Source organism: Lampetra planeri, chromosome 29 (assembly GCF_965212315.1).
Source record: "Lampetra planeri chromosome 29, kcLamPlan1.2.h2, whole genome shotgun sequence".
In the NCBI taxonomy this organism is placed as follows: domain Eukaryota; kingdom Metazoa; phylum Chordata; class Hyperoartia; order Petromyzontiformes; family Petromyzontidae; genus Lampetra; species Lampetra planeri.
Genome location: NC_136135.1, coordinates 12436826 through 12502499, shown reverse-complemented (window position 1 = coordinate 12502499; position 65674 = coordinate 12436826). Strand labels below are relative to the sequence as shown.

Below are 65674 nucleotides of genomic sequence, written 5' to 3'. Positions count from 1 at the left end.
CGGCGGAGACAAAGACACACAGATAGAGATACACAGAGCGATATTCACACAGAGAAACAGCCAGAGCCACGAACAGAATTCATCTCAGTCGCAACTCGGGAAGACCACGAGACGCGACCACACGAAAAGAGATTCGGAATCCCGCGTGTCGGGTTGAAAAGGCGACTCGAGAAAAGGGGCTGGAAAATGACTCCCGAGGAGGGGAGAGGATCAAACTGGGGAGAGAAGGGACGGAAAGGGAACACGGGGAAGCGACGGAGAGAAGAGACGCGACTTTGCGGAGAGATGAGAGAATGTAGGGGCTGAACGAGGTGTGAGGGCAAGACAAGAAGAGACATTTGGATTCCTCTTCTACAACATTGATTTCTCTTCTGGGTAGAAAGACGAACATAGTGGAGGTAAAGACCGAGAAGAGATAAGAGACGGAAGAGGAGAGAGATCGCGAGAGAGAGATGGGGATGGCGGTACCTGGCCTCATGCTGCAGCAGTGTGGGAGCGCGCGAGCCACGTGTGCGTCTCCTCGCTCAAGGCGCATGCGCTGTGACCTCGGAAGTCTCGCGGGCAGGAAGCGCTTCCGGGGTCACGTGACGTCGTTCCTCGTCGCGCGTGACCTCCTGACCAGGGCGATTCCGAGTCTCAGATTTGTCGCAAGGCGATTCAAGAAAGGCTACGATTCGCTATTCACGTCGTTTGCGTACCGATCAATAATTTTTCAACTGTGACTAGTCCGTCATATTTCGGCTAACGGAGTGAACAAAGCCATAGAAAGCTGATGAAGTATAAAACTGCGGAAAAGTAAGACGTGAAAAGTATCGATTCCTAATTGCGAAGTTGAATCGGCGGGAGGCGATTTGTTACCATGAGCTCAAGCCGCCATCTTGCTCGGGTCACCCGTGTTGAGGCCCAGGCTCCAAACAAATAAAGTTTTAAAATAGTGATTTACAAACAATTCCGGAACAAAACGCTAAACATTCGGTCACCTCGTTACAGCCCTGAGCCATTCCGCTGCTGGACGAGGGCCTCACGGACGTCGTTTGAGACCATGCTTCACGCTGGTCATCGTGGTGCCACGGTGGCTATGAGATGTTAACTCTCTCGCCTGGTGTGCAGGAGGTCGTGGGTTCGATCCCGACCCTGACGATGTCTGCCATGTATTTGGAGTTTGCGTGTTTCTTCCCGTGGTCGCGTGAATTTTTCTCCGGGTCCTCTGATTTCCCCCTCCACATTTAGAATCAACATCACGCGTTTAGAGTAGGTGGCTGCTATGCATTTCCACACGATACGCCGCTTCGTTGAACTTATTTGTGGCCAGGTCGCTTCTGAGCTAAATAGCTCAGCGGGCCATACCTGGTAAAATAAAAATATAGTTTAGTTTGAGCGCTGGTTGATGATGAAGGGGGGAGGCCAGGAAACGGTTCGGACATCTCTTTTAGCCACTGATGTTGGCCGTGAACGGGAACCGAACTCGGGACCACAGCGCGAGCGCGTGGCGTTGCCTGCGTTTGAACGGGAGCCGCCCTGGGAGCACAGTGCACAGAGCAGTGCAGTCATCATCAGCCGCGGACAATCCACTGCCGGATGAAGGCCTCGCCAAAGATGTTGCCATCAGTTACGATGGAGGGATTACATCGTAACCTCTTGCTACTTCACGCGTGTTGGATCTGATCGCAATATTTATTGTTATTTCGCTTATTTACTAAGAAAAGCTTCGCGAAGTCTCATCACCCGGGAGAGTTCCATACATTTTCGCGATAGAGGGCGATGTTGCTGCTGTGTGTGATCACATTGGAGTAATTTTCTGGTATTTTTTCAGCGTCACACTTAATATTGACGGAAAAAATGTCTACATCTGATTGGGAACATGTCGATAACATGACAGCCTCTTCAGCCGCCTCAATGTCAGCTAAATGCAAAGATAACTTGATTTCCAAGTTCAACCTCCTTGCCAAGAAGAAGCCAGATCCACACATCAAAAAGTTGAATATTGAAAAGATTGCTATTAATCGGAGCAACATTCCAATTTCCGACAGCCTAAAATCTGCTCTAACCAAAGGGTTGTTTTTCGCAGTCACCCCTAAACATATCCCAGTTGATTATATCATTGCCCAGGTCGACGTAGCCCTTAAGGGTTTGGGACACATTACTGCAGACATGGCAATATCTGAAATCGCTGCAATCCTCAAAAACTCTAAGACACCTATTAGCAACAGTAAGGATGAGCGCTTTGAGCTTTCTCAATTAAAAAAGAGAGATGACATCGCCATCCTCTCAGCCAACAAGGGCAATGCTACAGTCATGGACAAAACCACATACAATAACAAAATTCAAGACCTACTTAATGATAGCTATACCAACATTAAAAGAGATCCAACCAACCGCCTCCTTACGAAAACCAACAATATCACTGATTCGACATCTTTAATCGAACCAACCAAGCGGTTTTCCTTAAACCCTCTGTTTCTCGACCACCCAGATTGTATGGCTTACCAAAAATTCATAAAGAAGGTACACCCCTTCTTTATGGATTTGACTCACCCACCTAAAAACTAGCCCAATTTCTGTTTGAGACCTTACAACCATTCACTGGTAAGACCACCTCAGCTGTACTTAACTCAGCTCACTTGGTATCGTTAATTAAGGGCATCTCACTATCTCCAGGTGATTTACTCGTTACTTTCGATGTGGTCTCTTTGTTTACCAAAGTTCATGTGCCTGACACCATTGCAATCATTGAAGATTTGGTCTAACAAGGACTGAATGCTGATGTACCGGCCCTGGTGAGACACTGCCTCACCAACAACTTTCGATGTGGTCTCTTTGTTTACCAAAGTTCATGTGCCTGACACCATTGCAATCATTGAAGATTTAGTCTAACAAGGACTGAATGCTGATGTACCGGCCCTGGTGAGACACTGCCTCACCAAAAACACTTCACCTGGAATGGAACATTCTACAAACAAGTTGAATGTACCCCAATGAGTTCACCCATATCTCCAGTTGTAGCCAATGTTTTCATGGAAAAATTTGAGACTGATGCCATCCAGGCATCCACTCTACGTCCATCCTTGTGGAAGAGGTACATAGATGACACGTCCGTCATCTGGCCACATGGCCGACAAGCTCTGAACGAATTATTCAACCACATAAATTTCATGCACCCAACCATCAAATTCACCATGTAGGTGGAAAAGGATGACAAGTTACCATTCTTGGATGTTTTAATCGAAAAGAGACCAGATGGCTCAATGGGACACTGTACAGGAAAGCCACCCATACAGATGCCTCCCTAAAACCTGACTCCCACCACCATCCATCCGAGAAGAATTCCATCACCAAAACTCTACACCATAGAGCTTAATGTATTTCTGACCACCTAGCCAGTGAACTGGAACACGTACATAAAGCTCTCAAGATGAATAGATATTCAGACGACGCAATTCGTAAAGCTATCACCGCAACCGTTGGGAAGGAACGATCTGAGGACCCAATCAAAACCATCACTTTGCCATACATAGCAGGGGCCACCAAAAAGATTTCCTAAATCATGAGCAAACAAGATCCAGGTTCGATTTAACACAGTACGTAAAATTCGTGATCTGATCCCATCTGTGAAGGATGTGATCCCTGACATGCAATACCCCGGCATCTACAAACTAATCTGTGTCTGCGACAGTAGTTACATTGGGGAAACTAAGCGACATGTCTCGGACCGTGTTCGTGAACATAAAGCAGATCTGAAACACGGTAGGACCAATACCTCGGCTGTGGCTGATTGTTGTTTTAATGCGGTGGGCTCACGAAATTGATTTCTAAAAGACGAAGGTACTTTGCAAACCCACTGGCTATCAACAAAGATTTGTTCATGAAGCCATCCATGTATATGTAGTAAGTATTCAGGAGGCTTGACGACGGGATCGGAGGCACACTTATTTATTAACACCAACTTGTGTACAGTAGCGGGTACACACAGTACCTAAGGGGTTAACGTCCCCTTTACTCAACTAACAGGGAGACACAACATCTAACCCCGCTAACCTAAGCCCAAGTCCTCCACTACGGAGCTAAGGGAGGCTACCTATCCCAGCCCTGGTCAAGCTGGGATCCCGGCACCCTGAGTCTGGGCTCTCGGGGCCACGCCACCGGCTTGCCCTGGTCGGCCCTGACAAGGACAGCGAGCCAGGGGAGCTCCGGGGCCTATGCTAGCTGGTCTTCGGTCTTCGCTGGTTAAAGCTGATACTCCGACCTCGAGCACTCCGGCTCACCACCTTTTATAGTACTCGGCCCCCGGGAGGGGCCCGTGGGGGATGCAGGTGCGGACGTCGGTGTGAGCACCTCCTCTGTGTACGGCCCTAACCACGCCCCTTGTGTTTGTTAGCCATCCGCGCCCATACACAATTACACCTCTACATCACCCCCCCCTGTACAGCTCGCAGCCGTCCCCGGCTGCAACAAAATCAGAATAAAGGTGCATCCCTCTCCAAAACCGTGTGTGCCTCGCGTAATTTTAACAAGAACAATGACAACCATAACAACAACAACAGGAAACAGGTAGAAGAAGAAAGAGAAAGAAAAAAAATAATCCGGCGCACCCCCCCGAATAAATACCCCATTCCGCAAAACCAACATATATACACGCTCTCCGGACGCCTCCCCCCCTCGTCCACAAAGGCCCCCCAACGGCCGACCTCACAATAGTCTGCGCGTTTTGGCGCGCGTTCTCGCGGCGGGCCCATCACAAGGGCCCGTCCTGGCATGCTCAGTGGCGGTTGTTGACGGTCCGGGTTCAAGAGAGTCTGGTTTCGCTGCCGAGTGACCCCCGACCCCCCCGGGGGGGGGTTGGTGGTCGTGGACCCGTTACTCCAGTTGCACCTGGAGATGGAACAGTTGATGTCAGGTTAGGCGAGAGCAGCGACGTCGGGGAGTTGGCGGACCCCTCACACGTTTGGCCATGCGTGTGTGTGTGCGAACCACGGGGCGGCGCAATGAACGGTTTCAACCTTGAGGGGTACACGTACCACCGACGCCTCCCCCATTTGACGCGTACACATTGCGGCCGCAAGACCTGTACGACCTCCACGGGCCCCCGCCACGGCCGTACCAACTTTGACGAGGTCGCCAGCGGCACCTGGGGACAGTGCAACCATGCCCTGTCCCCTGGTTTCCATTTGAACACATGTACCCGCCCCAGCCGAAGCCTCTCGTTCGCCTTCTGGCGGAATTCAGAATTATGCACGGCCGCTTCCCGCGCCTCAGATAATTTGCCGATGTTAAATTTAACGTGTTCGGACAATGTAGACTTCGCCTGAGGCGCCGAGAGCTTCAGCTGGGTCATCACAGGGGGGTTAGCCTCGCGGCCATACATTAAAAAGAAAGGGGAAAATCCGGTGGCCGCATGGGGAGCCATCCTGTAGGCTTGCAACACACCGGCAATGCGAAGGTCCCAATCTGTCTGGGATTCCGATACCTGCTGGGACAGCATGGACGTGATGGTCCGATGCAGCCGTTCCACCATCCCGTCAGTTTGTGGGTGATACGGGGAGATCCGAATTTTCTCCGTACCCAAGAGGGCGCACACCTCGCGGAGGAGTTTCCCCGAAAAATTCTTACCCTGGTCAGTCAGCAGCCGTTCCGAAGCACCTTTGTCGAGGACATAGCCCTGGACAAAGGCCTCCGCGATGGCTGCTGCCGACTGGTTGGCCAGGGGCCAGGCCATAGGCCATGTCGTGAAGTATTCGACCCCTGTCAACAAATACCTATTTTCCCTGGGTGTAGCGGGAAATGGCCCGAGAATATCTAGAGCAACGAGCTCGTTAACCCGGGAAACCTTTATGGACTGCAGCGGAGGGTTGGACCCCCTTGCTGGTGGCTTCCGCTGCGCGCATTGCGTGCACGACCCCAGGAGATCCCCCACGGCCTTTGCCATGCCCGGCCAGAAGAAATCGAGCTGGAGCGTGGCAAAGGTCTTGTGAACCCCCAGGTGCAGGAGCCGCTCATGAGCAGCCCATACTACCTTACCCCTTAATGCTGCAGGCACCACGAGCCGTTGGCGGCGGGATTTTCCGTCCCAGTGCATTAAAAGACCCTGGAACAACCCCCACAAGTCAATGTTCGCCACCCCCTGACCAACCCCCCCGGTGCGACGGCGCAGAGCGAGGAGGTAGGTGTCCTCCATTTGGAGGCGTCCCCACTCCGCGACCGACAACCCCAGCAACGAATCCCTCCCTTCTTGCTCGATAGGACCCGAAGCCGAAGGCGCATCGGCGGCGGCCACGAGGACCGAATCGGTGGTGACGTTCGGGGGCCTACAACGCCCCGAACCCAAGAGGCAAGCGCACTCCGAAGTGGGTGGCAACCGCGACAGGGCGTCAGCGTTCGTGTGGCGGACGCCCTTACGATATGTGGTGACAAAGTCGTAGTCCTGGAGAATCTCCAACCATCGAGACAACTGGCCCGATGGTTGTTGAACCCGCAGGGCGTACTGTAGAGCCGCATGGTCTGTACGGACGGTGAAACGCCGACCGTACAGATACGGGCGGTACTGCTGAATGAAATAAACAATTGCCAATAATTCCCAACGGGTAACGCAGTACCGTTGTTCCGCTGGAGACAGTACCCGACCACCGTAAGCCATCACATGCTCTACGCCCCCAATGAGCTGGGACAGCACGCCCCCAATGCCCGTGTTACTTGCGTCTGTATCGAGCAAGAAGGGTTGTGAGAAATCGGGGTAATTCAACGGCGGAGCCCCCACCAGGGCATTTCGGAGGGCGCGAAAAGCAGCCTCCTCCTCCGGCCCCCAATGAAACCTGACTCCCTTGGACGTCAAGGCATGCAATGGTTTCGCGATCGTAGCGAAGTCAGCCACAAACCGTCGGTAGTACGACGCGAACCCAATGAAACTCCTGACCTCTCCCACCGAGGTGGGAGTCGGCCAGGAGCTGACGCATTCCGTTTTGTCAGGATCAGTGGATATCCCCGAGCGCCCAACAATGTGACCCAAATACCGCACCGATTCGCGGAGCAAATGGCACTTCTGCGGTTTAAATTTCAAATTGGCAGCCCGCATTTTGAGAAAAACAGCATGCAACCGCTGGAGGTGTTCCTCGAAGGATTTGCTAAAGACGATGACATCGTCCAAGTAAATTAAACACGAATCCCATTGCAAGCCTGCCAAGACCAGTTCCATTAACCGCTGAAAAGTTGCCGGCGCAGAATGTAAGCCCATCGGCAAGCGGTTAAATTGGAAGAGGCCTTGCGGTGTACGAAAAGCAGTCTTAGGTTTTGATTCGTCATCCAGAGGAAGCTGCCAGAATCCAGAAAGTAAATCGAGGGTGGAAAAGAATCGCGCCCCCGCCAAGGCATCGAGCGACTCATCCATTCGAGGAAGCGGGTACGCATCTGCCACAGAAATTTTGTTCAATCGCCGAAAGTCGACACAAAACCGCAGTGAGCCGTCGTGTTTTTTCACCAAAACGATCGGCGCGCCCCACGGGCTGTTGGAAGGGGAAATGATATCGGCGGCTAGCATGTCATCAACGGCCGATTTGACATGATCCTTTTCGGCGGGACTCAGCCGAAAGGGATTTTGGCGGATTGGCGCGCTGTCACCCGTGTCAATATGGTGTCGCAGCAATTTAGTACAACCAATATCAAATTTGTGTTGACTAAAAACGTCGGCAAATTCTTTCAGGAGAACTCGCAGCTGCGCACGCTGCGAGTCGGACAGGTCCACTGATCCCGCGCAAAGTGCATCCAGCCATCCGTCATCACAGTCCGAATGCGGTCGCGACGGAGGATCGGTGGTTACCTGACCCACGAGTGGTTCCTCATAGGGTGCCGGCGTTGCGTGTGCAAGCACGGTCCCTTGAGGAACCACGGCCGTTCGCGATCCTACATTAAGGACTGCAATGAAGGGGTCCCCATCCCCTTTCACCATGGTCTGAGCCGCTAGCAAATCGGGGCCATTGACCCCGGCCCGAGATGGTCCCAACAAGACCCCCCGATCCGCAACCCCCTCAGCAAACGGCCGACGCAACCTAAGAGGGACGAGCATCTGAGCCCCCGGGGGTACGTGCACAGTTTTTGCCACGAGCGCCTGCACGGTTGCAAACGCCCGACGCCCCGTGGCGGGGGAAGACAAAAACGTTACGCGCTGACCCGACGGGAGCTCGATGCACCCCTGGTCAATCATGATACGAATGGGCATTTTGGCCAAGAAATCCGTCCCCAACAGGCACGGAACCGCCAGTGAGGAGGAAACCAAAACAGGGCCGGATAATTTAATGTCTCCAATGCAAATTTTGGCACGGATTTGGCCAATGATGCCTAGCGAGCCCCCGTTAGCAGCATAGCATGGCACGTCAACGGGGAGCAAGGGGCGACTTTGAACGGGAAGAATGTTATAGATCAAATCAGATATAATGGTCGCCGACGCTCCTGTGTCAATTAAAATCCGCACCTCTACCCCATCAATATGACCGACCACAACCGACGATCCTGCCGACGCTGCAACGACACGATGGGCGAGCTCTGACCACTGACCCTGTTGGAGTGCTCGCCGCATTTCAGAACAATCGGGCGCAACGGCCGTCGATTTGCGAGCCCCGTTGGGTTGAGCGCGTGAGTGTGTGTCGGATGTGTGCATGGGCCAAACGTGTGAGGTGCCACGACTCGCCGTATTTCTCTGCTGGAGCTTGGGTGGAGACGGCGCGGCGTCCTGACGAGGTGTCGCCCCGCGCTGACGGGGAGCCCGGCACCCTGAAGCAACGTGGCCTTGAAGGCCACAGTTGTAGCAGCGTGTGAGTTTCCCAGATGGCCTGGGCTGCTCCTGGCGGCTCGGTCCATTCCGAGCCTGTGGTGCCGCCGATCTCCATTCCCCCCGCCGCTCCACCCCGCAGACCTCCTCCGATGGGAGGGTGGTGGCCGCCATGGCATGGCCGGCCACCCCCTTGGCGGCCTTGCGACGCAGGGACCGCAAGCCCCTGTGGATGTGGCGCGCGACCAGCAAGGACGACATCTCTGCGTCGTCTTGAGCCAAGACGGCGACGTCCAGCTCATCCGCGAGAAGCAGCAGCTTTTCAGCCACCATAGCGTCCACTCCCTCCTCGTCCATCCGCGGGAAAGCTGCCTTCGCCAGGGCCAGGAGAGCCATCCGGAAGGCCAGGGGCGATTCGTTGGCGCCCCGATGACGATCGTGGAATAGCTGCCTGCAGTCCGAAGGCGGCCCATAGACAGCTGACAGCAGCTGCAGCGCCAAGTGCAGCGTGGCGCGCTTTTCCTTAGGTGCCGAGGTGAGAGTAGCCAGGGCGTCGTTGTCCAGCATCGCCGGCAGCACGCGTAGTGCTTCGGCGTCCGTCCAGTTCGCCATCTCTTGATGAGCGATGAACCGCCTTTTGAAGCCGCCCCAGTCTCCGTCCGCGCCCACGAATTCTTTGAGAGGCGGCAGTCGCTGCTGTAACGCGACGTCCGTGGCTGCGGATCGCGCTCCGTCGTTCCCAGCAGACGTTACAGTGTGGGCGGGCTGCGAGCATGGCATCGCCGGTCCCTCTGTTGTTGACGCGCTGGCCGGTGTTGATGATGTCACGGCTTGTGCTTGGCCCTCAGCAGTCACCTGACGCGGCCCGGCCCCGCCCTCTGCTCGCACTGTAGTGATGGCGGGAAATTTAACCGCGAGCCGCGTCGGGGTGGCGGGAAATGTCGCCGCGCGTCGGCTGCTGTCGTCGTCCCGCGCAGCCCCTCCAGCCCCCAGCCGCGTGATCTCTTCCAACGCGGCGGCCGCAGCGTAGAGCAGCTCCGCAAGGCAGGAGTGAGCCAGCCGAAGTCCCTCGTCCGACGCATCCCCCCCTTCCTGTCGTAGCAGCGCGGGTGTACTCGGCCCCGGCTGCTCCAATCCGACCTCGGCCATCTCTGGTGGCGATTCGGCCGCGGTGTCCTCCATCTCCGACTCCCTGGTACGTGTCGTCCCTCGTGTGTCCATCGTTGAACGTTTTACTTCTGACACCAGATGTAGTAAGTATTCAGGAGGCTTGACGACGGGATCGGAGGCACACTTATTTATTAACACCAACTTGTGTACAGTAGCGGGTACACACAGTACCTAAGGGGTTAACGTCCCCTTTACTCAACTAACAGGGAGACACAACATCTAACCCCGCTAACCTAAGCCCAAGTCCTCCACTACGGAGCTAAGGGAGGCTACCTATCCCAGCCCTGGTCAAGCTGGGATCCTGGCACCCTGAGTCTGGGCTCTCGGGGCCACGCCACCGGCTTGCCCTGGTCGGCCCTGACAAGGACAGCGAGCCAGGGGAGCTCCGGGGCCTATGCTAGCTGGTCTTCGGTCTTCGCTGGTTAAAGCTGATACTCCGACCTCGAGCACTCCGGCTCACCACCTTTTATAGTACTCGGCCCCCGGGAGGGGCCCGTGGGGGATGCAGGTGCGGACGTCGGTGTGAGCACCTCCTCTGTGTACGGCCCTAACCACGCCCCTTGTGTTTGTTAGCCATCCGCGCCCATACACAATTACACCTCTTCATATATATAAACACAGAAACAATTTCAACCGAGAAGATGGGTATAAACTGTGCAATCATTGGAAGGAAGTTAATATCCAGTTTAAGTCATAACTGGCTGTCATTTTCCCATCCTACCACCTTCCGATGTTAGTTATTTTCGGCTCTGATTTTTTACATTTCCAGATTAAATTTCTCACACTAACACAGCTACCTCACACGCCATCCTCGAGGTTGCTGCTCGGCGATCTACCATTAACATGTTAATCTCTTACATTAACATAGCCACCTTGGCACGCTTGCCGTGGAGGATGCTCGGCGATCTTACATTAACATGCAAATTTCTACCTGGCAGCCCTTTTATTGGTGGAAAAGCCACCACCACCGCAGTCGCTGCCCACCACTTTAACATTGGCTGCTGACATTTGGGCTACGCCCATTTAAAACCTTTGTAAACAATCTTGATTTGAAGCTTTTGTGACTGCAGGAATCCATACTCTTTGGTTCTTTCGGTAAAGTGACGTAGGTATTAATAAAATAAAATAAATCAGGACGTTTCGAACGCAACACAAGTGCCCGTCTTCAGGTGAAAATCGCGACAGCTGCGATGTCTGCTGCGAGCAGCACGATGTATGCTCCCTTTATAAACAGTTGTCTTTAGAAGCTAACCCCCATTTCCTGATGACGGCCGCTTGTGTTGCGATCGAAACGTCGTAGTTATTTTATTTTCTTTGAACCTATCTACATGACTTTACCGAAAGACCCAAAGAATATTTTTCAGCATTAGGGTGTTTGGCCAATATCGGTTCCATGGTGTGTTTGTGTTTTTAGCTATGGGAGGAAACCGGAGAATCCAGAGGAAACCAACGCAGAACAGGGGGGAGAACATACTCCAAAGGCGCTCGAGTTAGGACTCAAACCCAGGCACCTTTTTGCTCTGAGGCGACGAGTGTCACCACTGCGGCAACACCCTGCCAACATACCGCCGCTCCTTTTGGCTGCCGCTTCGCGATCTTCAACAATCTCTGCAAGTGACGAACGTGTCCCACCAAAGCCAAATCACTTTCCATGCCCGTTTGTGTTGTATTCTAGGGAGCGAGTGTTCTTGAATCTTCGTGTCCGCTGCCTCCCAGGGATCCCAAGCTGGCACCTCGCCCTGCTTCTGCACACACTTTTCCGTTTTTGATTGTCTCTTGTTCACGTCCATGTTTTTCCACGTGTAACGCGATAAACGGGGTACTTACCTGCACTAGCAGACATCCACCAGTAAGGTGTGATGTGTGCCCCACCAAGGTTCCCCAGACCCCAAGAGGGGGGCTGGGGGAAGATTCCAGGTCCCTCTGGAACTCTCTGGAAGGGAGGCGTGGCCAGGAGCGTGGGGTTCCTGGCAGGTGTATAACCGGGTTCGGCAGTGTTCCCCAAGCCGAAGACTGCAGACCGGGCTTAGAGTAGGACCATGAGACCCCCAGACCTGCTGTCCTAAGGGCCGGGACTGAGGTGGGACAGTGGTCGGACCCTGGGTACCCCCAGACTTGATGTCCTTGTAAGGGCCGGGACTGAGTGGGCCAATGGCTGGGACTCGAAGATCTTGGCTGGGTCAGGTCAGGATAGCCTCCCCTAGGGCCCCTAGCCGGAGGGCTGAGTGCAGAGTGGTCCCCAGTGTGAGGAGGCATGATAGCCCGGAGGCCATACCTCCCCAGGTAACGGGTGTAAGGGGCTTTTACCCCTTTGTGTTAGGGGCCCTGTACATTAGTGTTTGTTAAATAAAAGTGTCGCCTCAACTACCGGCTCCCTCTCGTCCTTGGGCTCACTACACACGCGTAGAGACGTAAATAGCGTCTCTATGGCGTATAATCCGACTACACCCACAACTGGTGAATGAGTATGCACGTACCTCTCACTCGTGCCGGCGGAGATGTGGCGGGGAAGCAGGCTCTAGAGAGCAGGGTCCTGTCACAGAGAGAGAGGGGACGTGCCGACCCGGAGTAGTGAAGGGGCCCCAGAAAAGGGGGCCCAAAGGACACGTGACGCTGGCCCCGGTTTCGTCGAGGGAGACCGAAGAGGGGACGTGGCCGTAGGCGGAGCGAGGCCATGCTCAAGAGGATAAGAGGGATGGGGGCGGAGCGATTGTGGTTATCGGGGACGGGGAACTCACGTGGCGACGTGGCTTCGGGGGTTTGGGGAGCGTCAGTCGTCGGGGAGTTAAGTTAGAGACCCATTGGGGTCCAGAATAACCCCCAGTGTTGTTAACCTGTAACCCTGTTTAGTTGTTAATAAATCGCGGTGCCTCCAGACCTGTGTGTGTGCCTCGTGAGTCACACACTACACACGTGTAGTGACTAATCGGAGACGCTAAGAGTTGGAGGCACCCTCGGCACAATACACACCCTATGCTGATACACACTCTTCTGTCGCTCGCTTATACACAACTCTGTGGGTTGCTAGCCTATACACAACACTAGCCGTCAAACACTGATGGCGCTGAACCGAGGCAGCCAACTACCGTCTAGCAGCGCAATATCAAGTGAAGACGATGGCGACAAGATGACAGCGATGATGGTGACGATCTTCAACAGCACGACGGGGATCCCACTCCATATGACAGCCCCGAGCTCTCGCTCGGGGCCCCCTTTTATGCTCCCAGCGTGGCCTCGCTCCACCCCGGCCACACCCCCTGTCTCGAACCTACCAGCGGGTTCCCGGGTTTCCCCCACGTGCCCCTTCTGTAACCTTTCCCCCAGATATCCCCTCTGGTGTATCACCTGGCCTGCTGACGTCAGGGCTGCTGTAAGCCGCAGATCCCCTTCCCCGCCAGCAGCCAGCGCTATGCCGCTACATTAATTAACATTAATTATTCTATGCCACTACACACGTAGTAGACTTGCACGACCAATATTCATAATAAAGGGTTTTTTTGTGTGGATAGATCACGTAAATAAAAGTGACATGTGGGTTTACTCTCCAACATGCCGGTGTGCTGAAGTCACTAATTGGCACGTTTTGTTTACGTGACAAACCTTACTAATTGGCTGCGGTGGTGGGTTAGCGACACATTCATATTTATGTAGTACCGTCGAATGCAGATCGACACCCGGGGTTGAGGCACACTAACGTTTATTACAATAAGCACAGGGGATACTTAATACTGGAGGGGGTAACGGCCCCCTCACCCGGATAGCTGGGAACACACGGCTATCTACCCTGACCTACCTCTTAATCCTCCAATCTCTGGGCTAGGGGAGGCTGTCTGGCCCGACACTGGTGAGTCGGGCTACGGCACCCGGAGTCCCAGAGTCCTAGCTCTGATTCACGGGCCCCGCCACTGGCTCGGTCCTGCGCGGCCCTTACAAGGGCGGCGTCTCAGGGGAGACCAGGGCTCTCACTAGGCAGTCTTCAATCTTCAAGAGTTACCAACACATTCTGCCTCGAGCCCTCCGGCTCATCCCCTTATATCTTGAACCCCTCCCCGCTGGGGTGGGCCCTGTGCGGACGTCGTTGCGAGCACCCTCCCGTGTGCTCACGAAGCCCCGCCCACTGTGCTAGTTTCCCATACGATCCCATACATCTCACCTCTACACATATCTCCTCCGTAAGACCCCTACATCACCCCCCCCTGTACAGCTCGCAGCCGTCCCGGCTGCAACATTGACAATAAAAGTTTAAACCATCTCCATCCGCCCCAGCGTGTGCCTCATTATTATTTTTTTTTTCTTTAACAATAACGCAACGAGACGAACAACAGGAAGGAAAAGTAACCCGACGAACCCCCCCGAATAAATACGAAATCCCTAGGACGAGCGTATATACACGTGCTTCTCTTCCTGGAACCCCCCCCAGCACCCACAGAACACACCGAACACACAGAACACACACAACACACACACACAGCACGCCCAACAAACGTACAACGCAACGTGGCCCGTGCCGGGAACACAGCACGGACGCCCCACACCGTGAGCACAACATGCGAATGTACACCGGAAAGAGAACCCACAAAAGATGCAAAAAAAATAAAAAACATTTTTCTTCTTCTTTTTTTTTCTTCACAAGAGTTTGCGCATTTTTGCGCGCGTCCTCGCCGCAGGCCCGTCACACGGGACAGGCCCGGCCGGCAGGTCGTCGGCCGGCAGGTCGTCGGCCGGCAGGTGTTCATCACCGAGCGAGTCTGTTGCCGACGTCGCAAGACCCTCAGCATCACCTGCGGGGGTCGTCGGGCGTGAGCCCGTCACTCCCGGTGCACCTGGGGGTGGGACAGCCGGCAGCACGTTAGGCGGGAGCAACGGAGAAGACCCCTCTGAGTCGGACGCCCCCCCACATGTTTGGCCACGCGCGTGTGTAGTGGGATCTCGCACCGCAACGAAGGGTTTTAGCCTGGAGGGGTGTACAAACCACCGGCGCCTCCCCCATTGAATGCGCACGCACTGGGGTCTCAGGACCTCAACCACCTCGACGGGACCCCGCCACGGTCGCAGCAGTTTAGAGGAGGACGCGAGCGGTACCTGGGGACAGTGCAACCATGCCCTGTCCCCCGGCTTCCACTGTATCACATGCGCGCGACCCATTCTGAGGCGCTCATTAGCCCTCTGCCGCCTGGCAGAATTCTGCATGGCAGCATCCCGTGCCTCCGTTAATTTTTCCAGGTTGAATTTAACATGTTCGGCCAATTGAGTTTTTCCATGCGGCGCCGGGATCTGCAGTTGGGCCTGAACAGGTGGCTCCGGTTCGCGGCCATACATAAGGAAAAAGGGGGAAAATCCCGTCGCAGCATGGGGGGCCAACCGGTATGCTGACAGGACCCCCTGAATTTTCAAATCCCAATCTGTCTGTGAGTCAGAAACGTGCTGCGACAACATCGACGTGATGGTACGATGCAACCGCTCGACCATCCCGTCGGTTTGTGGGTGATATGGAGAGGTGCGAATCTTTTAGTGCCAAGGATCTCACAGACCTGTTTGAGCAATTTGCCTGAAAAATTTCTACCCTGGTCGGTCAGCAGCCGCTCGGGAGCACCTTTGTCAAGGACATATCCCTGGACAAAGGCCTCCACGATGGCTGCTGCCGACTGGTTGGCCAGGGGCCAGGCCATAGGCCAGCGCGTGAAATATTCAACCCCGGTTAGCAAGTACCTATTTCCCCTGGGGGTGGCGGGGAACGGTCCTAGAATGTCCAGCGCGACGAGTTCGTTCACCCGGGAAACCCTGATAGATTGCAGGGGCGGGTTCGACTCCTTCGCTGGTGGTTTGCGCTGCGCACACCTAGGGCACGATCCTAATAGATCCCCAACATCCCTTGTCATGCCCGGCCAAAAGAAATCAAGTTGGAGCAAGGCCAGGGTCTTTTGGGTGCCCAGGTGGAGGAGGCGCTCGTGAGCGGCCCACACCACCCTACCCCGTAACCCCGAAGGGACCACCAGCCGGTGTCGACGGGATTTGCCGTCCCAATGCATCAACAAGCCACCGAGCATTTCCCATGCGTCGGCATCACCCCTCCCCCGCCCCCGGTCCCTGACACGGCGGCGCAATGCAAGGAGGGAAGTATCTTCCATTTGCAACCGACCCCATTCCGTAGCAGGCAACCCCAACAGGGAATCAGAACCCTGGTGTGCGATGGAATTTGTCACTGGTGCTGCATCGTCAGCAGTCGCCAAGACCGGAACAGGCAATTCAGCAGGATGCCTGCACCGACCAGACCCCAGGAGGCATGCGCATTCGGGGGTGGTCGGCAAAGGTGACAGGGCGTCCGCGTTGGTGTGGCGAACGCCCTTACGGTACGTGGTCTCAAAATCAAAATCCTGGAGACCCTCCAGCCATCGAGACAATTGTCCCGATGGTTGTTGGACTCGCAGGGCGTACTGTAGCGCCGCATGGTCTGTACGGACGGTGAAACACTGTCCGTACAGATATGGCCGGTACTGCTGGATGAAGTGGACAATTGCCAGCAGTTCCCAACGCGTGACACAATATCGTTGCTCCGCTGGAGACAACACTCGGCTACCGTACGCGACCACCCGTTCCACGCCCTCGACCACCTGGGACAGCACGCCCCCAATACCTGTGTTGCTCGCGTCGGTATCGAGCACAAAGGGTTTCGAAAAATCGGGATAAACCAGGGGAGGGGCATTAACCAGAGCGTCCCGAAGTGAGCGGAACGCAGCCTCCTCCTCCTGTCCCCAATGGAAGCGGACCCCCTTTGACGTCAAAGCGTGCAAGGGCTTAGCAATGGTGGCAAAGTCCGCGACAAAGCGTCGGTAGTATGACGCGAAACCAACAAAGCTCCTGACCTCTCCCACCGAGGTGGGAGTCGGCCAGGAGCTGACGCACTGCGTTTTGGCGGGATCGGTAGCAATACCCGAGCGTCCTACGATGTGCCCCAAATAACGTACCGATTCGCGCAACAAATGACACTTTTGAGGTTTAAATTTCAAATTAGCAGCCCGCATTTTGAGGAAAACGGCCCGCAACCTCTGGAGATGCTCGTCAAATGTTCTGCTAAAGACGATAACGTCGTCCAAATAGATTAAACACGAATCCCACTGCAATCCAGCCAAAACCAATTCCATCAATCGCTGGAAAGTCGCCGGCGCCGAGTGTAATCCCATCGGCAACCGGTTAAATTGGAAGAGACCATGTGGTGTACGGAATGCAGTTTTTGGCTTAGATTCATTGTCCAGAGGAAGCTGCCAGAATCCCGAAAGCAAATCCAATGTGGAGAAGAATCGCGCCCCCGCCAAGGCGTCGAGCGATTCATCAATACGGGGAAGCGGGTATGCGTCAGCAACGGAAATTTTGTTGAGGCGGCGAAAATCGACGCAAAACCGCAACGATCCATCCTGTTTCTTTACCAGAACGATCGGTGCTCCCCACGGGCTGGTAGAGGGGGAAATGATATCGGCGGCTAACATGTCATCAACAGCCGATTTGACATGATCCTTCTCGGCGGGACTCAGCCGGAAGGGATTTTGGCGTATGGGCGCGCTGTCACCAGTGTCAATATGGTGACGCAGCAAATGGGTGCAGCCCAGATCGAATTTGTTTTGACTAAACACATCGGCAAATTCGCGCAATAGTGTCCGAAGTTTTTGACGCTCTGCATCCGACAGGTCCGTCGAACCCGCACAAAGCGCCTCAAGCCAGCCTTCATCGGTGTCCGAATGTGGAGTCGGCAGAGTGGCAGCGCGCACGTGATTTGCGACAGACTCCTCACAGGGCACCGGCGTTGCGTGAGCAAGCACGGTCCCTTGGGGAATTACCACGGCCTGCGACCCCACATTGAGGACCGCGATGAAGGGGTCCCCGTCCCCCCTTACGATGGTCTGAGCGGGAATCAAATGCGGCCCGCTAACCCCAGCCCTAGACGGCCCCAGCAGGATACCCTGGTCCCCAACACCCTTAGGGAATGGTCTACGAAGCTTTAGGGGCACCAACATTTGTGCCCCCGACGGCACGCGAACCGTTTGAACTACAAACGCGGGTACCGTCGCGAACGCCGACCGATCCGTAGTAGGGGAGGGCAAAAACGCCATCCGTCGTCCCGACGGGAGCTCAATGCAACCCTGATCAATCATAATCCGAATCGGCATTTTGCCCAAGAAATCCGTCCCCAGCAGGCACGGAACCGCCAGCGAGGAGGAAACGAAAATAGGGCCGGACAATTTAATATCACCGATGGAAATTTGCGCGCGAATCTGACCCATGATACCCAATGAGCCCCCGTTAGCAGCGTAGAATGGGACATGAACCGGTAGCAAGGGACGACTTTGGACAGGGAGAATGTTGTATATTAGTTCCGAAATGATGGTCGCCGATGCTCCTGTATCGACAAGGATACGCACCTCGACCCCGTCAATATACCCTACTACGGCCGACGACCCCGACGGCGCAGCCAGAACGCGATGGGCCAACACGGACCACTGGGCGGGTTCGATTTGGGTCCCCATAGTGGTTCGTGTTGGCCCCACGGTGTGCAATGTTGGCCCCCCGTTCGTTGCGGTGTGTACATGTGTAACGGGTGTGTGCTTCGGCCAAACATGTGGGGTGCCGCGACTCGCCGGGTCATGTCGGTGGAGCTTGGGAGGAGGAGGAGGAGGGCCGGCGTCCCGGCGAGGCGTCGTCCCACGCTGTCGAGGGGAGCGGCACCCCGAGGCGACGTGGCCCCGGATGCCGCAGTTATAGCAGCGCGGGAGCGCAGGTGGTGAAGACGTGCGGTCGGAGCGGGCCGACCCATCCCGGTCCGCCCGTATTCCCATCCGCTGCTGCTGTCGGAAGTCAGCGGCGTAGACCTCCTCCGTCGGTGGGGTGATGGCAGCCACCGTACGCCCGGCCGCTGCCCTGCTGGCCTTCCTTCGCTGCGACAGGAGGTTGGCGTGGAGGAGCCGTGCCGCTTGGAGGGAACCCATCTCTGCATCCTCTTGCGCGACGATAGCGACGTCCAGGTCGTCCGCCAGCAGAAGGATCTTCTCGGTGACCATGGCGTCGACGCCTTGGTCATCCATACGAGGGAAGGCCGTCTTTGCGAGCGCCAGAAGGCTCGTACGGTAGGCGAGGGGCGACTCCTTCGCACCCCGCTGGCGATCGTAGAATCGCTGCCTACACTCCGCCGAAGGTCCGTAGACCCCAGCCAGCAATTGCAGCGCCATCTGAAGAGTAGAGCGCTTGTCCCTCGGTGCGGACGTAAGAGCGGCGAGGGCATCGCCGTCAAGGAGCGCCGGTAGCGCGCAGAGGGCTTCGGCGTCTGACCACCCCGCCATCTCTTGATGCGCGAGGAAGCGCCGCTGGAATCCCCCCCAGTCGCCGTCTTCAGCCACAAACTCCTTCAGCGGGGGCAGCCTTTGGTGTAGCGCAGCGACCGCCGTGGAGGCCCGCACTTTGCTGTCGCCGCAACTCGGCTGAGCGTCAGCCCGAACGACAGATGTGATCGCCTGTCGCGCAGGTAGTGACGCTCCGTCCGAAGTTGATGACGCGGCAGCCCCAGCGGAGCCGATGTCGGACCCCAGGCTGAGGTTGGCCACGCCCTCGGCAGCTGCAGCGGCGATGGCGGGACTTTCAAAAGTGCCGTCGGTAGAAATGGCGGGAAGGTGCAACGGCCGTCGGCCGTCCTCGCCCCGCGGTGGTCCAGCAGCCCCCAGCCGAGTGATGGTCTCGAGTGTGGCGGCAGCAGCGTACAGCAGCTCCGCCAATCTCGCGTGCGCCAGCCGAAGTCCGTCGGACAGCGACTCCCCTTCCTCCCGATGCCCCGGTAATGGTGCATTCGGTCCCGGCTGCTCGTTGCCCCCATCAGCCGTCTCTGGTACCGCATTTCCCGCGGAGTCCTCCGCCTCCTGCACCCCGGCCCGAGCTGTTCGGCGCGTGTCCATGTTCGTTGTTGTTTTTACTTCTGACGCCAGATGTAGTACCGTCGAATGCAGATCGACACCCGGGGTTGAGGCACACTAACGTTTATTACAATAAGCACAGGGGATACTTAATACTGGAGGGGGTAACGGCCCCCTCACCCGGATAGCTGGGAACACACGGCTATCTACCCTGACCTGCCTCTTAATCCTCCAATCTCTGGGCTAGGGGAGGCTGTCTGGCCCGACACTGGTGAGTCGGGCTACGGCACCCGGAGTCCCAGAGTCCTAGCTCTGATTCACGGGGCCCCGCCACTGGCTCGGTCCTGCGCGGCCCTTACAAGGGCGGCGTCTCAGGGGAGACCAGGGCTCTCACTAGGCAGTCTTCAATCTTCAAGAGTTACCAACACATTCTGCCTCGAGCCCTCCGGCTCATCCCCTTATATCTTGAACCCCTCCCCGCTGGGGTGGGCCCTGTGCGGACGTCGTTGCGAGCACCCTCCCGTGTGCTCACGAAGCCCCGCCCACTGTGCTAGTTTCCCATACGATCCCATACATCTCACCTCTACACATATCTCCTCCGTAAGACCCCTACATGATCTCCCAAAAAACCCTTTATTATACGAGTCCATGTTTATAATGAAAAACATTACAGAATACATGCAGATGCGTGTTTTTTCTTGTTTGATTCAAACAAGATGAGACCTTGGCCATGTGTAAAGTCATGCCCCACACACAGGTGAAGGTCAGGGGCGTGACGGTACTTGTTGACAGGGTCATTAAACCTGGCAGATCAGCTGTCTTGGCAGAGTGCATGAGGCACGCCAGCATTGCATGGCCCTTCACCCTTGCATGAATCACACTCAGATCCTTGAAAGATTTTTTTTTTATTTGCTCAACCATGTGTAATGAACAATAACGTATATAAGCAGACCTGCATCTCACAGGTAATAACATATACTGCTCAACCGCAATGCACAATGAGTTAATCAATGAATAACCAGTTTAATTTGCAGTTGGGTTCCGCTGGGCTGTTTCCTCAAGTGAGTGGAGCCCCTCGTGCACAGCGAGGAGAACAGAGGCTGTGGGAATCAGAATCTGTATTCAGACTGAATTCGATGAGCTATGAAACTCTTTTTCACAGATGTCCAATAATGGCGATTTTAGTGGTGGGTTTAAGTCCACGATGCCCGGACCAGCCTCCCGTGCCCCCCTCTTGCCTCTTGTCGGACCGCCAGTTGATCTCCGCTCAGTGGGAGGTCGCTCGTTCTTGATGCCTCTACAATGCCGAACTCCCTCCCGTCTAACCATCCGTACCACAACATGGAAACGGGTTTGTTTAAATGGAAAAAATGAAATATTAGTTTTTATTATGTGTTACTTATTTTCCAAATTATACTGATGAGACGAATACATTTCTATTCTAAACACTGCCGCTAGCAGTGCATTGCCCTGTGTCATCGAACGGGCATGGAAGATGACAAAACAGAACTACTTATGAACTCGCTGCAATAGGCCTCTATCCTCAAGAGTCTGATGGCAATCAAACCCACATCGTTCAGTACCAAAGTTAAACAAATCAAATTCAGAATCAAAAAGTGTGATTTTTGTAGTTATTGGTAACCAAGTCGAGACCATTCACACACTTCACTTGATAACCCAGATGAATCACAGGCAGCTGAAACCCGGATTTGAACCTATCACTCGCTGGTGATGGCTGGGTGTTGTAATGTCTGAGCCACTCAGCCACCTCGAAACCAACTGTAGTTCATCACAGACTTGGGTAAGCCAGAAAGGGTTTCAGACATAAATACACAATGGACACAACTGTTGCATGTGCAGGCTGCGCATGGTAGGATGAGTGGTAAATCTCTGCGATAATCATGTGGAGGAAATTATATATTTGCTTGTTAACACTCGGAAGAGTAAAACACTATCCCCTACCAATAATACTAAAGACGTGCGTTTTTGCACCAGCAATTATGAAGCAAATATGCTGATCTGTTGTGGTTTGGTGAACCAGTGCCCGTGGATGCCCCAGTCGTCCACGTGCGCTGCTAGGGCTCTCAACATCTTTATACTGTAGGAATCCAATGAGATATGAAGCTCTTTTTCACAGATTCCCAGTTGGGGCGGGTCAGAAACAATAAAAACACGATTTGAGTGCAAAGTATAGGAAAGGTAATCAAATCACAAACTAAAATAAAACAACTATTTTACCAGGTAAAGCCTACTGAGCTATTAGCTTCTTTTTCAGATGTGACTTGGCCACAAACGATAACGAAGTGACTTACGTAGAAATGTATAGCAGCCAAATAATATAAATAACCAACACTAATTCCCCATCCATGCATTTAAACAAATTAAAAGAGTGCAAGAGATACCAATGGATTCTACATTTCATGGGGGTACATTTGGCCGAAAATGACAAAAAAGGACTTGACAGTGATTCATTGGAGCTTGCACTGCGCGATATCGTCATCACTTGCAGAATCATCACCTGGAGCATCATTACCTGGAGCATCATCGTCATCACCTGGAACGCAGCATCGATTCTATGTGGAGCCCTTGGCCCCCCATGTCACAGTCCACACTCCAAGCACGTCCCACGGACACCTCCGGCGGGGGGACACGCGCTCGGCCAACAACCCCCGAGGGACGCGCTATAAAGCAGCTGTATGCAGCAGGGTTGGCCCAGGTCTATTTTTTTTCACGACCGCATAAAAAATACAATCGGTAAAACCATCCACGTCAAAGGGCACGGCTTTCAGCCCGGGACCTGATATTTGCTTGTGCTGAACGGTACACGCGGATACACGTGTCTCTGTACCACAGTCGGTGAGTGCGGGCAGAACGGTGACGAGACCGCGAGGTGCCCAATATTTGGGGAAAACCTCGCGGCGACATCGTCCCCTTACTGCCAGATGAATGGCCATTGCATGCCAGTGCTACGCACACCTTATTCAACAGCGAGAGGTGCCACTGCGGGTCAGCTTGGTTAGACCTCCATCAGGGTATTGGAACGGTTGAAATAATATGTGATGCAAGGCGCTTGAGTTATCGACACATTTCAGCAAGCGCCACAATTCACGCACATACTTATACTTTGTAGGGGATAGAATAGTACGTGGATTACACGTGATTGAAGTGTGTGACTGAACGGCATTGGACGCACTCAGACGTGAATTCTGAAAGTTGCGGTGTCAGGATCAGATTCTGACAAGGCTTCTTCAACACACAGAGATACAAATGACAAATAAACTCCGTATAACCTTAGCAGACTTTGGGCAAGTGTTGTTAGCGAGCACGGTACACGAGGAGGTGGGTGGCCAAGACCACGCCCAACCACCTTTGTCTCCCCAGTGGCGATATTTTAACACACCTCACCAGGTACTCATTTGAAGCTGAATCGATCTAGGGGAGGCCCAGGACCGTTTCAGATAATCGTCACTGGTGTTAGCCGTGAGCGGGAACAGGGTTCGTGTTGCAACGTGCTAACCTCTACACTACAGCGGAGAGACGGACACACACACACACTCATGTCGAGCAACCCACACACTCTCTCTGTGTACCTACACGCGAGTTATTGCTAGTCTATGCCCATAAACTGTAGACAATATTCTTAAAGTAGCTCACGAATGTGAAAACAGAGGTCAGCTTAGGATTTGTTAAAAATACACGAACTAGGGATGGGAATGTCATAAACGTCAACCGACGTAATAATGTCTCCATTGGTGTCTTCACGGGAACAGACTCCAGCGAGTGGACCTGGTTGGTGGCAACGTTGGCCTAAATGTGGGTGACTGGTTATTGCCGATCAAGGGGAGTTTAACCTTTGGCGGCGCCCCGCCGGTCAGTGCCCTCTGTGGGGAAGGAAGGAGCGTGGTCCACCATCGCTGATGGTAAATTGTCAGCGTCTTGCTTGTGTAACGCAGGGAGTGCAAATGACGCGCTTGAGAGGATGATCGACGGGTGCGGTTTCGAGCAATCTCAACTTTATATGGACTCAAAGTTGAACGCATTTAGCACCTTTGTATTTTATTGCAATGCGGCAGGATGAGCTATTTATTTTTTTATCATTCGCGTGTTTGTGAACTCAGTTTCTCAGTTAATTAAACATTAAGGGAACGATCTTGATTTGAAGTTTTTGTGACTGCAAGAATCCATACTCTTTGGTTCTTTCGGTAAAGTCACGTAGGTAGAAAAAATAATAAATCACAACGTTTAGATCGCAACAACAAGCGACGGTCGCTTGTTGTTGCGAGTAATGGAACGCTGCTATATACGATACATTCAATGGTGCCGTTTGGTTGTGGGTGTTTGCGTCGCAACCGTGGTAACAAAAAACAATTATTCCATGCGCTGAACTTGGCCGTACCACCGTCCCCAGGAGACATCACAGCGTTGATGCCACACCACTCTGCTACTCCTGACGCGGTGATCTGCGGGCTTGACCACTTGGATGTGAGATCGTAGTCGTGGCTCTGCATCGACACCAGCAGCCTCGCGACGGGAAGAAGGCTTAGAACACTTGGCACGCGAAATGTACTGCTGAAACACTTTTGTTTATGAGAAGCAATAATTTGTTTTTGTTTTAATGGCCCCCAGTGCTCGTCTTTATTCTTTTTTTACCTTTCACAAAAATGTGGTCGTTAAAGTTTTAAAACTTTGGAGCAGAGGATTATAAAACGCGGATGACGAGAAGAGCGAGCAGTGAGGGGGGGGGGCTGGTGGCGCGAGGCCGTCACGTGACGACCCTTTACGACAAGTCGCGATCATTTGCCTTTTATGAAACAGCCCCGGGTACAACGCCTTCGTAAAGTTGTATTTAATACTTAAACAAAAAAACACTTCGTCTTTTCTAATGTAGTCGCGAAAAGTAGCCGCCGTCTTCACGATCAGAGACATTTGAATATTCAATTAATTCCATACCTTGATACAGTTTTTTTTGGGGGGTTGGATCGCTTAAATATATAAATGTGTCCTTAAACCCGCCACCACCCGACACAGCCAACTAGTAAGGATTGTCACATAAATAGAAGGTGCCAATTCTTTACTAGTACAGCACACCGGTGTGTTGGAGAGCCAAGCCACAACATTGACAATCTGCAGCCAAATTCCATACCGTATCATACCTGTCAATCCCTTATCAGTGCCCCTACCTTATTGCACTGTAATTCAGACCTCATTGGTCACCTCGTGCCCTTATAAATCTCAACATTCATCCAACAAAGTCCCATCACAAGGGACACAAACAAATAGACTCAACGTGTTTTTTGCCCGTATTGAAACGTCTGTACGCCGTATGGACCCGAGACCTCTATTTACCGGTACAAGGATACGGGGAACCCGTCTGGGTTGACAGGTCTGTAATTCACATTGTCTTCGGTTTGCTGGAGTCGAAGAGCATCAACATCACCTCATTAGTGGCGTTGCCTTCTCAAGAATGTCGGCTCACGCGACCTGCCCTGCTCCCCGTAAAGTTCGCCACTTAATGTTCGCGTTAAACATTTGCGCACGGGAGGGGGGAGGAGGAGGACCGGGGGGGGGGCATTTACAGCTCCGAGCCCCGACTATAAGGGGCCACGGCTTCTTAGGCAGCGGCGAGCGCGGCCTCCCGTGAGCGGTGAGCAGCAGCCAAGATGCCGTACGAAGACTTCGAGCCCGCGTCCTACTCCACCGTCATGCTCCGCTACTCCGCGACGTGGAACGTGTTGGCGTGCGACTCCAACGCGACGCTGTGCGAGGGCACGTCATGCCTGGAGCCCGTGGAAAGCAACAACAAAGTGCTCAACTTCACACTGAGCATCGTGCTCACGCTCATGCTGGCGCTGGTGATGTTCGCCATGGGCTGCACGGTGCAGATTCACAAGGTGATTGTTCACCTTCGCAATCCGTGGGGGATCATCATCGGGTTCGTGTGCCAGTTCGGCTTCATGCCCCTCACGGCCTTCGCGCTCGCCATAGCCTTCAAGATCGAGCCCATTCAGGCCATCGCCGTGCTCATCATGGGCTGCTGCCCCGGCGGAACGACCTCCAACATCATCACCTACTGGCTGGACGGGGACATGGACCTCAGGTGCGTGTGTCCGCGATGATGCGCACTCCCGAGTGTCCGTGAGGCTGCGCAGCTCCCCGTTGAGTGGGGGAATTCGAGCACATCACACATTTATGTCTTTCCCTGCTTTGGCTTCCAGTAAACTAGAGGATCGAATTTAAAGTTCTTGTCTTGGCCTTCAAGGCCCTGAAAAGGGATCGTAGCTCCATTACATCTGGGTGAACTGCTGAAGCCGTATGCTGCCCCTGTCCGGCAAATTCGATCCACCAAGTCCGGGTACCCTGAGTGGTACCAAGGACAAATCTGTGTTCAATGGGTGGCAAAGCTTTCAGTAGTCGTTATGGACTCATCGTCAGTCGAGAGTTTTAGAGATCGAGTGAAAACCACATTTAATTTTTTTCGCGTATCCCACACCTGGCAACCCCTTATCAGTGCCTACCTCCTTACAGACCTATTCAGACCCTATTGGCCACCCCGTGCGCTCATAAATCCCAACGTTCATCCTACAAAGTCCCATAAGGGAGAGACACAAACAGACAAAAACACATTTTGCCCGTATTGAAACGGATGTACGCCGTATGGACCTGAAAACTCAATTTCCCTGTACAAGAATACAGGGTAAACCATATGGGGTGACACGGTATTGGTATCCGTCTCTATAAGCGGTTGTTTTCTTTTAAAGCTTTCGTGACTGCAGGGATTCGTCTTCTTGGTTCTTTCGGTAAAGTCACGTAGAAGGGAAATAATAAAATAATGAAAATAAAACAAAATAAAATACAATTCTCACGACGTTTCGGCCACAACGCAAGCAGCCGTCCTCAGATGAAGAACAGGTCTGTCGGAAAGACAGCGTCTGAATGAACACCACCAAGCTTGGCAGCGTATATTTAAGCTGGGTTAGAGGAGGAGGGCGCCTTGACAAATTAATTTGCATATCAACAGATGAATTTAGCATATTTATGGAAAATGCAGATATGGGATTAGTCACTACTAGTGGGGATCTCAAAGTCATATTATGCTCGTGTATTATGTAGGATTAGCAGTAATAAAGGGAAGAAGTAGGATTAGCAGTAATAAAGGGAAGGGATTTTAATAGTAAGGAGCTGCAGCAGCCAAACCACCACGTAAAAAGACTAAAATATAAACTACATCAATATCATCAATATATTCAATATACTCTCCAATAAGCTGAGCTACTAACAGTAAGTTATACATTACAATTCTATGTCACAAAAAATATAATATGCCACCAGGTAAACTTTTTTCTTACATCACACGGATCTACCCCGTACTAAATACTGCCATAGACAACCCCAACATTAAATTATACACTGCATTACTATACACCACCCTATACCTTAGACTATACATTGTAATATTACACTATTTATTATTCTACCCACTCTACTGTATACCACACTGCTGTATATTCATTATACAATTACGATACTATATATTACCTTATACATTATATTAAACATTACACTTTTAAACTATTTATTATTATACAATCTGCTATACACTATACCATTGACCGTCGCGTGAAAGGTACTAAGAGGAAGCAATGACATATGTCAATGGGAGAGTGATGGAAGGAGACTTGCAGCGGAGCAAAGACTCCATTCCCTGCGGATTATACAAAAGATATATAGTCAATGCCAGTGAGTGGACTGCGGTCTGAAAGTCACCGTAAACGTGAACACAATCAGTTAAGACCCGAAATGGTTGATTACGTCCTTCCAATGATTGCTGAGCCAGAATCCATCTTCTCAGTCAATCCACTGCTGCAGGAAGGCCCTCTGCTAGCGGCCTAAGCTTGCTTTAAAAATAATAATTTATATTCACCACACACAATACACCATACCTGTCAATCCATACGGTTTACCCGTATTCTTGTGCAGGGAAATTTAGTTTTCAGGTCCATACGGCCGATTCAATACGAGCAGCACTATTTTTGTCTATTTGTTTGTGTTTCTCCCTTGTGATATGACTTTGTAGGATTAACATTGAGATTTACAAGGGCACGGGGTTATCAATAAAGTCTGAATTGGTATAATAAGGTAGGCACTGATAAGGGGTTAACAAGTATGCAATATACTGCACGCATTGTTATTATTATGAACGTAGATCCCTATTTATAGTCTGGAAAGATCCCAGATCCGCCTCTGATTTCATTGCGCTGATTTAGATGGAGCATTACAGACGATAAACAAGCTCACGGTACGTGGAGTGAAACATCGGACACCACGCCGAACACCAAGCGGTTGAACCCGCAAACATGCGGCGCTATAGCACACACGGATCCACGTCACCTGCGGGTTCTCTGCAGCGCGCGTATTCAGAACAAGAGACCCTGTGGACTGGTTTCCACCATGTGTGTCTCATCAGCAGTGTGCGGCTTGGGAAACAAATACTGTGCTACTTGGTTATCAGCATGTTGTGGGCATCTGGAGTATGTTCATGAAGCATTGGGAGTTCACCAGAGTTTTATCGGTCTTGCGGAGGGATTCTCAACGCCTCGTACCTCGCCCGTCAATCCCACTGATGTCCTCCCCCCCCCCCCCAATGTGTACAGATACTACTGACTCTATTGTATGTAGGGTGTGTAGGCAAATATGCCTACAAAATAAATACAAAATGGGGGGGTCGACAATTGTTGTAAACCTGGTGGATCAACTTTTTACCCCCACATCTGGGGGGGGGGGTCCCATTTTCTATAACTTTTAGATTCAGACCTTCTGAAAGGCTCTTATAATTTAGTTAATGGAGAAATGTCGGGCTTGTATAATAATATATTGCCCAGACATTATTTTGCTGCTATAAATGTCCACACGATAAGCCACTTTGTTGAGCTATCATTTGTGGCCAGGTCGATTCTGGAAAAACAAGTGTCATAGCTCTGCTGGCTTCAGCTCAGTGGGAACAGCGCCCCGTGCAAGTCTCAAGCCAGGCCGCTGTCAGCCCCCGCCAGTCACGACACCATAGCAGATGCGGATACCTGTGCGTGTGTAGAACTTCTTTCGCACCGTACGTAGCCAACCGTGCTAATCGGAGGTTTGGGGGAAGGACAACAAACTAAACACAACAAAAAATATGTTTGAAATACATTTTAGTTTTCAATCTAGATTATTTAAAAGTGCATAGCTCCAGACTGCCGCAGAAACGCATTTGAAAGCGCGCGATGTGGTGACCGTCTTAATTCAATGGCGAGCCAAAAGCAGCTGCGAGGATGACCGGAGTTCGCGTGATGGTTCATGTTCCTTGACGAGATCAGCACGGTTGATTTGTGGAAGGCACTTTGTGTGTAATGAGTGCGATCTGATAATGCACAAATTGAAAATGTAAAACTATCCAGCAGTGTGCTCCTGTGGTCTACCAGGACAGACCATACAACATGTAACGACGCAATACCCGATCCACAAATATGCAAGAGACATCACAGCGAAACACTCTGCTGCTCCTGACGCGGTTGTATGGCTTCACGACCTGAAAGTGAGATTCTCGTTGTTGCTCTAAATCGACATCAGGAGCCGTATAAAATGAAAAGAAGACGCGCGTCTCATTGGCCTTGGGCTCCTCCAACACGGAGCACACCGTAGCACCGTGGAAAGACGTTCCAGTGCAGGGCCTAGCTGAGCGCGGGCCCACACGGGCGTCGTCATACCTACATTACCGTGTACGATTATGTAAATGAGTATAACAATACTGTAGTTATTTCCTTCTGCTCAAATGGTCATTGAGCAGTTTATGCTCATCTCCCGTTTACATTCATATGGCGGGGCGAGTTTATCTAAAAGACGACCACCATTAACCTTCCCACAAAGCAGAGGTGTGGACTCGAGTCATGTGACTTGGACTCGAGTCAGACTCGAGTCATGAATTTGATGACTTGCGACTCGACTTGGACTTGCATAACAATGACTTTGTCCCACCTATGATATGTGGACTCGAGTCATGTGACTTGGACTCGAGTCAGACTCGAGTCATGAATTTGATGACTTGCGACTCGACTTGGACTTGCATAACAATGACTTTGTCCCACCTCTGCCACAAAGTGGCACTTCACTTTATCGACTCCAGGAGGAGCGATGGGATGAGTGAAGTCCCAGCCCGGATTTACAATCGCGCCCTTCGAATTCGCAGCAGGGCCGCTTCCTGCGCCGCTTGCAGTCACGCGGCGGAGATTCTCGTTCACATCGCGAGCGATCGGTGTCATCCCCTCGCCCCTGCTGGCTTCAGTGATGTGTGCGTGTTGAACTTCTCTCGCACCGTACGGAGCAAACCATGCTAATCGGAGGTGGAGAGGAAGGGTCACAACCTATATGGGTCTCTGCGTGAGTCTATGGGTCTCTATGTAAGTCTATGGGTCTCTGCGTGAGTCTATGGGTCTCTGCGTGAGTCTATGGGCCTCTATGTAAGTCTATGGGTCTCTGAGTGAGTCTATGGGTCTCTGCGTGAGTCTATGGGTCTCTATGTAAGTCTATGGGTCTCTGTGTAAGTCCTATGTAAGTATGTGTGTTGAACTTATTTTGCACCGTACGTAGCCAACCGCGCTAATCGGAGCTTGCGGCGGAAGGACAACAAACTAAACGCAAAAAGTGGTACTAAGAAGTGAGTTTTTAATCTTGATAATTTAAACGTGATGGATGTGCCACTGCATTTCAAGGACAAGATCAAAGGGCTCGCACAATGCGCGTGCATCATGTACGTTGACTCATTAAACTGCATTTAACTCATTTTTACGGCGTCTGCTTTAGCGAGATCTTCACGTCGTGGTTTTTATTTTTTGTTTACCAGCGCAGCGACGTGTCGCTCCGCGTAAACAAATTTTAACCTTAACTTTAGATAAAAACTATTTTACAGAATTTACATTTAAGTCGTTTCACGCCGAGCTTCGCGTTTGATTGATATCCACAGTACATTTATTTACATGGATTCGCAGGTATTAGACATCGTCAGCCGAGGTTCTATCCACTGCTGGATGTAAGTCTCCCTCACGATCCCGCCATGTAACAATCCACCGAGGCCCTGCACGCCGAGCGGCATCTCCACAGGGGGATGTCCATTCCTTGGCTGTCGCTCCGTTATGACCCTTGACCATCGGCCATCGCGCCGTGTAGCCGTGGCCCGTCCTACCCATGCCCACTAGGCTCCTCCTAGCAGTCAATGCGATGTCTCCAACCCGTGTGCGTTATATGTTGAACTTCTTTCACACCGTACAGTGAGGGGAAAAAGTATTTGATCCCCTGCTGATTTTGTACGTTTGCCCACTGACAAAAAAAATTATCAGTCTATAATTTTAATGGTAGGTTTATTTGAACAGTGAGAGACAGAATAACAACAACAAAATCCAGAAAAACGCATGTCAAAAATGTTATAAATTGATTTGCATTTTAATGAGGGAAATAAGTGTTTGACCCCCTCTCAATCAGAAAGATTTCTGGCTCCCAGGTGTCTTTTATACAGGTAACGAGCTGAGATTAGGAGCACACTCTTAAAGGGAGTGCTCCAAATCTCAGCTTGTTACCTGTATAAAAGACACCTGTTCACAGAAGAAATCAATCAATCAGATTCCAAACTCTCCACCATGGCCAAGACCAAAGAGCTCGCCAAGGATGTCAGGGACAAGATTGTAGACCTACACAAGGCTGGAATGGGCTACAAGACTATCGCTAAGCAGCTTGGTGAGAAGGTGACAACAGTTGGTGCGATTATTCGCAAATGGAAGAAACACAAAATAACTGTCAATCTCCCTTGGCCTGGGGCTCCATGCAAGATCTCACCTCGTGGAGTTGCAATGATCATGATAACGGTGAGGAATTAGCCCAGAACTTCACGGAAGGATCTTGTCAATGATCTCAAGGCAGCTGGGACCATAGTCACAAAGAAAACAGTTGGTAACATACTACGCTGTGAAGGACTGAAATCCTGCAGCACCCGCAAGGTCCCCCTGCTCAAGAAAGCACATATACATGCCCGTCTGAAGTTTGCCAATGAACATCTGAATGATTCAGAGGACAACTGGGTGAAAGTGTTGTGGTCAGATGATATCAAAATGGAGCTCTTTGGCATCAACTGAACTCGCCGTGTTTGGAGGAGGAGGAATGCTGCCTATGACCCCAAGAACACTATCCCCACCGTCAAACATGGAGGTGGAAACATTATGCTTTGGGGGTGTTTTTCTGCTAAGGGGACAGGACAACTTCACCGCATCAAAGGGACGATGGGCGGGGTCATGTACCGTCAAAGCTTGGGTGAGAACCTCCTTCCCTCAGCCAGGGCATTGCAAATGGGTCGTGGATGGGTATTCCAGCATGACAATGACCCAAAACACACGGCCAAGGCAACAAAGGAGTGGCTCAAGAAGAAGCACATTAAGGTCCTGGAATGGCCTAGCCAGTCTACAGACCTTAATCCCATAGAAAATCTGTGGAGGGAGCTGAAGGTTCGAGTTGCCAAACGTCAGCCTCGAAACCTTAATGACTTGGAGAAGATCTGCAAAGAGGAGTGGGACAAAATCCCTCCTGAGATGTGTGCAAACCTGGTGGCCAACTACAAGAAACGTCTGACCTCTGTGATTGCCAACAAGGGTTTTGCCACCAAGTACTAAGTTATGATTTGCAGAGGGGTCAAATACTTATTTCCCTAATTAAAATTAAAATCAATTTATAAAATTTTTGACATGCGTTTTTATGGATTTTGTTGTTGTTATTCTGTCTCTCACTGTTCAAATAAATCTACCATTAAAATTATAGACTGATCATTTCTTTGTCAGTGGGCAAACGTACAAAATCAGCAGGGGATCAAATACTTTTTTTCCTCACTGTACGTAGCTAACCGTGATAATCGGAGGCGCGTTCTGTGACCCGAGTGTTCCTCTGCCCGTCTCACTGTGCAGTTTGTACCTGCGGTCTCCGGCTTAAATATATTTCCTGTAATCCTTCTTGTCAGCCTTTCGCGAGTTCAGTCTCTGTAGACATCCCCTCTCTCGCTTCAACGTCGTCCGGGCCGTTGCAGACGTTGTTCCGTCTGCGTTGTAAATCGCTCCCGCGACCTTCACTACGCTGCCCCACTGCCCCGCTGGTCAATTCAACCATTGGCAGTGGCGGCGCGCACTCAGAAGCGGGGGTTCCCTGGCTGGAGGATCAGCGGTTCGCCAGCAATGGTTCAGGCAAGCCTAGCACCGCTGATGAGACGCTGTGTGCGCACATTGCAGTGGGGAGCGGTAGTGTAGCGGTTTGCTTCCTGCGCTACGGACCCGGCTACCCGGGTTAGATTCCCGCTCACGGCCAACACCGGTGACGATTTATCTGAACCGGTCCTGGGCCTCTTCCCCTCGCTCGACCCAGCCTCAAACGAGTACCTGGTGCGGTGTGTTTATATGCGTGGGAGAGGAAACTGTCGCACACCGGAGAAAGCCGACGCGTGCGAGGGGGCAACACTCGATCCCGTGCCGATGCTACATCATCACGATCCTGGGGCAGATAGCTCGTAGGTGTCCACTGCACATGTCCACTTTCGTCTGCACATCTATCTGGCACAAATCTCCAGCACGTGATATAAATCCGCACTTTGCTGTATACCGCCGTCTCCTGGCGAGCAAGTGTATAGCAACCGCCTCGACGCCCACGGGGAGGGAGTTTCACAGCCCATATCTGTGTGCGGTGATCCACCAACCCCGCCGCTGCTGTTGCTGCTATCTCATGGTGTAGGATTACAGACAGCCACGTGGGGAGCCCCCCCCCACCACTGCCAGCGTGCTCCACCTGCGCAGAGCGCGGCCGATCCCGCGTCATCTCCGATCAGCGTGGTTGGCTACGTACGGTGCGAAATAAGTTTTAACATGCATACTGTACATACACGGCGTCGCTCCGCAGTCCCCCTGCTGTACGTGTAGAATTTCATTTTCACCGTACATAGCCAACAGCGATAATCGGAGGTGCGGGGGAAGGACAACAAACTAAAGAAATGAGTTTTCAATCTAATATCGGAAGGAAGAGCGTTCCAGCCGGCCGCAGAAGCGCATCTTAAAGCGCGCGATGTGGTGACCACCGCCTTTATTCGATGGCCAGCCAAAAGCCGCTGCTGCGAGGATGACTGGAGTTCGCGTGATGGTTTATGCTCCTTGACAAGATCACCAATGTAAAAATTGCCGTGTGCTATACGCTTCACGTGTATGTGTGTGCAGCATCAGCATGACCGTGTGTTCCACGCTGCTGGGCATGGGGATGATGCCTCTCTGCCTCTTCATCTACACCCAGACGTGGACGGACTCGGCCAGCATCGCCATCCCCTACGACAGCATCGGTGCGCCAAAACTGCCAAACTGACGGCAGCAAGTCTCCCCAGGGGCCCCTTCTGAAGTCCTCGATTTTTCGAATATTAACATCATAATGAGAATATTTATTTTGAACTGGAGGAATCCGATGAGCTATGAAGCTCTTTTTCACAGACGTTCCAGTCGGGGCTCAGGGGTCAGAACGTTCAAACAACAAACAATACACAAACACGATCGGAGTGCAATGTATAGGAAAGGTAAAAAACAACGCGTGCGAGGGGGCAACACTCTCTCCCCATGCCCACGTGCCAGATGATTTATACCTCGATTCGGGATTCACAAGACCATATATGGGCAGAGACACGCCACTACGGGAAATGATACGCTTGCTTTATTTGGAGTATTTGGCTGCTATACATTTCCATGCGATAAGCCACTTCATTTGTGGCCAGGTCGCATATGAAAAAGGGATATATAGCTTAGTGGGCCTTACCTGGTAAAATAAAGTAGCTTATTTTTTTACTTTTTTCCATACATGAGCAGATTGCTGAACACTGATCGGTGATTTCATCGGATGTCCAATGATATTGTGTCCGATGGTATTTTGCCCCTCCGATTAGCACGGTTGGCTACGTATGGTGTGAAAGAAGTTCAACATACATGTTGTGTTTCAGCGCATCTTGCACTGCGCGTCAATCAATCCGCCTCGGCGCACAGCCATATTTGCATTTGTTTCACAACAGCAAATCGATTTCGGCGCGTAAAACCTCGCGGATAATAGGATGCATGTCCAAGGCAATTCCTTTCTTTCGTTTTCGCATTTACTGATAATTGGAAGCCGTCCCACAAACAGGGACAGGAAAAATCCACAGATGCAAAAATCAAAGTATTAATAGATTGGGATGAGCAGTTACATATGTAGGCCATTTTTGCGACTACCAAGAAGACGGAAAAAATAAGAATAGGTTTTACCCTTTCTGGCAATAACACAGGTGTTTCAAAGACAATGCATATATGATCAGATAATGATTGTTTGCATGTTTTTGCCACAAGTACGTGTAGTTAATGCAGACTTGATGCCGTGTAAAAGGTATCTGTTTAGTGTTTGAACATCTTCACACCTCCTGCTTTATTTCCAGAAAGGATAAAGAATATTCTTATTTTGTACTCGAACCCTACAGCGTCCATGGATAATAGGATCATGGATAAAGAGGAGTTCTGCACTGTGAATTTATTTGCAAGAGCAATTGTAGGATGCTATGCAGGTCAGAATCAGAATATGCATTTATACTCAAGGAAACCGATGAGCTAAAAGCTCTTTTTCACAAATGTCCAGCAGGGGCAGGTCAGAACTTCATAACAACATACAATAAAAACAAACGATACGAGTCCAAATTATAAGAAGATAAGCAAATCAATTAAAACTATTTCAAATAAAAGTAAACTTTTATTTTACCAGGTAAAGCCCACTGAGCTATTAACTTTGTTTTCATAAATGACCTGGCCACAAAGTAGCTCATCATGCGATGAGATACCTCAATGTCCAGTTCTCTCTCTCTGTGTGTGTACGCGGCCCGCGCATGCCATGCCGTGCCCACTGATGCCACTGCTGTTGCCGCTGCCGCTGCTCTGTAGGCATCACCCTCGTCTCGCTGGTCGTGCCCGTGGCTTTTGGAATGTTCGTGCAGTACAAGTGGCCCAAAAAAGCGAAAATCTTAGTCAAGGTAATGCTTTACAATTGTTCCTACGTATGTTATATGTATGTACGTGTGTTGAACTTATTTTGCGCCGTACATAGCCAACTTGCGCTAATCGGAGGTACAGGGGAAGGACAACAAACTAAACACAAAAAGCAAATCTAAAGAAATGAGTTTTCAATCTAGATTTCAAAGTGCATAGCTTCAGTGGCCTCCTAACATTGAAAGGAAGAGCGTTCCAGAAGCGCACCTGAAAGCGTGCAATGTGGTGATCACCGTCTTTGTTGGATGGCCAGCCAAAAGCCGCCGCTGCGAGGATGCCCGGAGTTCGCATGATGGTGGTTTATGTTCCTTGACGAGATCATCAAGGTATTGTGGTTCATTTGTGGCAAACACTTTATGTGTAATGAGAGCGACCTTACAATGTATTAGTTCGGCAACTGAAGCCAATGCAGCTCAGCGAGCACCGGATGGCCATGGTGGGATCTTGCAGCACCCGTCACGACACAGGCAGGCCTCATTTTGCCATATATATATACACACACACACAATATATTATTATATATACACACACAATAGATTGTTTTATATACACACATTATTTATTGTATTTTATATTCATGATGTACAGTATATTGTATTATTGTTAACCTGTTTTAATCATTCCACAAATTTTATGTTATAAAAAAAATATGCTTATGCTCTCAGTCGTAGTTAGCATCAGGGGTAATCATCAATCAAGTTAATCACTGAGCTATGAAAAGTCTGGCAGAGATTTTTGTAAGCACTAATTTCAAAGAAATTTGGCAAAGGCTAACGCCCAAAACGTGGCCTGCAGGGTAAGTGTCTTTCCGATGGGCCTCATGACGTGGCCCCCATGTGGCCCGAAGACACGTGGCCCACACGGGTGAGGTCGCCCTCTCAAGGGATAACCAAGGGGCATTGTGGAGGTGTCTGGTCTCGAGTTAGACCCGTGATAGACGCCTGCAGGTGATGCCTTGAGTCCCAGGTGTTTCGAGCGAATCAGTAGCTCTGCCATTATTGGAGATAAAAAAAAATTGTTCTCTGCCACCGTGCACCCCCTACCACCACGGGATGCATTCGATCGATTGGTCTCAGCTCGCTAAGTGAACATTTTGCTCGCTTTGCGAACAAATTAGTCTCATCTCAAATTGCCCACGATAGCGAATTCTCATATCAAGAATGCTGGCTAAGCTAGACACGCGGCTGTATAGGCCACACGGCATACGCTGTGTGTACACAGCATACGCGGTGTGCACATACAGAGTGTACACATTGTGTACATACGGTGTGTGTACATGGCCACTCGCCGCCGTGTTCATCTCCCTCAGGGCACCGCAGCCTCTAACGATAACGTGACTCGTCGTGACTGTTGCCGTGATCGTTGCTGACCGCTCTTGGCCTGAGTCTCCACTCAGAGGCGTTGGCCTCGCCTCAGCCAGAGCCCGCCAGAGTGACGGTGGCCGCACGAGTCCTGGCCGTGGTGGCAGCTCGTGGTCGCAGCCTGCTAAAAACAAATCGCTCCGTTAATGAATGCTGGCGTCACTAATCCGGTTTATAAAAAGAACACTGCCGCTTAATATAGTAGTAGGTTTTTACCCTTTCAACTGGTACAAAAACTGACACCTTTATACAAGGCATCATGTTTGCAATAACCACAACACAAGCAGTCAAAATGCAAACAAAAAGAAACAACTCTGATGATGATAATGATATGCACTGCCCTTGAAGTTGATTGGTCTACACCCGAGACAGCTTTTCTTAGAGCCTAGTCTCCATTGGTGTTGGACCAGATGACGCCAAAAGGCGTACAACTCAAAGGCGTCATCTGGTCCAACACCAATAGAGACTAGGCTCTAAGAAAAGCTGTCTCGGGTGTGGACCAATCAACTTCAAGGGCAGTGCATATCATTATCATCATCATCATCATCAGAGTTGTTTCTTTTTGTTTGCATTTTGACTGCTTGTGTTGTGGTTATTGCAAACATGATGCCTTGTATAAAGGTGTCAGTTTTTGTACCAGTTGAAAGGGTAAAAACCTACTACTATATTTTGCCACTGGTAAAGGAGATGTCTCATACTGCCGCTTAAGTTATTATTTTTAAGTAAAATGTGTTTATCCACGAAAGCCTCACTGAGTCTCAAGATTCGTTGTGTTCGTGGTAGCGGGAAATGTTGCTGCTGCGTGATCCAAATTTAATAATTTGCAGCAACTGTATTTTTTCAGCATTGCGATGTTTGGTCAACACCGGTTACGCTTCTACATTCAAACCCATGCAGAACGAGGGGAGAACATAAAAACCGCACGCAGAATGGCGCTCGAGTCGGGAATTGAAACCAGGCCCTTCTTGCTGTGAGGTGCAAGCATTGCCCGGTATCAACTCTGTGCGAGTCTATGGGTGCCCCGGTGGCGAGATATTAACTATCTCCAACCACTCTGTGGGGAAGGTCACAGTGGTTGTCCTATGGACAGTCTTTCCCCCGCCATAGGAATGTGAACTTGCTACCACTGGCTCAGAGTTGTTTACAGAAGATAAGCACCAATTCCACAATGCTCATTTGAGCAGCAGGAAACAACTCTGACTTTTTAAAACTGCTTCTATATCGCAGTAGTGATATTCATCGTTGCAGTGTATGTATTATTTAATAAAAAAATCCATATGATGATAAGCCACTTCGTTGAGCTATCATTCTGCAAAAGAGTTATGCAGCTCAGTGGGCCTTCCCTGGTAAAACATACAATAAGTTTATAGTATAGTTTTATAGCTTCAACATATACGTGACACTACTTGAGCTTATTGGTACAAGACAGAGGAAAGTGGAAACAAATTATGAAATGTGCAGTGGACACTTACGGGTACCTGCCCCTGGATCGTGATGACGATGATGACGATAGTTTCAACTTTCCCCCCGTTTAACACGTAGGCTTTCGCGACCAATATCATCCAGAACAATGTGCATGCATAATGTACGTTTATTACCATATGAACAACCGAACCGGCAATGGCTATCCATTGTAATTATTCTTAGGTTTTTTCGGTAAAGTCACGTAGGTAAAACATCAAAATTAATAAAAATAAAATAAAATAAAAAATCACGACGTTTCGGAGGCAACACAAGTCTCCGTCATCAGGTGGGACCGTCACAGCCGGATTAGCTGCATCAAGTGAGGCAATGATTCAAGATGTAATCCCTTAAAAGCAAGTTGAGGGGGGGAGGAGAGGGGGGGAGGGAGCTCCTCCCCCCCTCAACTTGCTTTTAAGGGATTACATCTTGAATCATTGCCTCACTTGATGCAGCTAATCCGGCTAATCCGGCTGTGACGGTCCCACCTGATGACGGAGACTTGTGTTGCCTCCGAAACGTCGTGATTTTTTATTTTATTTTATTTTTATTAATTTTGATGTTTTACCTACGTGACTTTACCGAAAAAACCTAAGAATATGAATCCTTGCAGTCACGAAAGCTTCAAATCTAGAATTATCCATTGTAATTTATATGCATTTATTAACTCCCCCCCCCCCCCTTCGCACAAGAAGGGCTCACAAATGATGCCATCACATCTACCCCTCTATTTAAGTGTAGCGTCGGTGTCAGGCATTGTATACAGCATTGTTATGCACACTTAGGACCCTGGGAACCCCCAGACCCGACGTCCTTCTAAGGGCGGGGACCGAGTGGGCCAGTGGACGGGACCCGAGGACCTTGGCTGGGTCGGGTCAGATAGCCTCCCCCTAGGTCCCCTTAGCTGGAGGAACGTGAGTGTAGTCTCAGTGGTTAGGACACGCTAGCCCGGAGGCTGTACCTCCTTGGGTATTGGGTAGAGGGGCCGCTACCACTCTGTGTTAGGGATCCGTGTATCCTGCAGTTGTATTGAATAAACGTGTGCCTCAAGCGCCTCGTCTCCGGTCTCCCTGGAACCCACTGCATAAGGAATGAAACAGGAGAATTTTTCCACAAATCTGGCTGTGCGCCTGATGAAGCTAGTTGTAATTATGGCGAAACGTCATACATAGATGGTAAATGTTGTGGCTTTGGTCTCCAACACACCGCTATGCTGTACTAGTAACGAATTAGCATGTTTTGTTTACGTGACAAACCTTACTAATTGGCTGTGTTGGGTGGTGGCCGGTTTAACGACACATTTAGATTTACGCAATCGAACCTCAAAAATTCTATATTAACTTTCTCCCGTTAGCGCTTCACCTCCTTCTCCTCGCCGATGCGCAGATCGGCTCCGCAGTCGGGGGCATCCTCATCGTCGCCATCTCCGTGGCCGGGGCGCTGCTCTACCAGGGGGCCTGGGACACCGAACCCACCATGTGGATCATCGGCTTCATCTTCCCCATCATCGGCTACGTGCTCGGCTTCGGTCTCGCCAAGCTCGTCAACCAGCCCTGGCAGAGGTGTGCGTGACGCTCCACCAGACACATCGAATTGTCTTCCTGGAAAGGCCGCACTGAGTCCGAAGACTCGTGTTCGGGAGGTTGCTGCCACAGTGGGAACTTTAGCCGCTGCCTAGACAAGAGTGCTTGGCTTCTTGCAAGTCTACATCTTATGGTTCTCTGTGTGAGTCTGTTGGTCTCTGTGTGATTCATATACATCTCTATGCGAGTCTATGGGTCTCTATGTGAGTCTGTGGGTCTCTGTCTGAATCTGTGGGTCTTTATGTGAGTCTATGGGTCTCTATGTGAGTCTTGGGTCTCCATGGGAGTCTATGGGTCTCTATATGACTCTTATGAGTCTCTATGTGAGTCTAATGGTCCCTATATAAGTATGTGGGTCTCTATGTGACTCTTATGGGTCTATCTGTGAGTCTGTGGGTCTCTGTATGAGTTTGTGGGTCTCTATATTAGTTTATTTGTCTTTATGTGCGTCCATGGGTCACATAGAGTCTGAAGGCTCTTTTTCAGCAGGGTCCTGCTCCACTGGAATGTTTGGCCAACGTTTGGGACTGTCCAGAATGTCTCCGCAAGGAATGATTTTCTGGTGCGTTGCATCCTCCTCGCCTTATCTATGTATGTACGTTGAACTTCTTTTGCACCATGCGTAGCAAACCGTGCTATCTAGTCCTCACTTTTTTATGAACCTGGTCACAGGAATAGGTTTTAGCCTTTCTGGCAATATAACAGGAGGTGTTAAGATGTTCAAACACCAAAGGGAAACCTCTTGCAAGGAATCATGCCTGCATTAACCACACAACGTACTTGTGGTGAACATGCATACTTTGATACTGGCAAAAAGGTCCTATTTTTTGGTCATATGACTATGGGGATACAGGGCACGGTCGTGTACGAGATTCAGAATTCGTTTTTGGGTTTGGTCACGTAACTGTGTGGCCAAATATTTATCGTGTAAACCCTCCACCACCCGACGCAGCCAGATTGGCGATATCGGGCAGTGGAGCATTCTGTGGCCTAACCTAAAATCTATTTTACGTAATCATGTTTACTGCGGACACCCACGGGTTAATATTTGGCATTATTACGTATAGGTGTGCCTTGTACATTGGACCCATAATATGCGCGGGACATGCGTTCTGGAGAATGGCGCGAATATTAAGACCGCGAGTATTCATATTCAGAGCTTATTGGGAGACTAGCATAAGGGGGCATAGACATATATATTACGTATGTATGTATGTAGAACTTCTTTGTCACTGTACGTAGCCAACTGTGCTGATCTGAGGCACAGGAGAAGCACAGCAACACAACACAAAAAGGGGTTCGCAGTACTAGTCCACGCAAACCACGGATCACACATCACACCTCCGAATAGCACGTACGGGGTGAAATAAGTTCAACGTATGTACACATACACAGGCAGGCCGATGGCATCGCTGGCACGAGGAGGGCTTGGCCAGAACGCGTCGCGACCAGAAGGGATGGTGAGTGACGGTCGAGAACAACCACGGAGTGGCAGCCCAGGGACGGAACACGTCCGAGATAGGGAGCGATGAGATCAACTTGCATGCAGTGTGTGGGGGACCGTCGCTTCATCCAGCAGTGGATTGACAACGGCGGTGGCGTGTCTCCAATCGCGTGGTGTCTTTGTGCGACAGGTGCCGCACGATCGCCATGGAGACCGGGGCCCAGAACAGCCAGCTGTGCACCACCATCGTCCAGCTGTCCTTCACTCCCGAGCAGCTCGTGCGCATGTTCACATTCCCGCTCATCTACAGCACCTTCCAGATGGCCACCGCCATCATCTTCGTGGCGAGTGCGTTGCAACAACAACATCAAAAACAACATTGACTCGTGTGCCCGGGAAAGCCACAGGAGGGCCCCGCTACAGTGAAACGTTGGAGCGATTCCAATAATGAGTGTTTGGCTGCTTCGAGTCCACGTGACTCTGTGGGCATCTATGTGAGTGAGTCTCTGGGTATCTGTGTGAGTCTCTGGGCATCAGTTTGAGTCTATGGGTATCTGTGTGAGTCTACGGGTATCTGTATGAGTCTATGGGTATCTGTGTGAGTATATGGGTATCTGTGTGAGTCTATGGGTATCTGTGTGAGTCTCTGGGCATCAATTTGAGTCTATGGGTATCTGTGTGAGTCTATGGGTATCTGTGTGAGTCTCTGGGCATCAGTTTGAGTCTATGGGTATCTGTGTGAGTCTATGGGTAATTGTGTGAGTCTCTGGGCATCAGTTTGAGTCTATGGGTATCTGTGTGAGTCTATGGGTATCTGTGTGAGTCTATGGGTATCTGTGTGAGTCTCTGGGCATCAGTTTGAGTCTATGGGTATCTGTGTGAGTCTATGGAATCCTGTGTGAGTGTATGGGTATCAGTGTGAGTCTATAGGTATCTGTGTGAGTCCATGGGTATATGTGTGAGTCTATGGGGTTTATAAATCTGAGTCTCTTGGTATCTGTGTGAGTCTATGGAAACCTTTGCGAGTCTCTGGGTATCTGTGTGAGTCCATGGGTATATGTGTGAGTCTATGGGGTTTATAAATCTGAGTCTCTTGGTAACTGTGTGAGTCTCTGGGTATCTGTGTGTGTCGCTGGATATCAGTGTGAATCGAGGGGTATCTGTGTGAGTCTCTGAGTGTCTTTGTGAATCTATAGGTATCTGTGTGAGTCTCTGGGTATCTGTGAGTCTATAGGTATCAGTGTGCGTCTCTGGGTTTTTCTGTGAGTCTATGGGTATCAGTGTGAGTTTAGGGGTATCTGTGTGAATCTCTGAGTATCTGTGTGAGTCTATGGGTATCAGTGTGAGTCTAGCGATATATGTGCGGGCCTGTAATCACAGTGAACATTTCGTGGCGTGTGCACGTGTCCCAGTCTATCAGATTTACAAGCGCAAATTCAAGAAGACGCCTCCTCTGGCGACGTCAAACGGCACTGCCGGAATGGAGGCGGACAACAGCGCATACAACCCATATGAGGACGCAGGCAGCTTCGTCAAACACCGGGAGATCGCCGGCACTTCTCTATAGATGCTGCGTGAAGGGGGGGGGGGGCAGGGGGAGACGGACATGGCACCGGCCTCACGTGTCGGTGGGGCCCATGCCGCTCCACTCTGCCATTTGGCGCGATGTCCGGCGTTTCGGTCCACCACCGTGCTGGGGTGCTACTTCGGGGACTGAAAAAAATTACCAAAAAATTGAGGAAGCGCAAAAATTAAGTTTGTGAAGAAGCCATGGTGGCGAGATGTTAACTATCTCGCCTGGTGTACAGGTCGTGGGTACGATCCCGACCCTGACGCCTGTTGTATATTTGGAGTTTGCATCTCTCCCTGTGGTCGCGTGGATTTTTCTTCGGGTCCTCCGTTTTTCCCCTCCACATTTAGAACCAACATCATGCATTTAGAGTATTTGGCTGATGTAAATTTATACGTGATGATAAGCCACTTCGTTGAGCTATCATTTGTGGCCAGGTCGCTTACGAAAAATAAATATGTAGATCAGTGGGCCTTACTTGGTAAAATGTAAATAGTTTAATAGAATTATAATCCTGGGCCCGCGATGTTCAAGTGAGAATGAAAACCCTAGGCCGTGCACTTGCTGCGTCACTTTCGCTTTCCCCAGCAACGTCCTCGTCTACCTCCTATAGCCACGTAGCCTGCACGTTGGGGCATTATACTCGTATGGACGAACACGTGACTTCGTATGTAGAGCAAGGGAATACGTAAAGCATTCTGGATGCCTACTGAAAGACAAGGCTTACGAGTGTTAATGTTGAAACGAGTTTAAATGTGGACGTGAAATTGGTCCGATATGAAACGCAATGTAAGAGGGGTGGGGAAGTGTATTTTTACGTACGTATGTACGTCTGTACGTATGTGTTAATGTATGTTGAACTTCTTTCGCACCGTACGAAGCCAACCGTGCTAATCAGAGATGAGGGATGTAATGGAACGCTCTGGGAAGAACACCCAGACACCTGCATAGAGCAAGATGTGACATTTGTCATCGTGTTAATGGTTGATAAAGTCATGGCGTAGAGGGAGCTTCACATGTGTGTGGCTAATGTATGTACAGGATGTACGTTAAACTTCTTTCGCACTGTACGTATCCAACCGTGCTAATCGGAGGTGCGGTTACAGTTTTAACAAGCAAAACAATGCTTTCCACTTGGGGCTATTTCCCGATCCCAACCGAACCCAAACCATGAAACTCTGGCCTTACAGGAGGACATCTGACTCATGGGCCAGTGAGGGTTTGGGCAGTTGTTCTTCACTTTCATCGTACTTGCATCAGTCAGATCGTGGGCCCCATGCATTATGAGGGGCTCTGCTAGGGTGAATATCGTTTCCACGCTCACCCACATGTGCCGGCTGAGTGATCGTGGCCAAACCCCCTCTTTGATCAATCGGTGCAAGATTTGTAACGCGTGAACCACATTCGGTGAAGAGCTGAGACAGAAGCGTGGATGTCGCAGAGAGGATGACACGAAATTAAACTCAACAGAGGAGGGAAATGTTTTTGTTTCTGGTTTTAAGGGCACTGACTGTCATGGCTGACGGGACTTGTATGTATGTTGAACTTCTTTCGCACCATACGTAGCCAACAACGCTAATCAGAGGTGCGGGTGAAGGACAACACACGAAACATAAAAAGCCGTTTCGGAAAAAAGAACGTTCCAGACGGCCACAGAACCGCATCCAAAAGCGCGCGATGTGGTGAGCTGGCAGAGACTGCTGGACAGTGCCGTTCCACTCTCCTAATCTACAGATGAACGTAGATTTTAGTGGCGGCCCAAATGGATAGGTGGCAATCTCTGAAGTAGTCGGGTGGTTGACACAGTTGACTATGTACGGAGCGAAAGATGTTCTACATACCTACGTACACATGAAAGCGAGTAACGTGACCTTGAAGTGGACTTTCCGCTGTGCTGGTGACCGGTGCGGCACCTTCACAAGGCGGGAAGAGCTCGCGAGAGGCAGGGCCAGCAAGCGACTCTAGTGAGGATGTTGTTTGAAAACTCGATGGCACCCACCCCACCCCCCGATGGTTAAAGAATCCCGATGGTGAATGAAGTAGTTTTGGTGCGTTATAAATCTTGGATTGATTAACTTGCAAGTGTTCTCCAATAAAATGAAAACAAAATTACGGGGACAAACGGCTGCTGCAGAATTCGTGCACGTGCATTTATGCTAAATCCTGTTTTACATTTGTGATTTGAAGCTTTCCTGACTGCAGGAATCCATACTCTTTGGTTCTTTCGGTAAAGTCACGTCGGTAGAAAAATAAGATCACGACGTTTCGATCGCAACACAAGCAATCGTCATCAGGTGAGACAACTACAGCAGGAAAAAACTGCTGAAGTAGGCGAGAGAGCTGCCTTGGCACGAGGTTATATAGGTATCGGCAGTAGGGGGGTGAGAGAAGGGGTGGGGGGAGAGAGGGGGCGGGGCAGAAAGTGGGACCCCGCAGCGGCACTTGAGTCACCGGGGGAGAGATCCGAGAGAGGCACGGAGAGAGAGAGACACAAGGAGTCGGAAATAACAGCTGACATAGGCAGGTAGGATGGACACAACTATTAGATTTTTTAACAGACTGCGAGACAAGAAGGCTCACCTGATCGAGTCTTTCACCTTTCTGAAGAGATGCCGCGACACCAAGGTAATACCAATCGCATTTACACTCACATCTGCTGCTGGCACTTCTCCTAACTCTAGACGGATCATGTTTAGGGCCAAGCCTAGCTCTAATCTCAGAGAGAATAAGATTGCTCCGATTTGAACTTGATAATTTAGACAAGATTCTCTTAAAATCACACTTAGAATTAACAGATAAAATGTCCACATCTGATTGGGACCACGTAGATAACATGACAGTTTCTTCAGCTACTTCAATGTCAACCAAATGTAAAGTTAACTTGACTGCTAAATTCAACCTCCTGTTAACATGATTGTCATCAATCATAGTAACATCCCAATTTCCGACAGCCTAAAATCGGTACTAGCTAAAGGGTTGAATTTCGCAGTCACCCCGAAACACATCCCAGTGGATGATATCATTCCCCAGGTCGACGTAGCCCTCAAGGGCCTGGGACACATCCCGGCAGACGTTGCTAGATCTGAAATCCCTGTTATCCTCAAAAACGTTAAGAAACCCATTAGTAACATCAGCAAGGATGAACGTTTTGAACTTGCTCAATTGAAAAAGAGAGATGATATTGTCATCCTCTCAGCCGACAAGGGCAATACCACTGTCATCATGGATAAAACCACTAACAAAACTACAAAATTCAGGACCTTCTTAATGATGTCAGCTATACCAAAATCAATAGAGATCCCACCAACCGCCTAGCTACAAAAAGCAACAATATCATCACTAATTCGACTTCTCTTATTGATTCAAACAAGCAGCGCTCTCTAAAATCTTCGGCCGCTAGACCACCCAGATTTTATGGCCTTCCAAAGATCCACAAATAAGATATCCCGCTCCATCCTATCGCCTCCACCATTGACTCATCCACCTATAAACTGGCCCGATTTCTGTCTGAGACCCTGCTTCCTTTCACGGGCAAGACCACTTCCGCTGGACTTAACTCAGCTCACTTGATTTCTCTATTCAAGGACATCTCAATGTCTCCAGATGATTTGCTTGTCAGTTTCGATGTAGTCTCCCTGTTCACCAAGGTACCTGATACCATTGCAATCATTGAAGAGTTGGTACAACAGGGACTGAATCCAGATGTACCAACTTTGGTAAGACACTGCCTTACCATTACTTACTTCACCTGGAATGGTACATTCTACAAACAAAATGAGGGCACCCCAATGTGTTTTCCCTTATCGCCAGTGGTCGCGAATGTTTTCATGGATAAATTTGAGACAGATGCCATCCAGACATCCACCCTACGTCCTTCCTTGTGGAAGAGATACGTAGATGACACGTTCGTCATCTGTCCACATGGCCAGTCAGCACTAAACCAATTTTTAAACCACATCGATTCCATACACCCGTCTATCAAATTCACCATGGAAGTGTAAAAGGCTCGCTGGAACACTCTGTCTACAGGAAAGCCACCCACACGGATGCCTATCTAAAGCTTGACTCCCACCACTATCCAGCTCAGAAGAATTCCCTCATCAAAACACTACACCATAGGGCCCGTTGCATCTCCGACCAGCATCATCTAGCCAGTGAGCTGGAGCACGTACACCAAGCCCTCAGGATGAACGGATATTCTGACCGTAGAATCCGCAAAGCTGTCTCCCCAGCTATGGGGAGACAAACATCTGAGGATCCAACCAATTCCATCACTTTGTAATGCGAGCGTGAATGAGGTTGCTGCTGGACTCTAGCCCAATCACACGACCCGGGGTATTGGAGGTGGAGCCAGCAGGGCAGTATGAGAAGAGCGGATCTGACGATCCGGAAGGGAGGAGTCAGGGTCACGTGAGAGAGAGGTTATAGAGGGGAGCCCGGAAGAGATCGAGGCCAGTCGATGGAGTGAAGAGGCGGGACCATGTTGGGTGGCCGCCGCGCCATCAGCCACGTGGCTGATGGGGCTTGCCACACCGTCGGCCAGCGGTGGGCGGAGTGAGAGAAGAGTGTGCGGGGCACACGGGGCTAGCGGGGTGGCTAGCAGAGTATGCGGGGCACATGGGGCTAGCGAAGAGGCTAGCAGAGTGTGCGGGGCACACGGGGCTAGCGCGGTGGCTAGCAGAGTGTGCGGGGCACACGGGGCTAGCGGAGTGGCTAGCAGGGCGTGCGTGGCACGCGAGAGGAGACGCTGGTCCCCTGTCAGGACTAGTGGGGTGAAGGACGAGTGGAGGAGCTGAGGAGAAGCGAGTGCGCGGGGTGCGTGAGAGACGACGCTGGTCCGAGGAGGAGGCCAGCGGGGTACGGAGGAGAAGAACCCAAATAAAGGACGAACGGAGACTTACATCGCCTGACAGAGTCCTTTATTACAACTTTGCCATACATAGCAGGGGTTACCAAACAAATTTCCAAAATCTTAAACAAACACAAGATCCAGGTTCGTTTCAACACAGTACACAAAATCTGTGATTTGATCCCATCCGTGAAGGATGTGATTCCTGATATGCAATACCCAGGTGTCTACAAACTGAGTTGTGGCTGTGGCAGCAGTTACATTGGGGAAACGAAACGACATGTCTCGGACCGTGTTCGCGAACACAAGGCAGATCTGAAACACGGTAGGACCAATACATCTGCCGTTGCTGATCATTGTTTTAATGCAGTGGGCTCACACGAAATTGACTTTTCCAAGACGAAGGTACTCTGCAACCCCACCGGTTATTATCAGAGATTTGTTCATGAAGCCATCCAAATATTTCAACACAGACACAACTTCAACCGAGAGGATGGGTACAAACTGAGCAATCATTGGAAGGACATTATTAACCAGGTAAAGTCTTAACTGACTGCGATGTTTCCATCCTACCTGCCTATGTCAGCTGTTATTTCCGACTCCTTGTGTCTCTCTCTGTGCCTTTCTCTGATCTCTCCGCCGGTGACTCAAGTGCTGCTGCGGGGTCCCACTTTCTGCCCCGCCCCCTCTCTCCCCCCCCCCCACTTTCTCTCACCCCCCTACTGCCGATACCTATATAACCTCGTGCCACGGCCGCTCTCTCGCCTACTTCAGCAGTTTTTCTTACTCTTTGGTTCTTTCGGTAAAGTCACGTAGGTGAAAATAAAAAATAGTAACATTGGGGAAACGAAACGACATGTAGCGAGCACAAGGCGGATTTGAAACATGGCAGAACTGGCTCTTCCGCAGTTGCTGATCACTGCTACAACGCTGTGGGGCTCTCATGATGTTGTTTTTTTCCGAGACCAAGGTACTCTGCAAACCGTCAGGCTACTATCAAAGGTTTGTTCATGAAGCCATCCAGATATACGAACACAGACATAACTTTAACCGAGAGGATGGATTCAAATTGAGAAATCATTGGAAGGATGTGATGAACCAGGTAAAATATTAATTGCTTTTATAGCTTGCTTCGATACCCGCATTCCCAGTTTCTGCAGCACGCTACTCCTCATGCCTCAGCACCGTCATTGTGTCTCACCAACCGTGTCTGCCACACATCCCACTAGAAGGATGTTATTAACAGGTCCCTGCGGGGTGGGCTGGTAGGAACGAATAACCAAAGAATATAAACATAATGTATTATTACACTTGTTTAGCCAGGAAAGCCTCACTGAGTCTAAATGTTTTTGTAGGGTCCTGCCAAGTGTTTGCAGTAGGGGGCGATGTTGCTACACCTAATCGGACGATACGAAGGGAGAGTTTGCAGCCTAGTTCTAGGCTTTAGGCCTAGCTGTAGGCTTTAGGCCGCTGTGAGTTAATTTTTAATTAAAATGTTTTAATTATTAATGTAAAAGCTTTAAATTTAAATGTTTCAATTTAAAAACATCAGGGAATGTAACATTGTTAAACATTAACTCCCTTTCACACACGCGCGGGTACGATACGAAGGGAGAGTTTGAGGCCTAGTTCTAGGCTTTAGGCCTAGCTGTAGGCTTTAGGCCGCTGTGAGTTAATTTTTAATTTAAATGTTTTAATTAAAAGCTATCTCAGGGAATTATAAGGGAATGTTACACTTGTTTAGCCAGGAAAGCCTAATTAATTTCAATGTTTTAATTACAAGCTATCTCAGGGAATTATAAGGGAATGTTACACTTGTTTAGCCAGGAAAGCCTCACTGAGTCTAAAGGTTTTTGTAGGGTCATGCCAAGTGTTTGCAGTAGGGGGCGATGTTGCTACACCTAATCGAACATCGGACGGACGGACGATATAATCTATTGTAGGCTGGTTCACTTCGTTCCTACCAGTAACATGGTAATATCCTAATAACTTCGGGGCTACAGTAAAACAACAGCTTCACTCCTCCCCCTACTCCACACCCCCGCCCCCTGCATCCCTCCTCCCTGGCTCCTCCCCCCCTCTTACCTTTGTAGTGGGTTCGAATTAGGTGCACACACACGCAGCTTGGAGGCAACACTATTTATTAAACGGTAAGTAATATAACACTGTACATGAGGTGGTGACCACCTTCCTCAACTCACTAACACTCTGGAACACGACGACCCGGGACTTGAGGACCGATGATGTCTTCACTTCGGTGTACAACAGCCTCGATCTGCGCTCACACCACGCTTATATCTGCTCTGGCGTGGCCGGCTCAGTCCAGGCCACGCCTCCCTTCCCAGGCCAGGCCTCCCTTCCCCCACCTCTGGGAAGGTCCGGGTCCCTCCACCACGTGACCCCCCAGGCACCCCCTTAGGGCCCCCAGCCCTCGTACGGGCCGCCACAGTAGTGACCGTTCTATGTCACTACACCTTATATAATCGCTTGTCACAAACAGCTCTCTTTGCCCACTACAGTAATTTTGTTTCTTGCTCTGGTTGTCCCACTTGATGATGGAAGCTTGTGTTGCTTCCGAAACGTCGTGATTTAATTTAGTGATTTATATATATTTTTTAAAATTCTTATTTAGAATTTTTATTTTTTATTTTCCCCTACGTGACTTTACCGAAAGAACCAAAGATTATCCTGTTTCACGCTTTGGCTTCATACTACATCTGCGTAATTGCACGTGAATAATTGCTAAAATGTTTAAACTTAAACTATTTTTAATTTTATCAGAAATAATTACATGGCTTATCATGTGGACATTTATTGCATCCAAATACTCTGAACGCGTGATGTTGATTCTAAATCTGGAGAGAAAAACCGGAAGACTCGGAGAAAAATCCACGCGACCACGGAGAGACACGCAAACTCCAAATATACAGGTGTAATGACATAGAATGGTCACTACTGTGTCGGCCTGTACGAAGGCTGGGGGCCCCAAGGGGGTGCCTGGGGGGTCACGTGGTGGAGGGATCCAGACCTTCCCAGAGGTGGGGGAAGTGAGGCGTGTCCTGGGAAGGGAGGCGTGGCCTGAAGAGAGCCAGCCACGCCGGGGCGGAGCCAGCCACGCCAAACCAGATATAAGCGTGGTGTGAACGCAGAGCGAGGCTGTTGTACTGTACTCCGAAGTGAAGACATCATCGGTCGTCAAGTCCCGAGTCGTCGTCCTGGGCCAGGCAGGCCGTTGCCTGCCTGGTCCAGTCTGTGTCGCGTTCCAGAGTGTTAGTGAGTTGAGGAAGGTGGTCACCACCTCATGTACAGCGTTATGTTATTTACCGTTTAATAAATAGTGTTGCCTCCAAGCTGCGTGTGTGTGCACCTAATTCGGTCTTACTACATTTGGTGTCAGAAGTGGTCATCGAACTTTCGCTGATTAATTTGAAGAAGCTGTACCCTTCGCTGCCATGGTGTAAAAGCTGGCAGCGAAGTGCAAGACCCAACCGGAGGTGCGGATGGACGGTGTGGGTTGCACCTGGCCTCTCCCTGCGACGACCCCGGAGTCCGGGGCCCCGGTGGTGTGCCCCGGGGGATGGGCGACTGCAGCCTGCATGGGAGGAGGCTGCGGACCGGGCTGGTCGCCATCGACGGAGAGTTGGAGCGACGTCGCTCGTCAACTCGACCAGCTGCTGGTGGCAAGGGAGTGGCCGGGTGTTGGTGAGTGATGGCGAAATTGCAAGATGACGCAGCTGTGGCGTTCGCGCCGTTTCGGCGGTGCCGGCGTTCCTGCCATTTCACTGCGGCGGCGTTCCCGCCAGTTTCACAGCGCCGGCGTTCCCGCCATTTGCACCATGCCGGCGGTTCCCGCCACTTCAACGTGCCGGCGTTCCCGCCATTTCAACGTGCCGCCGTTCCCGCCATTTGTTTACGTGCCAGCGTTCCCGCGGCGGCGGCGTTCCCGCCATTTCAACGTGTTGGCGTTCCCGCACTTCCCACAGCCGCGTTCCCGCCATTTTCACCGCGGCAGTGGTTTCGCGGTGGCGGCGTTCCCGCCTTTTGCGCCTTGTGTGCTGCGCCGGCCTGGCGGCGCGCCGCTGCAGCCCTGTGATTACTGGCCTCCCTCCCCACATTGAAGTAAGAAGAGCGGGGGAGGGCATCGGTGGTGAGAGCGAGAGGGGCCCGTGATTGAAGAGAGGGTTTCGACGTTGGAGACACTGCTGGGAGGGACTTTTTCAGTTTGACTCTCCGGTTTTGTGTTCCTCGCGGACGGTTTTTCCCTCTGTTCTTTTTGCATGTTGGCTTGTGCGAGTGTTATTTGGTGTTATATTGTTGTTGTGATGTTGTGGCCAGGAAGAGGTTGGCTTAGGGCTTTTGGTTTGCTATTCATAGGGATGTTAGTTGGGTGCTTGGTGTTGTGGTGTGTTGCTGTGTGGCGTTTTTGATGCTTGGCGTAGGGGTTTAGGATTGGTTTGTTGTTGCGGTTGTCTAGGATTGTTGTTGTTTATATGTGGGGACTGGATGGAGCATTGCGCCAAATGATTGACTGTACGAACTTCGTATACTGCATATACTGTATTAATCAATTCGGCGATTTTGGACGTTTGTGTCTAGTTTTTTTTTGCTCTCAAAATTCGAATGCCCTGAGTCCCATGGTTAATGTTGAAGGGGATTTTGAAATGACAGGTTCGGTTTGTTTCAAACTCACTGGTTGGTTCCTGTCCGTTGTTGCACAGATGATGTCTTTTGTGCGGGAATGCTCCTCGTGTTCTACGTGGATCGGGGGTGCGTTTCCGTTAATTGCCGTCAAATTGCGTTGCTCTCTCCACTCGGTTGGTACAGCTGCATGCTGCAATGCGAGTCTCGGAGATGATGTGTACGGATACGGGATGTGAGGTGTATTGTTGTGACCATTGAATATTCGGGATCGTCACAAATTGTGCGTACCTGTTCGGCATTGGATCAGTTCTGAAGGGGATCATAATTCAAATTGTATGTGTTGTGATGGTGTTAAATTGCGATGGTGACATGCTGCCAGGGATTTGGAATTGTGCTGCTGGCTGTCACCTATCTTGGGGCGCAGGTCCTGACCAGGATGGCCCAGTGAGTGTTGCGTGTCTAGCATGAACGTTGTGGTCCCGTCATGCTATGGCTGACGGCTTGACCTGACAGCCCGGAGATTGAAACACTCCGTGGTATGTCTAGCCTAGCGGGCTGTGCGTTCACAGGGCTCGGAGAGTGTGGTCCCGTCATGCAATGGCTGACGGCTTGACCTGACAGCCCGGATATTGAAACACTCCGTGGCATGTCTAGCCTAGTGGGCTGTGTGCTCACATGGCTCGGAGAGTGTGGTCCCGTCATGCAATGGCTGACGGCTTGACCTGACAGCCCGGAGATTGAAACACTCCGTGGCATGTCTAGCCTAGTGGGCTGTGCGCTCACATGGCTCGGAGAGTGTGGTCCCGTCATGCAATGGCTGACGGCTTGACCTGACAGCCCAGAGATCGAGACACTCCGTGGCTTGTCTAGCCTAGTGGGCTGTGCGCTCACATGGCTCGGGGAGTGTGGTCCCGTCATGCTGTGTCTGACGGCTTGACCTGACAGCCCGGAGATCGAGACACTCTGTGGCTTGTCTAGCCTTGTGGGCTGTGCGCTCACATGGCTCGGGGAGTGTGGTCCCGTCATGCTATGGCTGACAGCTTGACCTGACGGCTCGGAGGTTGAGACACTCCGAGGCGCGTTGAAACAGTGGGCTGGAGATTCGTAAGGTTCAGGTGGAGTTGTCCTGTTACGTTGAGACTGTATCCCTCAGTTGTTAGGGTGCATGTTGTGCAGTGAGTGAGAGACTGGGTCGTCTCAGCTCGGCCGGTACAGCTATATGCTGCGATGCGAGTCTTGGAGAGAGACTGGGTTAAAATCCCACCGATATGGCCGACGCGTGCTGCTGCTTGTGACGCCGCGTCGGAAAGGCGGTGGGGTGGTAACATGGAAATTCCCCCCCCGATATGGCCGACGTGTGCTACTGGTTGTGACGCCGCGTCGGAAAGGCGGTGGGGTGGTAACATGGAAATTCCCCCCCCGATATGGCCGACGCGTGCTACTGGTTGTGACGCCGCGTCGGAAAGGCGGTGGGGTGGTAACATGGAAATTCCCCCCCCGATATGGCAGACGCGTGCTACTGGTTGTGACGCCACGTCGGAAAGGCGGGGGGGTGCTAACGGGTGACTGTCATTGCATGCGTGATTCTAACGGGGGGGGGGGGGGGGGGGCTGTGCTGGAGCGTAAGTGGGTTAGCCAGTTTTCATGTATATTTGTTGTTTATTCCCCGTTTTCTATGCGGTTCCCTTTTACCCTCGTCGATTCTGTATATATTACGTGATTGTATTTCTTATCGGTCGCCGGTCATTTATTGATGTTGCTGGTTCGGAGGCACACCTTTTCGATTTTTCACAGTTGTGTTACAGCCGGGGACGGCCGTGTGTTTATACAGGGGGGGGGTGATGTAGTGACATAGAATGGTCACTACTGTGTCGGCCTGTACGAAGGCTGGGGCCCCAAGGGGGTGCCTGGGGGGTCACGTGGTGGAGGGATCCGGACCTTCCCAGAGGTGGGGGAAGTGAGGTGTGTCCTGGGAAGGGAGGCGTGGCCTGAAGAGAGCCAGCCACGCCGGGGCGGAGCCAGCCACGCCAAACCAGATATAAGCGTGGTGTGAACGTAGAGCGAGGCTGTTGTACTGTACTCCGAAGTGAAGACATCATCGGTCGTCAAGTCCCGAGTCGTCGTCCTGGGCCAGGCAGGCCGTTGCCTGCCTGGTCCAGTCTGTGTCGCGTTCCAGAGTGTTAGTGAGTTGAGGAAGGTGGTCACCACCTCATGTACAGCGTTATGTTATTTACCGTTTAATAAATAGTGTTGCCTCCAAGCTGCGTGTGTGTGCACCTAATTCGGTCTTACTACACAGGCATCAGGGTAGAGATCAAACCCACGACCTTCTGTGTACCAGGCAAGGTAGTTAACATCTCGCCACCACGATAACCACGGGGGCACTGATCGCGTGTACACGGCGTGATAATTTAATTTGTTTGTCTTTGTCGGGGAGTGCAAAGGGGTTCACCAACACCATAATTACGACCAGATCATGGCACAGTCCAACCCAAAGAAAATAAACCATGAACCGTTAATAGTGGCCGCATAAACCTTAGTGTCAAGTGTGACGCGGCTCGAGCCTCGCTTGTAGGTGGGCCGCTATAGACGAGCGATGCTTAATTCTTTTTACGATCAGAGGCAAAAAGGCGGTGAAGTATTTGAAAGGCGAGGTAGAGAAGTCGGCCTTCGCAACGCAGCCGCTCAGCTCAAATCATTAACGGGGGACACTTTTGTGCACGACGAGTCATAAAAGAGCGACCGTGACCGGGTTTTAACGCCGGCGCGCGTTCGAAGGCACTTCTCAAGTCTGCCCCAGCGGCCGTGAGCCCTCGTCCGGACTCGGCACGAAGCGTCCATGTGGCTCCGGTCGCCTGGGCGGTGTGAGCGACTCGCCACGAGCCGTAAAAGTGCAGCGTTTACGGCTCCCCGGTGCGTCTCGTTAAAAGCAAGAATGCCGCCGACACTTGTTTGCTGCACCATAAATACGCACGGCGCTCGCCCAGCCCGATATCGGGCAGGGTTTATTGTGCCTCCCATTGTGGTGGTGGCGATCACCGTCCGTGGCCCCGTGGGTTGATGTCCGATGCCTCTTTCCCGCTGGCGCCTCTCGGCCGAGTCTGGCACGGGGCCCTCGCGGCTGGGGGTGGCTTCCCCACCGGCGATCTGCGGCGCGAAGCCAGAAACCAAACCACAATGTGCAACCCCAGGGGTCGGCAACCAAACTAACAAGGACAGTCATTTTTTTTTCGAATTCGGTAAAAGGCCGCAATGCATGTGGTGAATATGAGACGGTGGTCCTTCATAAATGACGCTACGAAGCAGTCCCTGAAGAGCCGCCGCACGCGGCTCCGGAGCCGCAGGTTGCCGACCCCTGCGCCAGCCTAACGGCATGTGTTAATCTGGTTCGGGGCCAAGCAGGGCCAGGGGCGAGATTACACTTACATTCCTTGCGTGTGACGTCAGTGAGTAACACGCATTGTCATCTACATCTGAAGCAGTGGGGCAAACCCAACCTTCATGGCTACTGTGGAGCTATGTGGGTGACTGAACGTGAACCGTGCCTATGCTCGCCGTGCACAGCACTAACGCAAAAACCAACACAGAACACCTCCTGCTTCCAGTTCCCTCCTTCAACAGGTGAACATCGTAAAATAAAATATACACACACTAGCATAAGTACCCGGCGTTGCCCGGGTGAAAAATATATTTCTTAATAACCTTATATATATACACACCCTCACCACTCACCACTCACCCTCACCATTCACCCTCACCACTCTCCCTCACCACTCTCCCTCACCACTCATCCTCACCAATCACACCCTCACCAATCAGCACTCACCCTCAACACTCACCCTCACCACTCACCCTCACCATTCACCCTCACCACTCTCCCTCACCACTCTCCCTCACCACTCATCCTCACCAATCACACCCTCACCAATCACCACTCACCACTCACCCTCAACACTCACCCTCACCACTCACCCTCACCACTCACCCTCACCACTCAACCTCCCCTCACCACTCACTAATCACCACTCACAATCGCCACTCACAACCGCCCTCACCATCATATTTTTGCCCCAGTCAACGCCGGATATTTCCCATTCGTAGCAGTTTATATCAACTCAATAACCAACTTATATTAAACAGGAAGCGCGATCCTAAAGTAATTTACAACCTTCGATTAGTCCTTTGTGCGATTCAAAGAATCGATTCCTGGCATGTTGGGGGTTTACATTTTGAATGATAGAGTTTCATTTTCATTGTTATTTTATTTTTTCAGGAGTTTTTAATTACATTTTTGCCCCGGTCAACGCCGGATATTTCCCGTTCGTAGCAGTTTATATCGACTTTAACCAACTTATAGTAAACGGGAATCGTCCGAATCTAAAGGAATCTACAACCTTCGATTCCTTTGCGCGATTCAGAGAATCGATTCTTGGCGCGTCGGGTTTAAAAGTAATTACACAGTTGTTTTTTCATTGGTATGTAATGTTTGAAAGTTTTCATAAGATTTTAAATGTATTTTCCCCCCGGGCAACGCTGGGTATATCGAGTTTATACGACAAAGTCGTCGCTTGACACGGGTGGGGTGTCGAGGCCTAGTACCGTACAGAGCCTCCGGCCTCGCCTAGATTGCCCACCCGACTGAGGCTGGGTACTGGGGCCGTTACCCCCCACCCCCCCCGCGCTACAATAATACTGTATAATCGCTATAATTTTATTATCTACCGACCCTATAATAGTAATTGCACACATTGTGGTGGGGGGGGAGTGAAGAGGACGTGAAACTTTGATGAATTTACCTCAGAGTCGCGTGGTGGCTTTCGAGGCCTAGTACCGTGCAGAGCCTCCGGCCTCGCCTAAATTGCCCACCCGGCTGAGGCTGGGTACGGGTGCCGTTCCCCCCCCCCCCCCCCGCGCTACAATAATACTGTGTAATCGCTATAATTTTATTATCTACCGACCCTATAATAGTGTAGAGGTGTAATTGTGTATGGGCGCGGATGGCTAACAAACACAAGGGGCGTGGTTAGGGCCGTACACAGAGGAGGTGCTCACACCGACGTCCGCACCTGCATCCCCCATGGGCCCCTCCCGGGGGCCGAGTACTATAAAAGGTGGTGAGCCGGAGTGCTCGAGGTCGGAGTATCAGCTTTAACTAGCGAAGACCGAAGACCAGCTAGCATAGGCCCCGGAGCTCCCCTGGCTCGCTGTGCTTGTCAGGGCCGACCAGGGCATGCCGGTGGCGTGGCCCCGAGAGCCCAGACTCAGGGTGCCGGGATCCCAGCTTGACCAGGGCTGGGATAGGTAGCCTCCCTTAGCTCCGTAGTGGAGGACTTGGGCTTAGGTTAGCGGGGTTAGATGTTGTGTCTCCCTGTTAGTTGAGTAAAGGGGACGTTAACCCCTTAGGTACTGTGTGTACCCGCTACTGTACACAAGTTGGTATTAATAAATAAGTGTGCCTCCGATCCTGTCGTCAAGCCTCCTGAATACTTACTACATCTGGTGTCAGAAGTAAAACATTCAACGATGGACACATGAGGGACGACACGTACCAGGGAGTCGGAGATGGAGGACACCGCGGCCGAATCGCCACCAGAGATGGCCGAGGTCGGATCAGAGCAGCCGGGGCCGAGTACACCCGCGCTGCTACGACAGGAAGGGGGGATGCGTCGGACGAGGGACTTCGGCTGGCTCACTCCCACCTGGCGGAGCTGCTCTACGCTGCGGCTGCCGCGTTGGAAGAGATCACGCGGCTGGGGGCTGGAGGGGCTGCGCGGGACGACGACAGCAGCCGAAGCGCGGCGACATTTCCCGCCACCCCGACGCGACTCGCGGCTAAATTTCCCGCCATCACTACAGTGCGAGCAGAGGGCAGGGCCGGGCCGCGTCAGGTGACTGCTGAGGGCCAAGCACAAGCCGTGACATCATCAACACCGGCCAGCGCGTCAACAACAGAGCGACCGGCGATGCCATGCTCGCAGCCCGCCCACACTGTAACGTCTGCTGGGAACGACGGAGCGCGATCCGCAGCCACGGACGTCGCGTTACAGCAGCGACTGCCGCCTCTCAAAGAATTCGTGGGCGCGGACGGAGACTGGGGCGGCTTCAAAAGGCGGTTCATCGCTCATCAAGAGATGGCGAACTGGACGGACGCCGAAGCACTACGCGTGCTGCCGGCGATGCTGGAAAACGACGCCCTGGCTACTCTCACCTCGGCACCTAAGGAAAAGCGCGCCACGCTGCACTTGGCGCTGCAGCTGCTGTCAGCTGTCTATGGGCCGCCTTCGGACTGCAGGCAGCTATTCCACGATCGTCATCGGGGTGCCAACGAATCGCCCCTGGCCTTCCGGACGGCTCTCCTGGCCCTGGCGAAGGCAGCTTTCCCGCGGATGGACGAGGAGGGAGTGGACGCTATGGTGGCTGAAAAGCTGCTGCTTCTCGCGGATGAGCTGGACGTCGCCGTCTTGGCTCAAGACGACGCAGAGATGTCGTCCTTGCTGGTCGCGCGCCACATCCACGGGGGCTTGCGGTCCCTGCATCGCAAGGCCGCCAAGGGGGTGGCCGGCCATGCCATGGCGGCCACCACCCTCCCATCGGAGGAGGTCTGCGGGGTGGAGCGGCGGGGGGAATGGAGATCGGCGGCACCACAGGCTCGGAATGGACCGAGCCGCCAGGAGCAGCCCAGGCCATCTGGGGCGCTCACACGCTGCTACAACTGTGGCCTTCAAGGCCACGTTGCTTCAGGGTGCCGGGCTCCCCGCCAGCGCGGGGCGACACCTCGTCAGGACGCCGCGCCGTCTCCACCCAAGCTCCAGCAGAGAAATACGGCGAGTCGTGGCACCTCACACGTTTGGCCCATGCACACATCCGACACACACTCACGCGCTCAACCGAACGGGGCTCGCAAATCGACGGCCGTTGCGCCCGATTGTTCTGAAATGCGGCGAGCACTCCAACCGGGTCAGTGGTCGGAGCTCGCCCATCGTGTCGTTGCAGCGTCGGCGGGATCGTCGGTTGTGGTCGGTCATATTGATGGGGTAGAGGTGCGGATTTTAATTGACACAGGAGCGTCGGCGACCATTATATCTGATTTGATCTATAACATTCTTCCAGTTCAAAGTCGCCCCTTGCTCCCCGTTGATGTGCCATGCTATGCTGCTAACGGGGGCTCGCTAGGCATCATTGGCCAAATCCGCGCCAAAATTTGCATTGGAGACATTAAATTATCCGGCCCTGTTTTGGTTTCCTCCTCACTGGCGGTTCCGTGCCTGTTGGGGACGGATTTCTTGGCCAAAATGCCCATTTGTATCTTGATTGACCAGGGGTGCATCGAGCTCCCGTCGGGTCGGCGCGTAACGTTTTTGTTTTCCCCCGCCACGGGGCGTCGGGCGTTTGCAACCGTGCAGGCGCTCGTGGCAAAAACTGTGCGCGTACCCCCGGGGGCTCAGATGCTCGTCCCTCTTAGGTTGCGTCGGCCGTTTGCTGAGGGGGTTGCGGATCGGGGGGTCTTGTTGGGACCATCTCGGGCCGGGGTCAATGGCCCCGATTTGCTAGCGGCTCAAACCATGGTGAAAGGGGATGGGGACCCCTTCATTGCAGTCCTTAATGTAGGATCGCGAACGGCCGTGGTTCCTCAAGGGACCGTGCTTGCACACGCAACGCCGGCACCCTATGAGGAACCACTCGTGGGTCAGGTAACCACCGATCCTCCGTCGCGACCGCATTCGGACTGTGATGACGGATGGCTGGATGCACTTTGCGCGGGATCAGTGGACCTGTCCGACTCGCAGCGTGCGCAGCTGCGAGTTCTCTTGAAAGAATTTGCCGACGTTTTTAGTCAACACAAATTTGATATTGGTTGTACTAAATTGCTGCGACACCATATTGACACGGGTGACAGCGCGCCAATCCGCCAAAATCCCTTTCGGCTGAGTCCCGCCGAAAAAGATCATGTCAAATCGGCCGTTGATGACATGCTAGCCGCCGATATCATTTCCCCTTCCAACAGCCCGTGGGGCTTGCCGATCGTTTTGGTGAAAAAACACGACGGCTCACTGCGGTTTTGTGTCGACTTTCGGCGATTGAACAAAATTTCTGTGGCAGATGCGTACCCGCTTCCTCGAATGGATGAGTCGCTCGATGCCTTGGCGGGGGCGCGATTCTTTTCCACCCTCGATTTACTTTCTGGATTCTGGCAGCTTCCTCTGGATGACGAATCAAAACCTAAGACTGATTTTCGTACACCGCAAGGCCTCTTCCAATTTAACCGCTTGCCGATGGGCTTACATTCTGTGCCGGCAACTTTTCAGCGGTTAATGGAACTGGTCTTGGCAGGCTTGCAATGGGATTCGTGTTTAATTTACTTAGACGATGTCATCGTCTTTAGCAAATCCTTCGAGGAACACCTCCAGCGGTTGCATGCTGTTTTTCTCAAAATGCGGGCTGCCAATTTGAAATTTAAACCGCAGAAGTGCCATTTGCTCCGCGAATCGGTGCGGTATTTGGGTCACATTGTTGGGCGCTCGGGGATATCCACTGATCCCGCCAAAACGGAATGCGTCAGCTCCTGGCCGACTCCCACCTCGGTGGGAGAGGTCAGGAGTTTCATTGGGTTCGCGTCGTACTACCGACAGTTTGTGGCTGACTTCGCTACGATCGCGAAACCATTGCATGCCTTGACGTCCAAGGGAGTCAGGTTTCATTGGGGGCCGGAGGAGGAGGCTGCTTTTCGCGCCCTCCGAAATGCCCTGGTGGGGGCTCCGCCGTTGAATTACCCCGATTTCTCACAACCCTTCTTGCTCGATACAGACGCAAGTAACACGGGCATTGGGGGCGTGCTGTCCCAGCTCATTGGGGGCGTAGAGCATGTGGTGGCTTACGGTAGTCGGGTACTGTCTCCAGCGGAACAACGGTACTGCGTTACCCGTCGGGAATTATTGGCAATTGTTTATTTCATTCAGCAGTACCGCCCGTATCTGTACGGTCGGCATTTCACCGTCCGTACAGACCATGCGGCTCTACAGTACGCCCTGCGGGTTCAACAACCATCGGGCCAGTTGTCTCGATGGTTGGAGATTCTCCAGGACTACGACTTTGTCACCACATATCGTAAGGGCGTCCGCCACACGAACGCTGACGCCCTGTCGCGGTTGCCACCCACTTCGGAGTGCGCTTGCCTCTTGGGTTCGGGGCGTTGTAGGCCCCTGAACGTCACCACCGATTCGGTCCTCGTGGCCGCCGCCGATGCGCCTTCGGCTTCGGGTCCTATCAAGCAAGAAGGGAGGGATTCGTTGCTGGGGTTGTCGGTCGCGGAGTGGGGACGCCTCCAAATGGAGGACACCTCCCTCCTCGCTCTGCGCCGTCACACCGGGGGGGTTGGTCAGGGGGTGGCGAACATTGACTCGTGGGGGTTGTTCCAGGGTCTTTTAATGCACTGGAACGGAAAATCCCGCCGCCAACGGCTCGTGGTGCCTGCAGCATTAAGGGGCAAGGTAGTATGGGCTGCTCATGAGCGGCTCCTGCACCTGGGGGTTCACAAGACCTTTACCACGCTCCAGCTCGATTTCTTCTGGCCGGGCATGGCAAAGGACGTGGGGGATCTCCTGGGGTCGTGCATGCAATGCGCGCAGCGGAAGCCACCAGCAAGGGGGTCCAACCCTCCGCTGCAGTCCATAAAGGTTTCCCGGGTTAACGAGCTCGTTGCTCTAGATATTCTCGGGCCATTTCCCGCTACACCCAGGGGAAATAGGTATTTGTTGACAGGGGTCGAATACTTCACGAGATGGCCTATGGCCTGGCCCCTGGCCAACCAGTCGGCAGCAGCCATCGCGGAGGCCTTTGTCCAGGGCTATGTCCTCGACAAAGGTGCTCAGGAACGGCTGCTGACTGACCAGGGTAAGAATTTTTCGGGGAAACTCCTCTGCGAGGTGTGCGACCTCTTGGGTACGGAGAAAATTCGGACCTCCCCGTATCACCCACAAACTGACGGGATGGTGGAACGGCTGCATCGGACCATCACGTCCATGCTGTCCCAGCAGGTATCGGAATCCCAGACAGATTGGGACCTTCGCATTGCCGGTGTGTTGCAAGCCTACAGGATGGCTCCCCATGCGGCCACCGGATTTTCCCCTTTCTTTTTAATGTATGGCCGCGAGGCTAACCCCCCTGTGACGACCCAGCTGAAGCTCTCGGCGCCTCAGGCGAAGTCTACATTGTCCGAACACGTTAAATTTAACATCGGCAAATTATCTGAGGCGCGGGAAGCGGCCGTGCATAATTCTGAACTCCGCCAGAAGGCGAACGAGAGGCTTCGGCTGGGGCGGGTACATGTGTTCAAATGGAAACCAGGGGACAGGGCATGGTTGCACTGTCCCCAGGTGCCGCTGGCGACCTCGTCAAAGTTGGTACGGCCGTGGCGGGGGCCCGTGGAGGTCGTACAGGTCTTGCGGCCACAATGTGTACGCGTCAAATGGGGGAGGCGTCGGTGGTACGTGCACCCCTCAAGGTTGAAACCATTCATTGCGCCGCCCCGTGGTTTGCACACACACACGCATGGCCAAACGTGTGAGGGGTCCGCCGACTCCCCGACGTCGCTGCTCTCGTCTAACCTGACATCAACTGTTCCATCTCCAGGTGCAACTGGAGTAACGGGTCCACGACCACCAACCCCCCTCGGGGAGGTCGGGGGTCACTCGGCAGCGAAACCAGACTCTCTCGCACCCGGACCGTCAACAACCACCACTGAGCATGCCGGGACGGGCCCTTGTGACGGGCCCGCCGCGAGAACGCGCGCCAAAACGCGCAGACTATTGTGAGGTCGGCCGTTGGGGGGCCTTTGCGGACGAGGGGGGGAGGCGTCCGGAGAGCGTGTATATATGTTGGTTTTGCGGAATGGGGTATTTATTCGGGGGGGTGCGCCGGGTTATTGTTTTTCTTTCTCTTTCTTCTTCTACCTGTTTCCTGTTGTTGTTATGGTTGTCATTGTTCTTGTTAAAATTACGCGAGGCACACACGGTTTTGGGGAGGGATGCACCTTTATTCTGATTTTGTTGCAGCCGGGGACGGCTGCGAGCTGTACAGGGGGGGGTGATGTAGAGGTGTAATTGTGTATGGGCGCGGATGGCTAACAAACACAAGGGACGTGGTTAGGGCCGTACACAGAGGAGGTGCTCACACCGACGTCCGCACCTGCATCCCCCACGGGCCCCTCCCGGGGGCCGAGTACTATAAAAGGTGGTGAGCCGGAGTGCTCGAGGTCGGAGTATCAGCTTTAACCAGCGAAGACCGAAGACCAGCTAGCATAGGCCCCGGAGCTCCCCTGGCTCGCTGTCCTTGTCAGGGCCGACCAGGGCAAGCCGGTGGCGTGGCCCCGAGAGCCCAGACTCAGGGTGCCGGGATCCCAGCTTGACCAGGGCTGGGATAGGTAGCCTCCCTTAGCTCCATAGTGGAGGACTTGGGCTTAGGTTAGCGGGGTTAGATGTTGTGTCTCCCTGTTAGTTGAGTAAAGGGGACGTTAACCCCTTAGGTACTGTGTGTACCCGCTACTGTACACAAGTTGGTGTTAATAAATTAGTGTGCCTCCGATCCCGTCGTCAAGCCTCCTGAATACTTACTACAATAGTAATTGCACACATTGGGGTGGGAGGGGAGTGAAGAGGACGTGAAACTTTGATGAATTTACCTGAGAGTCGCGTGTTAATGCGTGCGCATATTTTTAACGGGATGTAAAAATGGCGTCCACCCCGCAGCGAATGTGTCGCTACCCGTTGCCAGGGGCAACCGCCGTCCAATGAAACTGCGTATGGTCTGGTGACACACAGACACACACACAGACAGACAGACTTGCGATTTTATATATATAGATTGTAATACAGGAGTCAGTGGATCGTTTAGAAGTTAGACCTGGACAGGATACGGAGACACGCAGCTATCGCTGTGGTTGCAAGGGCTTTATTATTCGAGGAGACGTTGTCAGACGTTCACAAACCAGAGTTTTCATCTCTGTTTGTAGTGACCGGGGTGTTCCATTTTCCAGTCTGTGTGAGTTCGTATTTGTGCGAGTCCGTGTGTCTTTGTGCTCGTCTGTAGATCTGTGTGTGAGCCTGCGGGTCCCTGTGTGAGTCTGGGTTTCTGTGGGAGTATGTGGGTCTCTGCGTGAGTCTATGGGTCTCTGTGTGGGTATATGGGTCTCTGTGTGCGTATGTGGGTCTCTGTGTGAGTATGTGGACCTCTGTGTGAGTCTGTGGACCTCTGTGTGAGTCTGTGGGTCTCTGTGTGTGTATGTGTGTCTCTGTGTGAGTCTGTGGGTCTCTGTGGGTCTCTGTGTGAGTATGTGGGCCTCTGTGGGTCTCTGTGTGAGTATGTTGGCCTCTGTGTGAGTCTGTGGGTCTCTGGTGAGTTTGTGGGTCTATGTGTGAGTCTGTGGGTCTCTGTATGAGTGTGTGGGTCTCTCTGTGTGAGTTTGTGGGTCTCTGTGTGAGTGTGTGGGTCTCTGTGTGAGTCTGTGGACCTCTGTGTGAGTGTGTGGGTCTCTGTGTGAGTGTGTGGGTCTCTGTGTGAGTGTGTGGGTCTCTGTGTGAGTGTGTGGGTCTCTCTGTGTGAGTTTGCGGGTCTCTGTGTGAGTGTGTGGGTCTCTGTGTGAGTCTGTGGGTCTATGTGTGAGTGTGTGGGTCTCTGTGTGAGTGTGTGGGTCTCTGTGTGAGTGTGTGGGTCTCTCTGTGTGAGTGTGTGGGTCTCTATGTGTGGGTGTGTGGGTCTCTGTCTGAGTGTGTGGGTCTCTCTGTGTGAGTGTGTGGGTCTCTCTATGTGAGTGTGGGTCTCTCTGTGTGGGTCTCTGTGTGAGTGTGTGGGTCTCTGT

At 51.8% G+C, this 65674-nt stretch overlaps 2 protein-coding genes across 3 annotated transcripts in view; one reads left to right on the top strand and one right to left on the bottom strand.

Annotated features, from left to right (window-relative positions):
• FBL (fibrillarin rRNA 2'-O-methyltransferase) overlaps positions 1-554 on the bottom strand; it is a 9456-nt gene extending 8902 nt beyond the window's left edge. Inside the window, exon 1 of the mRNA XM_078608303.1 lies at positions 469-554. Coding sequence (XP_078464429.1) covers positions 469-535 — 67 coding nt within the window. The 5' untranslated portion in view covers positions 536-554. The remainder of the gene's footprint in view (positions 1-468) is intronic.
• Positions 555-25427: 24873 nt separating this feature from the next.
• LOC144728688 (ileal sodium/bile acid cotransporter-like) lies at positions 25428-45443 on the top strand. 2 transcript variants are annotated; one of them, XM_078608291.1, is made up of 6 exons: positions 25428-25915; positions 34083-34201; positions 35808-35896; positions 40089-40296; positions 41952-42109; positions 43174-45443. In XM_078608291.1, exons 1-6 carry the CDS (start codon positions 25479-25481, stop codon positions 43522-43524), a joined length of 1362 nt encoding a protein of 453 aa, XP_078464417.1. In that variant the 5' UTR covers positions 25428-25478; the 3' UTR covers positions 43525-45443. The 2 variants fall into 2 exon arrangements, with proteins under 2 accessions (XP_078464417.1, XP_078464418.1); XM_078608292.1 differs by having other exon boundaries at positions 25430-25915; positions 40121-40296; positions 43174-43416.
• The last annotated feature ends 20231 nt before the right edge of the window (positions 45444-65674 follow it).

Coding starts and splice junctions, on each gene's coding strand:
- LOC144728688 (XM_078608291.1), top strand. CDS start 25,479: ATGCCGTACGAAGACTTCGAGCCCGCGTCCTACTCCACCGTCATGCTC. Junction 25,916..34,082: donor GACGGGGACATGGACCTCAG/GTGCGTGTGTCC, acceptor ATGTGTGTGCAG/CATCAGCATGACCGTGTGTT. Junction 42,110..43,173: donor CGCCATCATCTTCGTGGCGA/GTGCGTTGCAAC, acceptor CACGTGTCCCAG/TCTATCAGATTTACAAGCGC.